Here is a 72,089-nt window from a genome sequence, read left to right as displayed (position 1 = left end):
TCAAATTGTCTTTGATAATGCTTATCGATAAACGAAAGGTGTAGCCGCACCTTAAAATGTGAAATTATTAAGTAGCAAAAACTGTTATTTAAATACATTAAAACCTTGTATATCAATAATAGAAATAAGAATTTGTTAATTTCGGGATCGTTTTTACGTAAAAACACCTATTTTCATGTAAATGATATAAAGTACATGAAAACTTTTTTCTGGTATCACTGTCAATATTGTACTGTCAGTGTCAAGGTTACATTTAAAATTCTTGTTCCGTTAACCGACAGGAAAGAAAAGTGTGTGGAAAAGTGTGATAAGCTCTGAAATAAATAGCTTTATCTTAACATATTATCATGGTAAGTTTCGTTTCTATGTACATTAGCAGCTGCACATATGTATTTGAAGAATTTAACTTGTGCTTGTTTCATTTTAGGAGTCTTCAGGAACAAGAGCACCACGCAAACGTGTGGCTAATTTCACGGCGGACGAAAAAGCTTTGTTAGCACAATTAGTTAAAAAGAGACCAATCGTGGAATCTTAAATAACAGATGGCAAGTCAGTCGCCAAGAAACAAGCAGCATGGGATAGTATAACACAGGAGTTCAATCAGGAATCAATCACCAACTTCCAGACTACGGGCTGCTTTGTGAAAGTTTAAGAAAACCCAAAAAGCGATTTCGGCCCGACCCGGGAATCGAACCCGAGACCTCAAGCACAGCAGCCGCGCTTGCGACCACTAGATCAACGAGGAAGTCAAATAAACTTTGTACTACATAATTGGCCTCTTGTTCAACAATTAAAAAAGTATTCCTCTTATTTTATGGATTTTTATTTATTAAAAATTATATTATGAGAAAAATCTATCAACTATAGATTGTCGCACCAAAAATCCATTGCTGTTGGTTGTGCTTTCATGCCTTTCACTCAGGACAACATCATCATTCTCAATATGAGGAGTTTCCTAGTTCTTTGGAACCAAATCATCAACCTGTAAAGAAATATTATGCAGTGTCGCACAAGCACATATAACAGCCACAACTGTATCCATCTTAATGCCCATGCCAAGTTGGAGACAAGGAAACCTTCTTTTCCAAATGCCAAAGCATCTTTCCACAATATTCCACATTATATTTTATTTGGCTTCTGTTGTAGTTTTCTTGTGCAGTTGAATTTGGTGATAAAAACGGTGTCAGTAGCACATTGCTAACTGCATACCCGCTGTCCCCTAAAATTATCCCTTTTAACACACCAGTATTCAGTCTTTGTTTACTTGCACTGCTGTTATAAATAAAACTATCATGGGTACTGCCAGGCCAACGGGCTACTAGATCATAAAATTCCAAGTTTGTCCCAGTGACTGCTTGAACATTGATAGAAAAATACCCTTTTATATTCCTATAGACTTCTAATGTTACTCCTCCTGGGCTTCTTATTTGGCCCCACTACTCCAAACCTTCTGCTATAGTCTACAAAATCAATAAAGTCAAGCAAATCACTCATCTTTACTTTATTGTTCAAACACTTCTATTCCTGAGACTTTTTAAAATATTTTATTTACTTTTATAACCTTAAACATAAATGTCAAAATCAATCATTAGAAAGTTAAGTAAAGGTTTTGCTGTACTTAACTTTAATTGTCATTAAGGGATGGTAACGGATCATTAAGTGTCTCTGAGAGTGAGCTTTTTTAAATCTATACTAAGGAGCCACTTAAGTAACCATTAAATGACTCTGAGTGTGGCAGTAACCTCTTGACTCGACGAGTCGACATATAGAATGCTAATGAAGGCGTGTGTTAAATATTAATAATTAATTCAATCGATAAAATTCTTGTTATTTGTGTTCGAATTGGCTGTTTGAAGTTCTTCTTTAATTTTATAATTCAGTCTACGAGTATACTAATATTATAAAGAGGAAAACTGTGTTTGTTTGTAATGGATAAACTCAAAAACTACTGTACCGATTTTAAATATTCTTACACCATTAAAAAGCTATATTATCTGCGAGTAACATAGGCTATATTTTATCCCGGTGCAGGCAGTAGCTCCCACGGGACGCGGGTGAAACCGCGGGAAAACGGCTAGTAAGAAATATAAAGGTACTAACTAAAATATCAAAGAACTATTAATTATGTATTATTATTTCAACTTACTGTAAAATATCCAAAAACAAATGTTATTCGTCCCAATTGGGTGTCGTGAAAAAAAAAAAAAAAATAGTTATCGACACGGATATTGAGCCCTGCATGTCGATTCTATAAAATATCACAACTCACTTCGACATCACTCTCACTTCGACTTCGATCTAAAGGTAGAATTCCGTGGACGCGACAATAGTCAACCTTTGAAAATGTATGGCACCGTTGTCGAGGCCCGTGACAGTCGCGCGCGGCCGACGAATTTCGTAAGCTGCTCGCGGCATTGTCAAAAATTTAATTCTGGTTTTACTAAAATTCTATAGATGTTATTAAGCGCTAGACCATGTTGAGAAGCGTACGGCCGCGAGCGGCTCACGAAATTCGTCGTCCGCGCGCGACTGTCGCAGCCCTCGGCAGCGGTGCCATACATTTTCATAGGTTGACTTTTGTCGCGCGCGGCTGCGACAATCGCGACCCACGGAATTCTACCTTAAAGTTTCGTGATTGACATTGTCAAACTACACTAGCGCTTCACTATCGAGCTTGTTGACAAGTTGAACTAAATCAAAGTCGAGATTTTGACAGATTTGTCAAAATCTGTCTATCTATAGGGGAGGTAGGGGAGAGATGGGCAGTTGGGAGACATGATCAAATCAGAATAAAAGGGGGGTCCTTTTATTCTGATTTCTGATCATAGTTTTGTTTTTTTTTAATTGGGTAGTTTACGTTACCGACTGGTAACGGTGTTCATCCATAGACTATCTGTCATTTCTGTGAGTTGTCAAGAACAAACACTCGTAAAAGTACTTAAATATTTTGTTGCGGTTTCGGATCGTTATAAAGAGAAAACTAATGAAAGGTATGTGTATTTTCTATTATTAATTATTGATTGTCAAAATCTCCAGTTACAATTATAGTAAGTCGATGCAATCCACACCTATTATACCTTTAGATGAGAGTACTACAGCAATAGTTAATGGGCCCCACGTTTTTATTTTAGTCTAATATGACCGGGACCACCTACGTAGGTTGACAGGTAAGTAACTATTTTTTATTTTCTAGTTTTCAGTGCACATAAGATAAAACCGTTTAACTTAAAAGTTTTTTTACCGATTTTTTTTTCATAAACTAAGTCAAAAGTGTCCAATGCTCTCTATGGTAGGGAGGCTTTTCTTCGTCAGTGAAAATTTGTGAGGTTATAAATCTGCGCGAAAAATCCTTTATAGAATCTTGTTTCAGGTACCGTTGCCAACTTGATCTAGAGACTATTATATTTAAAATAGTGTTTAAATAAAGTTCTAAGTGTTTTAAAGTGATTAAGTGCCTACATTTAACGATGGCTAGAATGTTTTTGCTTAAATCTTTATTAGAAGAAGCTCATGCTTTAGATAATTTAGAAAAGCGTCAACAATCTGCTAGAATTCGTAGTTTACCTTTATTAACTCGCGATGATGACTATGTGAGCATATATAGATTGTCAAAGGAGCTAATTGACCAACTGGAGTCTGATTTACTGCCCCTGATAAAGCCCACAAAACGTCGAGGCAAAGGACTTACAACTCGTGTAAAAGTAAGTATTGACACAGTTTATAGTTGAAAAATTGTAATCAAGCACACAATAATAAGAAAAACACTTAGTTCTTAATAAGGAGTATTCCCTTTATGTGGTTTCCCCGCCAGCTGATATGTTTTCAAAAGCCTCTGTACTTCAGTTATAATATTGGTATTCTCTTAAACAAACGGGGTGAGCTAAATAAAACCGTTTAAATATCTCGTAATGTTGAAACTGATTGTAATTTTTAGGAAAGCTCTTTCATTATATCTAGCCGAATATAAGAAATGGCAATAAAAGTTGATAATGATCTGTAAAATCTGATTTTTTATGCAATAAATTGTGAAAAAGTGCCCATCCCTCCCCTACCTCCCCTAAAGTATGAAATGACATTACGAATCGAAGTGAAATGCGAGTTGTTGATCGAGTTTTATAGAATCCCAGTACTGACCTTCACCTGCGCAGAGGCGATTTAGTGGTTTATTGCCTCATGTGTACAGTGCGCAAAGCGATACCCACTCCTCCACCGAGAGCTCCATATCCGTGCCGGTAACTATAACAACTATTTTATCACCAAAGTGCAACAAGCAGGCAAAAAGAAATCATATCGCATTCTCATCATCTCTCTTCATCATATTGCAACGAATGAATTCAATCACAATAAAAAAACTGAACAAACATGATAATTTATTAAACAGGAGTCCAGATCACAGTATGCAGACATTAAATCAACAAAGATCCGCCATGTTTGCATGGAATTTAACTTAATTAACACTGAAGCAAATCAGTTTATACTAGGCTAATCCTATGACGTCATATGCTAACAATTCCTCTCAATTAGTAGTGAGCAATCTGCTCAAACCCTGTATTAGCTTTATATGTTTTAGCTATATAAATAAGTAGCTTCTACCAGCAGTTTTATCCCATCCCGTAGGAACCTCTGCAGGAATCCAGATAAATCCCTTCTCGATGAATGGGCTATATAACACTGAAATAATTTTTCAAATGGAACCAGTAGTTCCTGAGAACAAACAAAGCCTCCAGCTTTATAATATTCATATAAAGATATGCCTTAAATAAATATTATTTTATTATAACTTTTTATATTAAGACGAGTTTATGTGTAAATTAATAACGTCTTAAGTAATTCTTCTAATTTACAAAGAATCTAGTCTAAAGATAAAAAATAAATAAAATATTCTTACAATGGATTGTAACATTCACATAACTGCAACGATAACCAAACCTTAACCAGCCGTTAAATTACTGATTTGTTTTTGATGTCGGTATATGTAGTTATTCGTATTGGAACCCATCCTTAATTACGTTCCGTAACACCATTTTACATCTCAACTGTCATCTTATACTTCAACACTAAAGATAATGATTGACAAAAAAAATTTGAACATTACCGAGCAAATCCATAATACTTCCCTGTAAAAAACAATATTTTTTTCCGCCACAAATCTTGTAGCGCACATCACTGAGTGAGCGAGAGTGTTGACGAGGCAAGGCGAGGTGAGGCGAGGCACGTGAGAGCCTCAATTACACTCTTGTGCTCCTGCCTCGCTTTCACTCCACAACACTGAAGTAGCATAACATAAAATTCTAGATAGGTACATAAACTGGGAGTTTGTTTTACAAGTTTTATGCCATAATACTCGTGTATTGAACAAGGTGCAAAATAGTAACTACCCTTGATTGCGGTATCAATTACGTATACATCTATTTCTTTTGATAACGGTATCAACCAGAAACATTATAGGGGACATTATTTCCTATGATGTTTTTACATATTCTGTGTATGCATTTCTTCAATAAATGAGCTAGATAATGTTGAATAATTTTAATTTTTAGAACTTGTCTAGTAAGCTACCTACTAAGATTAGACTTTTCAAGCAAAATTTCAGCAAAGTTGATTTAGACGGGGCGATATTTTTTACAATATAACATGGAAAGCATAACAAAATATTGCACTTTCGTCTTTCAGTAATATAAAAAACAAAGTTAAAAGGTTCAAGATTGACACTGTCGTATTGTCACGAGGAAAAATAATAAAAAATGTCACCAAAGTGTTCGTGTCAGTAACTAAGTGATACATTGACGAGCAAATTGGTGTCGACGCCTGTGAAAAGATTGAGGGAACAGCAATGTAAATAAATATTTAAATATGTTGTGATTGATGAATAAATTATCTTGGGCGTTGCTTTTACTTCTCTGCGTAAAAATAGAATCGACTGGCAAACCTTATAAGGGTAAACCTTGTAAGGTTCTTTTAAAAAATGTGAAAATTTCTGGTAAACAGTTATTTTAAGAAAACTGGCGCTTATTTTGTCCGTAAACTTGGAACTTAGAGTCTGTGAGATCTGCGGGGTTCTTCACCAAAAACTTTGCCTTCAATTCTAGACTTGCCACATGCCAGATGCCGTGGCTATGGAGTTGTTTGGAAGAGTTACTTGCTGCCCTGGTACACACTAGGCTCCAGAAAGAAAACATATGGGATTTAGCCCAAAAAACTTAACACATACGTGCAGCTATAAATACTAATCGCTACCTTTGTTTTAAAGAAAATATACTATCAAAATGCTTTCTTAATGACTAAAACACCTCTAGACAACAAAGTCACCTCGTTTCTTTATTTGGTACAATTCACTATTTTCACAGCACAACAGCATTTATATTCTAAACACAAGTAATTCAGAATGCGGTGATAAAAGTTTCCTGTGATTACAACACAATATCCGCGTTAAACTCCAGAGGATTACAACTACAAACTTTGTGTTAACACAACACCTTCATAAGCTTAAACTTGTTGACTTTGCAAGCTCTTGCTGGGTGTGTACAGGTGCTTCAAATTGTTAGAAAATCTACCGCGTAGTAGAAAAAAGTTTTGAAAGTCATTTTAAAGTTTTTACCTTTTCCTTGCCTTTTTAAAATCACTTGACTGATTAGAAAAACATAGAAAACGATATTGAAAGATTTAAATTTAAAAGTACTGTTAACATCTGTTAAAAGTAAACATCAGTGCAACAAATAAAATGAATGAAAAAATCTATACATGTAATAAATCTGTAGAAACGTAATTTTTGTACATTGAAGAAATTGACAAAAGAAATAGCCAGCATGTTAAAGGATAACTAACAGAACCCATTTCCATCATTTTTGTCTGTTTGTCTGTTTGTCTGTTTGTCTGTTTGTCTGTTTGTCTGTTTATCTGTTTGTTTGTTCGCGATTCACGTAAAATCTACGAATTAAACGCAGACAATGCTTATATACAAAAATTCTACGTAACTTGGGGTATTACTTAGTTTTTGTTTCATCGAAATCGATTCACTCTATCAAAAGATATTATTAATTTTGTGAATTCAAGATGTAAAATATTACGACACGCAATCTATTTGTCAAAACTGTACATTTGAATGTTGTACTTATATTAGTTGATCGGCCTATTATTAATCTTTACACAGAAAATCACACCTTTATAAGTAACTTCGGAAGAAAAAAAAATTAAAATTTTGTTTAGCCAAGGTTAAAGTAGCTCCATCTGTGGTAAATAAAATACGTCAAATTTGTCAAAGGAGTGAGGTGGTAAATGACAATTAATTACCATACATTCTTTATAGAGGATTATTATTTCAACAGATGGAGTTGTTTATTTTCCGTAATTCACCATATTTTAACACGTAGTGTAATTTTTCGATAGACATTTCAATAGTGTTTGTCAGTTTGCCGTGCCACATCACAATCCAACTATAATTATTACCTTGATGAAAAGAAAATTAATAGTTCTCAGCCAAATTTAAAACGGTGCCATCTAAATTATTTTTTGAACATTATGTCAAAAATGATGACTTTAGTGGAACAATCAATTATCATTTAAACTTACAGATGGAGTTCATATCAGGATTTTTTCATAAACATAGTTTAGCTTATCTTCCACTTACTTGGTGGCCTTAAAACAAATTACTTTGAGTTAGTAGTATTAAGTAGACCTTAATTATTTTTTCTGATGCAAAATATGTAAACTTAATCCTAGAAGAAATGAGGATCTATCTCTCGCAAGCGCTGCTAAGCGTGAGGTAGGTAATGTAGGATTCTGTAGCTTTAAAAACAAGCCCAGATACAAAGTGCAGATAAGAAATGGGAGCTTTCTCTATTTAATACCATACACACGTAAAATGCTTTATGCGTCTGAAAACGTACAAATTACGCGCCGCATACCAGAGTCATGCTTACTTTCAACTTCTGATCGTAAATACACTGTTCACGATTACGAACAGTCTCAGTAAGACCTGAGCCAAGTCTAAAAAAAACACCTTTTATATAAAACTACGTTTGATGTCATTTAATCACAAAGACAGAATTGTTCTCTGTTGCAAATCCTATCCACCTATATCCTATCCTAATCCAGAATGCATTGCAGGTGTGCATTACACAAAAACTAATGGTATCCTATTCGAGAAGTCAAAAGAGTTGACCTGCCAACGTCAGCTTCTGCGCTAAGCAAGTGTCCTTAATAGTACCATCAGAATTACATTCATCGTTGAATGAGGTGAATAAATTTTCAGAAACCACAATAACAGTAGGAGCCAAAGCGTATTATCGCTTCATAGAGCTCTGATTGGCCCCAGGTGACCAAGTCAGGTCTGATTTGTTCGTTCATCACTCATCAGATCTTTGAAAGTGTTTCGGTGGATACTTAGGTACTGTCGTCCTGTTTACGTGTGTCACAAAATATAGTATATAAACGTCCTCCGCAAGAGCGAAATTTTCCCGGTGTGCGGTAGTGACGCACAGTATACAACACTTATGTTTCTTTTGATTTGCTGGCTCCACCAAGAAATGACAAATTGCGAGCGTACATTTTGAAAATCTTGGCAAAACTGCAGGTTTCAAGTACGAACACATTTTATTTATTTATTTATTTAAGAAAGGAACACCAACAGCTTATGTGTACAAATTAACAAAATAAGAGGTTTTAGGTAGTAAAGGGCTTACACAGTCGCCAATTACAGGTGAACCAACATTCACGAACATATGTGGTAACTTAAACTAGATATAGTTCGGCCATTCAGAGAATGCGTTCCTGACACGTCGCGATTGAACTGACGACGTAACTACATTCATTGATTATTGATATAATAATGTTGTTTTAATGCTCCTCAATTGTTAAAACGGTAAACAACCAGCAAAAATATTTTTATCGTAACTGCAACGCCATTGCAAAGTTACGTCGTCAGTTCAATCGCGACGTGTCAGGAACGCATTCTCTGAATGGCCGAACTTTCTCTACTTAAATTGAGTGAAACAAACTATAAATAAAACAGAATCAAACTTAAAAAAATACAAAAATAAAACAGAATCAATCTTAAATATGAGAAAAAAAAACTAATAAACATGGCAAAAAAAAAAAAATAATATGAGATCAACATTTTTTACTTAATCTTAAAAACTAGCAAAATTACAGACAAAGTGGTTAAATGGTATATATGTGTAACACAGTACAGATACAATTAATCTTTTGGGGTTTTATGATTTATAATCTGGGCTTTAAAGATTGTCATAGAGTTCTGGTATATGTCAACATCCGGGTTTGATTTTGCATAGCTATTCATCACTTTACTGAGCCTATTGAGAGGTGAATTTTCACTTATAATACCACAAGAGCTTCAAAATTATCGGGTATTTTCCGATAGGTTCGTTGCAAACAAATGAAGGAGTCAAGTTTTGTCTTTGTCGTTTGAATCAAGTCTTGACGACTTTATTTGTTTGCAGGGAACCTTGAGGGAAATGCCAGATAATTATGAAGCTCGTGTGGTATTCGGGAGATTATTTTTCCGTCCCAAATGTCGGCCACAACCTGTCAGTTTGACGTAGCAACGACCAGAGAAAATATTCAAAAAATTTTCAGTATAATACCATGTAGGTTGTACCACGTGACGTCGAATGGTGCAATTCTATTGGTCGATATTTGGGTCGGAAAAATAATCTCCTAAATTTGTGTTGGAAGTTTTAGTGTGGAATAAATTGGTAATGGGATATCTGGGTATTCTATAGGGGACATTTAATCCTATTCGTTCAATTAACTTTATGCAATCTAATTTATTGTTGATTGATTTGTAGAAAAACATAAGATCCTGTACTAGTCGACGGTCGCGCAGTGTGATCATTTTGTAGTGACGTATTCGTTGTTCGTATGGACACCGTGGAGATACACCACCGAAGGTATACGCCAGGTGTTTTGTGAAGGCCCTTTGAATACTGTCTAGTCTTTGCGAGTGTACTGCGTAGTGTGGATTCCACACTACGCTGGCAAATTCAAGTTGGCTGCGGACTAAGGCGTTATACAACACAATTTTCGTTCTTACTAGCTTGAATCCTTTAGTGCTTCTTTTAAGAAATCCTAGTAGCCGTGCCGATTTCGTAACGATATTGTCGATATGGCTTATAAAGTTGACTTTTCTGTCCATAGTGATTCCGAGATCGCGAACCTCATTTACAGTTTCTAATAGGGCTCCATTTATATTATATGATACAATATTAGACTGCTTTTTCCTTGTGAACCGTATATGGCTACATTTATGTACGTTAAGTTTCATGTGATTGAGTTTGCACCAGTGTTCTATTCTATTTAAATCCTCCTGAATTAGGGTAGTGTCTTCATTTGAAGTAACAACTTTATATATTTTGAGGTCATCAGCAAACATTAGATATTTGCAGTGACGGATTTCGGCACCTATGTCGTTGATAAGCAATAAAAACAAAACCGGTGCAAGGTGGGAGCCCTGGGGAACCCCTGAGTCGGCGTAATATGCATAAGATTCGTAACCATTAACTACAAGAGTTTGCGACCTTTGTGACAAATAAGATTTGAACCAGTTGAGAAGTGAACCATGTATGCCATTATACTCTAACTTGGACAGTAACAGAGAATGGTCAACTTTGTCAAACGCACTGCTGAAGTCCGTGTACACGGCATCTACTTCTAGTCTTTTGTCAAGAGCTTGAGTGACATCCGACACAAACTAAACGAGGTTTGTTTCTACGCTGCGACCAGCTTTGAATCCATGCTGACTTGGTGAAATAATTCTGTCAATGTGGCGAGTAATTACTGGACAAACAAGAGACTCGAATATCTTAGAGAAACATGACAATATTGAAATAGGGCGATAGTTTTGAACATTGGCAGGGTCCCCCTTTTTAAAAACCGGGACAATTCTTGCATTTTTCCAGATATCAGGAAATATGCCCTCAGCAAGAGAAGAATTGGAAACACATGAAGTGGACTCTCACAAATACGTACATTTTGCCTATTCGTGAACTAATGCAAACATTTCGATGGAGTCGCGGCTTAGGCCACCACATTAGGCGTGCGCGATCCTCGGGCGTGTGAGTAGCGCGGTCGCCGCGCGTGCGTCGCGAGCGCGTTGCGTGAGCGTCGCGTTTTGCTGCCCTGCGGCATTTGCAGCGCGCTCGCGGCGCGCACGCGCCGCTCTCCTTGACGTTTAACTGCTAAGGCGTTTAGCGGGCGGCGCGGCGGCGGTGATAGCGGGCGAAGGGGTAAGAACGCAACTCGAGCGCCGCGTGCTCGCCGCGAGCGCGTCGCTTGCACTCTTCACACATGCCGCAGGGCAGCAAAACGCGACGTTCACGCAGCGCGCTCGCGACGCCCGCGCTACTCACACGCCCGAGGATCGCGCACGCCTAATGTGGGGTCAGCCTTACCATAGTGAGTAAGTGAAACTATCCTACCCTATGCGCCTGCTGATGATGATGACTCATTTTATCATCCATCCAGCTATTCCCCAACTATGTTGGTGTTGGCTTCCAGTCACCGAATCTGTTTGAGTACCAATATTTTGCTTGGAGCGACTACCTATCTACCTATCTTCAATCCAGTCAACTACACAAGACGATATCCATGGTAAGACTGACAGACTTTCTGGCTTCTGATTAGTCGCAGCAGCTGCAGAAAATGTACAAATGACAGCTTTGGCAGACTCAAAGCATATAGACATAGATTATAGCTGTTTCCTGTGAAAATTACTTACGCACCATACGTAATAATTTTCCAAATTGGTTGACTAGATCCAGAGATATTCACAACGTCACAAACTTTACTTCTTTTGTTTAGATAAATGGTCACATTCACAACACAACCTTGATCAATGAATCTATGCGACTGCTAAGTGCTAATCCTAATTATACTGTCACGTGAAAGAATGCACCTACGGGATAAGTAGTATTTTGACTATTCTATATTGCCCACGCAGACGAAGTTGCGGGCAACAGCTAGTCTCAAATAAAATCGTTTAAACAAAAGTTGCTAAATAAGGATTAGATTAGGTACTACTGAAATGTGACGTTACAATAGCAAAATGCTTGGTAATTCGACGATTCCTTCGCTGAGATCATATAAATAAAGCTGGTATCGTCTTTATTTTTTCATCGTTTTAAAACTGAATACCTACTCTAATGTAATAAATAGTTCAATCACAACGCATAATAATGTATTCTATAAATTGCAACCGCTAGAGATGCACCATAATTTACATCGACAGCATGAATCTTAATGGCTTGACGCAGCTTGCAGCTCAACTTTAGCTTGATTGAGAGTCTGCAAGTCTGTTTCAAGTAATTCTAAGTAAGGCTTGCAAATTGTTGCTCTATATTTGTGAATCGGATTTACTCAGAGCTCAGGCTTATATATTCCATGTGAATTTGTTTATTCGAGTGAAAAACCTGTTGTGGGAACAGATTGAAGATAAAATTATATAACTTCCTTATATTGAGATCAATTTCCAATTCACTAGTTTTATTTCATACACTCGATATCAAATACGACTTTAAATGCCCGAAATTAATATTTCACAAATACAAAGTAATCCAAACCGTATTAATTTCCTTTTCGTAACGCGAAAACCGAGTACCATTAAATTAAATTTCTATACTTCATCAAAATAGGTGCACCCAACTCATCCACACTTGGCTACTCTCGAACATAATAAATCATAACCTTTTACCCCTCTCCAGACCGCGTGACAAGCCAATATAGCGCTTATGATAAGGGGATAAGGTGTATTAATTTTACCTGGCATCAAGTCGTATGACAGATGTCATAGGAGAAAATTAGCGTGATTTGGGGCAAAGCTTTTTAAGGGGAACCGCACTTTCGGGCTTTAGCTAAAATGAGAGAGTATTTTTAGTTCACAAAAGAGGGGTCAGGGATTGAAGAGATCAGAGGGTTTCTTTGTAGAAAAGTGTCAAATTTTCTCTAATATTGATGGATATAAAGATGAAAGTAGTAGCATATACATCTACCTACAGATGGTGTGAATTGGTCATGTATTGTCAGGAGCAACTCCTTCAAGGATTAGATAGAATCTCATCAACTACTATAAATAACAAGAGAGGAATATAAATTCATCTTCCACTTGATTTCTGTTCTGTTATATCTCAAAATTATGAAGATCAGGTAAGAAATCTGAATCAGCTAGTTAGCCACTGATTAGACTGGAAGCTGACCCTAACATAGTTGAGAAAAGGCTAGGCACATGATGATGATGAGGTAAGAAATCTGAATAAAATAATATAAGGAACATTTGTTAAAAATATATCATAATCCATTGAGCATAAAACATTTATGTCAGACAAATCAACGTAGACAGTTAAGGTGTAATTCAAACATAATGCGCGCGAAAATCCGCCCGAGGCTACAGAAAACCGGCTAAAAACATAACCTTATTTTCGTAGAGTTAGGAAAAAATAACGATGGAAATTCAAGGCACATTTATAGAAAGATTTCAGAAATAATAATTATGTACGTTATCGTAGAAAGAATATATGTAATTGGTTATTATAAAAAGATTAGTTTAGGAACGAATTTTAATATTAAATGCCAGGCCCAACGGAAATAAAAGTTCCATATCATCATCATCCTCCGAGCCTTTTCCCAATCATGTTGGGGTCGGCTTCCAGTCTAACCGGATTCAGCTGAGTACCAGTGCTTTACAAGAAGCGACTGCCTATCTGACCTCCTCAACCTGTTACCCGGGCAACCCGATACCCCTTGGTTAGACTGGTGTTAGACTTACTGGCTTCTGACTACCCATAACGACTGCCAAGGATGTTCAGTGACAGCCGGGACCTACAGTTTAACGTGCTATCCGAAACACAGTCATTGGTGTCTAAGATATACTTAGAAAGTACATACAAACTTAGAAAAGTTGCATTGGTAGTTGCCTGACTTGGGATCGAAGTTCCATATCGGTATAGTAATATTTGAAAATATTTTGCTATTTAGACAATAAAAGTTAATTATACAATGTGTTAATTTTTCGGTCGATGTGTGATATTCTGCAAAGTTTATTTTTAAGTTTGAAAAGTACTAATATGAATTCAAGCTACGTACTATACCAATTTCCAAACAGAGAAGTATTGAATAATTAATATCACCATTAAGTATAGCATTTACACCGCATTTCAATTAACATAATCCCCGTTCATCCGTTTTGATGGATTCCATTTCAATTTGTTGGGATACACAGTATAATATAATTGCTTGGGTATCTTCACACCTCTAAGCGGTAGCGTCGTCAAACTGAAGATGGATAACATGTGTTCTGTGAAACGCTTTCAAGAATATAATACAGACCCGTGTGGATTTGAATGAGTGTTACCCTATTCAATAGTTCACTTAAAATAAGGGTAAACGTAATACCTGACGTATATCAAGCCAAATCGCACTTAAAATAGTCCCAAAAATAAGCAGAACTTAGGTCAATCGTTTATTCAGCACTAACAAAAAAGGACACAAGATATTATAATAGCTTTTATATTGAAATGATCATTAACATAATCATTTCCTTTCGATAATATGTTCATTAGGTTAGTTAACCGCTGAATTGCCATCGGTATCACATGGCTACAAACTATTTCCTCCACATAAACTTCTGAACTTATTTCCTTCGACACAACAGTAACTTTGTCATTCTCCAAAAGATGTCTTCCGACCGTAATTTATTCGAGCGCTATACAAAAATAACGACCCATTTCAGGTTGTCGATCTCTGACAGATGAAGGTATGACATCTTTGGCAGACACTTCGCTTGAGTCCCCTGATACTCGAGGAAGACGGAAAAAAGTATAATAACTCCTAAAGGTGTGATTTGTAGTTGATTTGTTTTGGCACGAGATTTACTGGCTGAACTGGGATTTGTAGTATTGTTTTGTTTTATGCTCTGGGTTTATTTGTCTTGTAGTAGTCATCAGACACGTCAGTGTATTTCAGTGGCCATTCATTTTTTTTCTTAACATTGTATTTTATTTCTCCAAATCCGGCTTCTATTGCAAACATTGTATTCAGATTGCCTATTTTAATCTCTAAACCTTTAATGGTACCTATTAAAGGTTACACTCATTATGAAATTCAGTAGTTTCATCATTGGTTTTCCTCTCAAATAAATCAGCTGCATCGACTCAACCCTTTCGTTCATCTTTCACTTTATTCTTATTTCCAAAGTTCGCTTATTACAGTTCAATATTGTTGCTTTTAATGAAATTCTCAAATATACTCTTCAAAATTAATGGCCAGATAAATTCTAAGCGAAAAGAATAAAATTCCCCGGCGTTTCGTAATTTTCTCCGATTGTTTACTTGTTCAATAAAAATGTGTAATGAAGATCGTTGCCCGGGGGAAAAGTAATATCTTTGTTAGATTAAAATCGAAGATTAATTCGGGTTCTTCCTTCGGGTGAAGAGATTCGGCGTATTTTTATTTCTTACAGTTTAGCTAAAGGTTGGATGAGAATTGCAATCGGTATTGGAAGAATTTCTTGCCTAGCTCATGCTAATTGTATTTTTATTAAACATATTTACATTATTTCGACAAGATTTCCACAATAAAATAAATTTTAAGATTTATTTTCAAAAATCTCTTAAATATTTATTGTCATTGTATTTTAATTAAAAAAAATACCGGTAAATATCCGCCCATAAAATACAATTGAAATCAATTTGTCCACAGTGAAATATGATGAAAAGGAATGCCTTTTCGCATAAAAACCAGTTTCCAATAGCTCGGTAATAAGCAGTTCACTTTGTTTTACAATGAAAACTACTATGGCGTTAAATAGGCCTATACGTAACAGCAAGCTTCGTGGAATCTTTGTCATTGCTTTTACAATTCATATTGCTGTAAGTAATTCATGTAAAAAAAAATATAACTTCATGATTGATATTTTACCCGGGTAACTGGGTTGAGGAGGTCAAATATGCAGTCGCTCCTTGTAAAACACTGGTACTCAGCTGCATCCGGTTTGACTCGAAGCCGACCTCGACATAGTTGGGCAAAGGGTCAGGATATGATAATGATGATTGATCTTTGGCGAATCCAGCCACGGCAACTTAGATCTACCTATAAATGGCTTTGCTGTCGTGCTTTCAAGTGAGTCCCATTTTTTACTGAAAATGCACTGTAAGTCAGTCAAAATGCAATTAAATATATTGAGTAGCCATAAAAAATGCCAAAGTTTGGATGTTGTAACTCTTATGTACTCTCTCTCTTTATTATATGTACCAGCAGGCACAGGTGCACTCTCTATTCCCTGACTCTCATAATCTGATAAGACGACAATCCAACACGATGGGAGAGATAATTTTATAATAACAGCATATTGGTACGGGCTGCCTTTTAAGTTGTGTCGTTTGAAATAAGTATAGATAATCCAATAGGTTATTACCGTTTATTATATTTTTTAGAATACTTAGCGATATTTAATGCACTTTTGCAGGCATTCAAACCAGTTTTTAAATATTTATTCCATTCCTAAGTGGGGGTAGTCAAAACGGCCGATTTGTATACGTCAACAGCTTCTTCAGGTGTGCTGAAAAGTAGTCCACGAAGAATTTTCTTAATTTTGGTTAATGTAATAAAATCATTAGTGCTTAAGTTAGAGCTGTAAGGTGGATGATCCAATATTTCAACATTTTGGGAACTCAAAAACATCGGTGTTTGGCGGGCGGTGTGCGAACTTGCATTGTCATGGTGCAGTACCATTCAACGTCTTGGATATTTTTTTCTAAATTCGGTGATGACTTTTGGCAAACAAACAGTGGTATACGAGTCAGCGGTAACCGTCTCGCAATATTTTAGTACAATAGTGGCGACACGATCACCCTTTGCCAAAAACGAGGCAACCATTTTTTTTTTAAGTGCTTTGCGAGCGTACGACTTTGGTCGGATTTGGCTCGTTTTGGAAGACCTAGACAGCTGACTGCTGCTTAGAATCCGGATCGTAAGCCTATATCCAAGACTCGTTACCACTAACTATATCATAGACCTCCTTTGACTATCCTCGGTCGAATCGCTGCAGAGTTTAACGTCACCAACTTGCTCGGGCTGTTTCTTGGTCGTCGCTAAGAAAATATGGTATCCAAGGAGAGATCATCTATCTTACGCCAAGTTCTTCGTGTAGGATATTTTTGACTGTAGTCCCTGAAATGCCCATGGATGCCTCTATTTCACCATATGCTACATGTCCGTCTGCGAGGATTAGTTGCCACACAGTCTCGATATAAACTTGCATCATGGCGGTTTTTGGACGACCTTCACGTGGCTTGTCACTGAAGCTAGAGTGCCCAGGTTGAAATCGTCGTCTTAGAATGAAAACCTCGGAAATGCATTTTTTCTCAATATTTTTTTATTGCATTTCTTGGAAGATAATCGTAAAAAATATGGAATACTAATCCTTATCCTGAAAAATGCATTTTTTCTCAATATTTTTTTATTGCATTTCTTGGAAGATAATCGTAAAAAATATCGAATACCAATCCTTATCCTGAAAAGTTATCTCTTGCACTTACGAGGTTTTCACTCTAAGGCGTCGAAATTCTAAATATCAGCGTTCTGCGGTCCTAAGGAATGGTGCTACATCACTAAATACAGAACTAATCTTTTTCTAGCACTGAAGTCGCGACAATCCCCTTTTAAAGTTGTAGAAAATTATCGCACTCAAATTTTCCTTACACATTTCCATTTTTGCAACGAACCTGTCAGCTTTGAATGGATGATACAATAAAACTATTCGACCTAATTAAAAACATTATTTTGTTTTCGAATTCTAAATTCAAAAAGATTCAAATAGCATATATTTTTTTTTTTTAATAATCGCGGGAGGTTACCAAACGACAGAACTTAAAAGGCAGCCTTACGTAAACCTAATATACCTACGAACATGCGTTCCTTATTTGAAATTCTTACTGGGTATAATCCCCTGGGCCGAACCTGCCATACTATATTTGACTTAGAAAAAATTGCTAAGTGCTAACTCGCCACTCGGGGTTCCGTAGGTTTGCCGAAAAAACACATAAATATTCATTTTCCCTCTGTTTTTTTTTTTGATAGGGCAACTAAAGTTATTTTTGGGGAAAATTGTTGTAAGTATCGCAAAAAAAAGATCAATGGAATTATAACATCACATAACAACAAAAAAAATGTATTTTTTATGTGGTTTTACTGTAAGGGTTACGGAACTCCTAAATAAAGAATAATTCAGCTTTTTCACGGGCAAATAGCATGAAAACGTGTTATTTATATCTTATCATAATACAAATGTACAGGTGGTAATTTTTTTCTTTTATTATTTTGTTTGTTTCGGCAACATTTGCGGGAAAATATTTCAGCGTCTTCCAGATGTTTTCAAATTGTTAAGAGATTTTATTTGTAAGCTTTATGATATGTTTACTTAGCTTTATTTTATGATATGTTTTTGAGATAACTTATTACTGCTTTTCTTATTCCATTTACTTTTGTACTTAGGTACAATTTTACTTTACCTGTATTCTTGGAATTCAAGGTTGTGCTTGATTTTTTCTCTTACTGAGGGACGAAGTAATCTGATTACAATTGCACTTTTAATCTATAATACCTATGTACAAGTAGTAAAGCGTTAATTTGTTTGGTTTAATACACTACTTTCAGAAACTATTGTTCGAATGCGAAAGGAAGGCGAAATGCTATTTAAGTAGGTGCGTAAAATTGTATCCTCGGAGGAAACTAGTACATATTATAAACGTAAACGAATTACTGCAATTCATGCCATTTTAAAGCTCCATCCAGTTTATGACGGTTATATCCAGTTTTATTCCCTGCTTCCCAAAGATATAAAGTTGTTACTACCCAATTTCTAAATCAGTATCAATATTCGTGGATTTTCTCGTCATCACGAGTTGATGACTCATAAAATTGATGTGCCAATAATAATGTTATCTTTATCGCTTGGATTCTCGTTACGGGGCTGTTATAGCGTCCCATGAGTACTTTTGAGATAACATAACGTATGATTGGCTTGCAAGGGGTAAGCAGACGTTTCAGTAGGATGTAGTGATGAAAATTAAATTATAATAAAAACACATGTAGGTATTACAAACATATTCAAGAGTTGTGTATTGGCATTTGTTTTCTAAAATACATGAGCTTCATTGGACGTAACTGACAGAGGCAATTAGACCATTTTCTGAATAACATAATACCGCTAATTTACGTAGAAAGCACACTACCTGGGAATGTCAATATCATGCCAAAACGTTAGCATGGTTGTGAGAATACCATCAGCCAATGCCAATATCAATTTGAGAGATATCTAACTACAGCAGTCAAATCTGTTTAGTACTTAAGAGAATTTAACGCAAGCTTAGATCCGGATAATAGTCGCTTGAACACACAAAGGCGGATAATTGATCACTTAAGGCGCATCTATACTAGAAGCAAGCATGAACGGGTTTCCTCGATCGCGGCTTTCTAGAACCTCATATTGAATGATCGATGAAGTTTTAAAACGACGCTTTGCTAGCAAGGTCGTGATAGACTAGTGGTTTTCATAGTTTCTTGGTGTGAGTCAAGTAAAAATTAAAATAGGTTTACGCAAAAAATGTGTCGTTACTAAATGTGTGAGTGACTAAACATGTTTTAGTCTGCTACACAACTGAGTTGTGAAATTCCTAAGTAAAACTGGCATCTTCAAAGGCCACGGTTGGAATAATATTCTTGTGTCGATCATTGAACTTTAGGACTTACATAACTGTCACACACATACATACGTCCATACATTGTACGTCATCACCTTGCTCTATCATTTCTCCCAAATTTTATTCGAGATCAGCGTAGTCAGTTTTGTATTCTTTTTCCATACATCGTCTGTCAATCTTTCCATTGTCTCTGTGACATCAATCTATTCGCTTCGATCGATCTAGCTCGCAGGCACTCCGCATGTATTCCAAAATTCTTAGCGTATCTAGCATCACCTTAACACTCGAACATATGTCGTTATACTAACCGCAACACATATATTGATTACTATCACATTATCAACACAGCTGGAAATGCCTGCTATTATGTGCATTGTTCCTGTCATACACATTGATTGTTTGATGACGTAGCACAAAGGCGACGCTGTTTGTCCGCGATTGACTGATGTTTCGATAATTATATACATTTGTGTGTAGCTAATTGCTGAGATTAGGTGTTTGTGGGTTGTGTTTGAAGTGATTGAGGTATTGTTATTGTAATTTTCAAGTATTGTTTACCACTTGAGAAAATCATACTCTTGAAATCCTGGAAACACACGGTTATATAATCCTCCGAGCCTTTTTCCGAACCATGTTGGGGTCGGCTTCCAGTCTAACCGGATTCAGCAGAGTACCAGTGCTTTACAAGAAGCGACTGCCTATCTGACCTCCTCAACCCAGTTACCCGGGCAACCCGATACCCCTTGGTTAGACTGGTGTCAGACTTACTGGCTTCTGACTACCCGTAACGACTGCCAAGGATGTTCAATGACAGCCGGTACCTACAGTTTAACATGCCATCCGAAACACAGTCAATGGTGTCTAAGATATACTTAGAAAGTACATACAAACTTATGAAACACATGGTTATACTTGTCTTCAATACCTAATATTCTTATAAGTTTTCAATTATACCAAAGCCAGCTATCAATATCAATAGAAATGTCAACGTTCAAAATTACTTAAACATTCTAATATGTATAATAGAGCCTGTTCCGACTTGCCACTGCGTCCGTGAACCTCCATATTAAATTAGTCCATTGTAACCCATACAAAACATTTCTGACGAACATGTGTAAGTAAATACAATAGGCCTAAATACACTTTAGTTAATATTTCCTTAATATCGATTGACAAGTTTAATACATTTAAAGCTTTTCCGCAGTCATTGTAAACTGTTTTGTAATTAAATTGGCGACCCGCGTCATTTGGCTATCGGACTTAAGCCCGTATCGCTGGTACTTGATGACCGAAATTAAGACAGGAGTAAATTGTTTTTGAAGTTGCTGAAAATAGGGGTTTTAATGACAGTAAATTATAAATTTAAAGGCACTAAACTTTCTTAGGTACCTAAAAAAATTTATTGCGTCATTGAGCCACCATGGTGAATAATTTTTTTTTTCATCTTTTCCTATCACGGATTAAAACAAAAGATGAGAAATCAATTTTAATGCCATTTAGTGATCAATGGTGGTTTCCACCATTTTTCCCGGTAAAACACACTATTGATGTTACTACAGTTAAGTTATAGGTACAGATGTTTAACGTGTATTTAAAATTGTATTCGAATTTGTTCTAAGCGCTTTTAAGAACTGTTTAACTGATTTGTTATACTTAACACCTCTATTGTTTTACCTCCAAAAATACTCGCAAAGATTTATATTAATAAGTTTCTTCTAATCAATGAATGTTAGGTCAAGTGCACGGCTCATTAGCGACTCAATGGCACGCGAATAATTTGCGCGCCGAACTTAGTTATCGGAGGGAGTATTATCCTGTTTTATATACAGACTGAAACGTAATATGAAATTAGTTTATTGAACGCAATAAGCCATTTATTATAAAGCTTTATTTTTTGTTGAAGTTGCGTTAAAAAATATGGCTCATATTACGTTCTGCAATCAGTTGAAAATTGAATCAAACGATTGTTATGGAAATTGTTGAGACTATATACTTATAACTCCTTGGTTTTTTTACGGATCGCTTAGAATATTTATTTACATCATATAATGGCGCCTTCTTTCTAGGTAATTGGCATCCTCAACAGAAATCAATTATTAAAATGGGTAGGTTTAAAAAACCACCTCTCTATAAAAATAATCTGTGGTAAGGGACAAAGTCCCTTACCACAGATTTTTTTCATGAGAGCTTAAATGGGTTCGATAATATTTTTTGCGAATATAAATTATCGTACTTTTTTCGAATATTTTAGTATCACGAGATAAAAATAACTATTACTCTATAAGAGAACCCCGTAACAGACAATACCAGTGTTCCATTCTCGTTCCACTCTATCAAGTCAAAACTAAACTGAAAGGAATTTCATTAGCCTCAGCTTGTTACTGCAATAATAAATCACTTCACATTATACGACAAACTTTCAGCTGGTTGTATAGCTAGCAACTAATCTTGGGTTCTGCTAGAAATTAGGTCAGTCTCTCATGATGCAGTAAAGACTGGCCCAAAGTTTGGCGTAAAAAAAGAGTATTCTGCCGTTGCATTAATAATAAATAGGTAGGTACTTCTTTAATCCTCTAATAGCAACAATTTTTTTTATTGTAAGTACACTTCTGTATAAGTACACTGTAGCATCTATTTCCTCACTCTCATAGACCATAAGGACAGCAATCTGACACGGCCAGAGAAAGAGCAAGCGCAGAACCGACAGGCGTGCTCTTCGAAGAAAGGGTGTGGCAGCAAACTTCCAATTTACGGATAAATAAAGCGAAAGTTATTTAAAGCCCACAAAATGGTTTCGATTCGACATTGAAGTCTTTTTCGACCACAGGACAGCTGTCAGATTATTTTCTGATCATTTAAATCCAGTAAAAAAAAAACACTGTCATGTTTGTTTATTTATTTAGTTTGGCTCTTCAACAATGATTAGGTACATGGTTACATCTATAACTATACATTTAATCTTATATCTAAGTACCTAATCACTTAAAGAAGAGATGTCATAAAACCAAGAAAAATCAAACTGCTTGTCATTGTCGAAAATCACAAACCAAAGCTCAGTCACTTGACAAAACGCGCAAATTCGTAATTGACGTTTACCGGCTTCTGATTGGTCAGGATAAATTTGACGACCTCAATCAGTGGCCGCTGTTGACATTACGATTATGACCGCAGGTTTGGTTTCCGAGTTGAACGCATTTTGGTCACAGTCAAAGCTGATTAAATGGTATTCAAACTGTTCAAGTTACGTTTAAATACAACACTTTTACGTGTGTGTGATATCAATTTTGAAATTCGGAATTGAGATCATAAATTAAAACTGCAACTACTTTCAATGCTATATCGAAATTAGTTCAAAACTTCAACACTTTGATGCTTTGTAATTACTAAACTTAGGGTTTAAAATCGCTTACATGCGAGTAGGATGCCAAAAACGTTTTTTCTTTAAAAATCTGTAAAGCAAAAAGAAAACTTGTTAGTGAAATGGAACACATTTCTGTAAACAAAATTACTCTTATGTTTACAAAATTAAATGGAAGCGCAAAATTTCTTCAAAATTAATTAATTAAGCACGTTTCCTAACATAATTATTGAAAGTAATTAGCTTACACGACGAACGAAATTCTATAACAAAGAAATTAAATTAAAACAGACTCGCGTAATGTCTGTGCCAAACTAAGTTACCTTTGTTCGAAATAACTCATTAAGTTACAGAATATTTCAGGATAGTAGGTAACTAAGAAATTGGATCAAATTATAAATTGACTTGGCTTTCTGTACTTATGCTTGATCTTTATTGACAAAACAAATGAAGATCATTCTATAAATAAATGACAGTGACAAAGCCGTTTTTGAGGTATTTGGCTTTAGATTTGTGAATGGTACCTAAAGAATAGCGTTAATTATTGTTCGTATATAATTCTAAATCCAAACTATTTGCTTAAGGTTTTCGGAGAAAAAAAAATACCTACCTGAAATGTTTTAATCTTGCCGTATTTTAACTAGTTTCTTTATAAATTTGCCAAGCAATAGGTATAAAAGGTACTGTTACGCATGCATTTGACATTATCTCTTTTATTCCCACCTATCTCTAAATAAATACTCACAACCAAAGTCACTTACAGGACACCAAACACAAACAAAATAGGACCTTCTTCCGTCCCCATAAAGCAGTAATTTCAAAAGCCTTATCACATACCACAGGGAGACCAAAATAAGTGGCCTACATCACTCGCTGGTGAAATATGTCGGAAATTGTCTTAGATACCTGGTGTCCTGAATATGTATCGTTGGGGTTTTGTTGATCGGGAGAGATATTTAATTTATTGTGGGGGAAAAACAAAAAGATTAATACTTAAAATTAGGTATATTTTTAGTACTGGTGTAGTCTCATGTAAGGCTCAATCCTTCTCTGTATGAAAGGGGGCCTGTGAGGGACAATAAAAAAGCTAATTATATAATCATTATAATCCAGAGGCATCGCAAATCATCATTACCCTTACAATTTTTGCTTTTTATTCGTGTTTAAAATTATCCACTACTTAGCTGTTCTAAACTGCCCAAAATGTGCGCCTTTTGTAAAATCTTTAATTACGAAAGGTAAAGTTATTTACCTAGTTTTGATATAAAAAAGTAAACCGGACTATACTCTACACTTATGTATTCCAATTCTTAGTAATTGTGTCAATTAAATCGCAAACATACCTACTTACATCTTTAATCAAATATTAAATGTCAGGACTCATTTCACACACGATAATGTCTGAAGTTAAATAACAAGTTTGAAGGGTATAGGAACAAAGTAGTATTAACAAATCAATAGAAGAACCATTAAGTAGACAAGTGATTATGGGTTTGCGTAGATAATAATTTTACCTACCAGTTTAATTGTAATAAAGTTTGTATGTACTTTCTAAGTATATCTTACACACCAATGCCTGATAAAAAGGTGATGGAAAACATTTCGAGGAAACCTGGACTGTATGGTCTGAAATCACCAACCCGCATTGAGCAAGCGTGGTGGTTAACGCTCAATCCTTTTCCGTGGGATCCCTGAGCCTGGGCCTGGCCTGTGGTAAGACAAAAAATATAAATTTGGTACACCGATAGTCTTAAAACCTAAGGAAGGACATAGGTCAAATTTTGTCCGGATGCATAAAGTAATTCCCACGTGAGGCGAATCAATCCTCGAGGAACAAGCAATAACCACAAATACCAATAACCATTAACAACTTCCGAAAACAAAAAAAAAACTAGGAAACAATATGAAAACAACGCGATCGCATGCCACGAACTTACACAAAGTAATCAAAAGAATAAAAAAAAACTCGTAGAAAAATATCGGCCCCCATAAGAAGCAAGGTTAGTAAAATTACCCACGGCCTAACACGCTATAGTTACCCTTGGCCAAAATGACCTTGGCGGCCAGGGTCAAAGGTGCAATTGATCTATTTCTGATGGCTATTTTAATGGGAAACATTGTCGGAATCTAAGTTAATGGGTTACTTTTGTATTTTTATTGGGGTTTTTAACGTCTTATTCTTTCGTTTTGGGGGTTGAAGCTGTTTAGCGATGGTTTATTGTATCTTTGAGTTTATTTGTTAAGTTTGGTTTTCAATACATAAGTGAAGACGGTATAGTACTGCTGAAAGTATTTATGTACTTTACCTAATATTGTTTTATTTTAACAAAAAGGGTTATGTGTTTTTATTTATTTTTTGTAAGAAGTTAGATAAGTGCCTCACTAACGTATTAGATTGTATCTGTAATGTCAGTGATTCTTCTTCTTCTTTCGTGTCGATAACATGTCTTATAGTGAGACTACACTTTGTCAGCCCAATATGCTGCCACAGCGAGAGCACGGCCGGATGCACTCATGAGGTCCTGCCGCGAGCAAGTTTCAGGGCACAATGGACATGCGATGAGGTGGGACATGGTCTGCATAGCAGCCCCGCACTCGCACCCAAGGTCCGCCCCGCCCGTGAAACCCCACCTGGACCGATTGTCTTTGCTTCGGCCGACCTGCGCTCGGAGTCTGTTTAAGGACTGCCAAACTCTTCTCGGGAGATAGGGTCCAGGAGGGAGATGTCAGTGATAAGGTTAAATAAATAACTTAAAGCATTTGTTTATGCGATACATTAACCATTCTCTTTTGAAGCCATTTCAATTCACTGTTTGATAAATGTTTAAATATCTACATACCAACAAAACAAATATTGCTTCTCGCAGTGAACATGACAAAATTATCACTACGCTCACAAATAACAGCCGTCCATTAGTACATTATTATATTATTTACAGTTACAAAGCCAATAACTGTTATCATTTCAATTAAGCAAATAACGAGTAACCGAACAATTCGGTTGGTTTATATTTTAATTTATTATTTACTGAAAAACGGTTTCGTTTTCGAATTTTAATACCGCGATCGATATTCGAAAGTTTTTGTTGAGGTTGAAGGAGTATTTAAATAGTTTTGTTTAAAAAAATACCATGTAAAATCTATAAGTGCTGACATGATACAGAGAAAACAATTTTTGTTTGTTTGTTTGTTTGAGCCTCAAGGCTCCGAAACTACTGAACCGATTAGAAAAATTATTTCACTGTTGAAAAGCTATACTCTTTCCGAGTAACATAGGCTATACGTTATCCCGGTATGGACAGTCATTGTGGCCCACGAGATGCGGATGAAGCCGCGGGAAAGCGGCTAGTGCAGTATAAAATGGTTTTGGTTTGTTCATAAATAATATACCATTTATAAAAACGTGTCAAGAAGTAGTTGATAGGGTAAATCATACATATTAAATTATACACGTGTTTGAAGAATACATATATTGGCTATTTATTTACACTGACAAGCCTGTTATTATTCTTCAAATGTTATATCTATCTATGGTAATTATTACCAGTCTTCACAGAAAAATAAATTATTGAATGAATTAATTATCAATGTTTCGCTTAGACTTGATGCTGACCTCTAATATAATTGTGAAAAGATTAGGCAAATAACTAAATACAATTAAATTAGTTAAATCTTTCAACACATCACGAACAGAAATTCAAACTTTCCCATGTATTTCCTAATTCAAATTGATGCTTTTCCGTGAAAATGAAACAGATAAACTTACTTATACATTTTTAACATGAAACAACTTTGTTCACCTTATAAGAAGGTAGGGTAATGCATAAAATATGAAGGAACTGGGAACAGGGCCGAGTTTGCGAGCCAAGTTTTAAATTACAATGACGTATTGTGTTTGTAGAAGAAAATGCGACTGGGAAGGAAAGATAGAATTTATAGAATAATTATCTACTGTATTTTAATATTATAAGGAGGTAAACCTGGACCGTAAAGAATGAAATCGCCAATATACATTGATCAAGATTTAAGTTTTATTTATTCTAATAAAACATGCTGATTAACTGCAAGTTTATAGAGATGTCTTCCTCGATAAATAAGATATCTAACACATTTAAATATTCCTTCAGATCGGTTCAGTTGTAACCTCAAGAGATTAATTAGCGTGAACATCGACCTATTTCGAGAACACGAAAGAATTCTTTAGTTTTATGAAATCAGTATAGATTTGGTCACGTCAAAAATACAAAAGTAGCTTGCTTATCACTCGTCATTATCTGCAGAAAAATAAAACGCAGTTTTAGATAGTTTACCACAGTATATTTTTAAATTAAAAAATACAAACAGTTATTTTGAAAACAGAAATAATAATAGATATTTGCTACATAACGGTTTTATAATCTTGAGGGAGCGGAGAAAAAGCCTATAATCTTCACACTCCATTTCCCTCGGCGGAAATTCAAGCGGCTACAGCGCTTTATGCAGCAAGCTTCAGCCACAATATTTTTATAATAACATCGGCAAATTAAAATTATATTTTGTTGTGCATTTTAAAATATTTACGAAATTTTTGGATGAAATTCTTGATATACATACATTTTACAATTTGATTTGCAGAAAAAAATTGAAAAGTTCGTTATGGGAATACAATTTTGTGTTTTTATGCAGGTCGATGATGTATATATTACGAATATTTATTGGTCCATAAGTATTATGCGCACAGGGTAACCTATTTATTTATGTGCAAAAACTTTTAACATTCCAAAATAAAGCAAAACTTTTTTGAATATGATCCGCGAATACCAAAGTTCTTTAAAGCACAGTATTGCGGTATAAATAAAGTAGTACCTGTTATAACGTTTTGTTTATGTAATAAAAACAACATTTCCTTTTTAGTTTACAGTTTATTCAAATTACTTCAAGCCTAACTTTGACGTGGACAATTACCACAGTTAGACCAGTCAAATAGCAATTTTATTTATTTACGTTGGGTAAACAGTTGACAAACAGTTCAAAATAGCAGCCAGTTAAAAATAGTCGTTGTAAACTTAAACAATCAATATGTTGACTTTGTAGTTTATTTTTGGTCGTGAACTGTAATTTGAATACTTACGTCAATTGGTTAATATTTAGTCCACGTCATAAAAGAAGGCCGTTGTTACTTAAGATACTATTTTTAACTATGTACTTTGAATTGTCTTTGATACATTTCCTACTTTGTTATAATTTACTACTTTAACTAAACTAAGGATAAATGCCTTCGAGGCTTGGTGCAAGTAGTAAACTGTCAAAGAGTCAGTAATCAAAAGAAACGTTGAGAAGTTTACAGTGCATTTTTTCTCGATTCATTTACTATTTAAGTACCGCATATGTGACAGTATGAGATCCACCTATTTTTATTATATACAAAAAAATATTTTCGTGATATTGACGTAGCGTGATTTTGCGTTGCGTGTTACAAAAGTTTGGCGAATTGGTTTATTTTAAAACACTTTTACTGACTTTTAGTTTTAGTTATTTGGAAGTAGAATTAATGTATAACTATTTTACTGCTAAACTTCTAAGTTCAACGTTGTTTCAGTTTATTGAAGAGTTCTTTCCTCAATCAATTATTCAATGAAATAATTTATGAAACCTTTGTTTTCGTGCCTAAAATAATTCAGGGAAACTTCCTAAAACGAGTTTAAAACAAGCATCAATTTAAAAATCGAACACAAGCACTTAAAACAAACGAAAACAATTCTAAAGACAAGACAAGACTACAAAAACAAATGACTATTTACGCCCATTTACACCTTCAATATAAACGTCCGTTCTTCTTAAAACTACTCTACTTTGACAATCGAACGTACAAATTAATAGTAAACGGTTGTTTTAAGAAAACTGACGTTGAAGGCGTCGGTGTATTCGGTCCAAATTCAAATTAAATTACTCGTTCCAATTTCAAAGTTGAATTCTAAGCAAACGAGAGAGAAACTCTATCTTTATCAAATAGATTGGTCCGAGAAATAATTGGCGGTTACGTAGCAATGGATAACAAGGGACCACTAACAGTTACCCTATATTTATTTGTTTGTTAGGTTAACCTTTAATTAACTGAACTGGGTTTAACTGATGAATACCGTTGGTGGTTAGTGAGAAGCGTTTCGGAGCTTTTGTTGACGTTTTGTTACTGAGATAGTTACTTTTGAAATGTACATATTTTGGCTCTTAATTAAAGTTTTTTTTTTTAATGTGTTTTTATCTTTTTCAGAAATAATTCAGGGGTATGTCGTTCGCAATTTCAGAGTTTCGTTATTATTATTAGGTATTCTCTTCTCTTTCAGTCTTGAGAGAGCTTCTGCCAGCACCCGGATAAAAATAAGCTTTTATATGATTTTCTAATGGTTAAGTTATGATATTCCAAGTTTCAGCAAAATCCGTTGAGTACCCAAGTAGCACAAAACTGTTGCTTAAGAGCTTTAGAGCCAATCCGATTATTACCAAAGGTGCCAAGATCAAGCGCCAGAGCGTGCTCTACAGACCTTATGCAGCAGCTTTGCAGCCAAAGGGGCACAACTTTTTGCAGTCTATAGTTCCATTAGAACTTCATAGTAGAGGCATAAAAGCGATACAGGAGCGGCAACTAATAATTAACACCATACTAAAGCTCTTATGGCGATGATTGAATGAATGACAAATTTAGCCGAATGAAGAAAACTTCACTGATCGTTCACCTTGTCTCTCATTTATAAAATATATTTGTTGTTCCTGAGTCAGACATTACTGAATACAAATAAATATTAAGTGAAGGTAAGTGTTTTTGAGCTATATTTTGTATTATATGGTAAGTAGCTACAAACGCAGATCAGTTTATCGTGAATATAGTTGATATTGTTGATGTATTTTTAACGGGCCTCAATAATTACCTCAGAATATCGTAAAATATATAAATTATTATTACATAAATATTTTTGTATCACATAACTACACGATATTGAAATTACATACTGGACTACATTCGTTTTTAGTAAGTTGCTTGTTCGATATTTAGATATATTTTACTACAAATGCGATAAAAACCTATAAATTTCTCGACTACTAATAAATAATTATCTTGTAAACATGGCGTCCATTGAAAGCAGCTTTAAGTTGCAACTTCCACCTTAAAAACTCCTCTCTGCGCGTCATAGCGCTAAGCTTCACTCTTCTGAAGGTCCAAGTAATATCTGTACCTCTATTGCAGTTCAAGTCTGCACTGTGATACTGCAGATATCAAACCACACTATTAATGGCTACTTGTTTAGAGATCCGTAGAAGTCGTTGGAAACTCTATAATACGATGATATATTATTGTTAATTGTTTAACACTTAAGTACCATATGTTACTTTGTTTTCAGAGTACCGTTCAAAATAATTCAAACTTTTAATGCACAACAAAATAAACAAGAACTTTGCATCTGTCCATCTAAATGGAAAAAACGGAGTGTTTCACTATACTTGAGAGTAAATAAATGGAGCTACTGATTTTTTTTATATTCTTGAATAAATACATATTTTTTGTTATAAGTTTTTTATTACTTCAAAACAAACATTATTTTTCCTTAAACAAAAAAAAGTCGTGGTGGCCTAGTGGGCAAAGAACCAACCTCTCGAGTATGAGGGCGCGGGTTCGATTCCAGGTCAGGCAAGTACCAATGCAACTTTTCTAAGTTTGTATGTACTTTCTAAGTATATCTTAGACACCAATGACTGTGTTTCGGATGGCACGTTAAACTGTAGGTCCCGGCTGTCATTGAACATCCTTGGCAGTCGTTACGGGTAGTCAGAAGCCAGTAAGTCTGACACCAGTCTAACCAAGGGGTATCGGGTTGCCCGGGTAACTGGGTTGAGGAGGTCAGATAGGCAGTCGCTTCTTGTAAAGCACTGGTACTCAGCTGAATCCGGTTAGACTGGAAGCCGACCCCAACATAGTTTGGGAAAAAGGCTCGGAGGATGAGAAACATTATTTTTCCTCTGTAACTGATTCGTTATCAGTAATTGAGAAAACAAAATCTACGGGACCCTTGCTTGTGTTTATGAATAAAATAACAGAATGTATCCAAATGAGCAGGCAATGTCTATTAACCTCCTGCTTCTATTGTGGAACCTTAATGTGGCTATAAGTAGAACAGAGGATCAAATTCCTACTTAAGTCTGCACAAAAGAACAAATCACTTCTGCAATGGAACCTTTAGTGGCAGAAAAGTGATAAATATATCTTTTATACAGTTCTGTTAAAAAGTCTACAATTAGAGTCTTTATGCAGTTCTAACGCGTACATCAGCGGCAATAGAAACTCTTTAGCAGCTTTAACCTTTAACATAATTGTTTGAACTCTCTTTTAAAGATGTAGGCTGCAAATGGGTTGTAGAATGATCTCTTGTAAAACCTAGAGTGCCATTTGGTTCAGTTTCTGCTGCTTTAAGTGATATTTACAGCTATGAGCAGCTACGGAAGCAATAGTAGAACTTAGAGTTACTTTCGGAACCCCTAAAGCACTACTGTACAGCTAACAGTTGCAAAATAGGCTGCTATTTCCACTAGTGTGCTAGTTGGGTAGTTAGCTACAATTTTATGTAGGTAAGTGTAATGCTTACCTATAGGTGCAACTTGAACTACAACATACGATAGCTCCCAATTGGATGTTTTACAAAAATCTCAGACAAAAAAATTAAATGCTCTTATCAAAAAGGCTCGTCAAAGACCATTGTTCGATTCAATTAAAGAAAAAGCCAAATGACAGTGATTTTAATCAAAAATGGCGGTAATAGGCCCAATTAACAGCCTTTGTGGGACACAATATTAATTTTCATTTCGTTCTCTGTAATTCACTAAAAAATACCCGCGACTTTGCTTGCGAAAAGTCGAATTACACGCACTATGAATGCACACCATTTAAAAGCCTCAACCTATTTCATACAATAATAATTGCTATGTTTAAAATATGATTTGTTCTTAACATCGGAATATGTGAAATTGTTCCTTCGGGGCCGCAAGTGAAACCACTGGTAAAAGCTAGGTCTATGATAATAATTAGCCACAAAATGTTCCAGTATGAAATTCAAAGAAAACCCAGAGATTTCTCATTAATTAGAGAAGCTAATTAGTGCGACCATTATCATTACCTGTGTCTGTAACTTAGTGCTTCTATGAACATAAATATACCCTTTGTACTTTTCTTTAAACCCCTTCAAAGGAAATGCGTGGATAATATAATATAATACTGCATAAAGTCTTTCTTTTATATTATAATGGACTAGCTTCTGCCAGCGGTTTCACCCGCATCCCGTGGGAACTACTTCCCGTACCGGGATAAAAAGTAGCCTATAGCCTTCCTCGATAAATGGGCTATCTAACACTGAAAGAAATTTTCAAATCGGACTGGTAGTTCCTGAGATTAGCGCGTTCAAACAAACAAACAAACTCTTCAGCTTTATAATATTAGTATAGAATTGTGTTTTTCTTTCTTTGCATTTGCTTACCTACAACTGCCGACATACGTTTAGCTCGAACCAAAAGTTCAGAAATTAGTAAAGAGAATGCAGTCACAAAAATCTCACTAAATTAAAATCTGTAACTTTGATAAACAGATGCATATACCTATGTACCTATTGGATACTTACGTGTAAACCTTATGAAGTTACACACTTACTAAACTCGTAATTAGACGGTTAATTATTTATTGCAGTTTTGTATTTTATTAATTTTTGTTGGCGAAAATAATTAAATTAACGTTAGTTCTTTTAAAAAATCTTTCGTTAATACAATTGCCACTATCCTGAGTGCTTTAATGCATCAAAGTAGACTAATCGCTGACCAAAAATTAGCTAACCGAACTCCCAAAAAGAATTCAATCCAAAAGTAATTCTGGAACCGAAAAAACCTTTTAGCCTTTCGAAAAGCGACAATTATTCTTAACTTTCGAAAGTCATTATTTCACCTAAATCGTTCGAAATTACTAACACCTGCCACCTCAGTCGAAATAAAGAAAAGAAATATTATCAAAAAGAATTCACAACGTATTTCAATCAAAAAATACCCGATTTCCATAATCCGAAGCATTTCTAGCAAAAACAAAGTTATTGTAACGTCACGGGTCGCCATTTTGGTAGAATTGCGAGAATTACCAAGTTTACTTAAAAAGTTACGGTAGAAAGTTCGCCGTGGCCAATGGCGTCGAGATTGGTCGAACAAATACGAATAATTAAGGGGAATGAACGTTGCTATATTGCTTTGTTCAGAGGATTCGAAACAATGGAGCAACGTATATAGGATTGAGCATTTATACTCGTCTGTGTTTGTGAACGTGGCCTTTTATATGACGATAGTGGTTTATTCATAAGAGGTTTATAGTTTGATTAACATTTATAGAGTTAATACTTAAAATGCCTTGGAATTACGATGATAAACGAAGTAAAACCACTTTGAACTAGTTAAAGCACTCCTTCCCCTTTATAAGACTTTGGTACTTATCAACAGATTTACCAAACGAACCATAAAAATACAATTAATTCAATTTAAACTTCAATCATTACTTTGTAACTCGAACCAAACTTCGTTAATTACAATGAGATAATTTCCAAAATCAAAGTTCTGAATTGCTTTAATCATGGTTCACTACCGAAGTTTATTTGATAAAATATTCAACCGAGTCTATGGCCTTAGGAATGCATGGTCGCCATGTCCTTGTGTGCATTTCTGTGAAAAATCGATATTGTTGTGGTATTTTAAAGCCATGAAATCAGTCTAGTTCAATAGCTATGACGTCATGAGGCTTTACGGCTTTCAGACACGGTACTCTCGTGCTTTTGTTTTGCTTTATAGAAGCACGATGTTGCTTCTCCAATGGGGTGGAACTTTCATTTTTGTAAATGTTTTGATCTTGATGTAAAACATAATCCCACCCAAAACAAAAATGTGAAAGACTGCCAAGTTCGATAATATGGGAATGCTTCGCCTATAAAAGAAGTGAGATCTGAATAAGTACCAAGTTCCATACACATACCTCAGTTAAAAATAGTTACTGTTTAATGATGTTACTTGGCAAGTTTTCACACACCTTGTTATAAACCTACTAAACGCAACAAACAAACTTAACAACAAACTAAAATGAATCAAGTATTTAATTTTCTATTAAAACTTGCCAAGTAACATCATTAAAAAGTAACTATTTTTAACTGAGGTATGTGTATGGAACTTGGTACTTATTCAGATCTCACTTCTTTTATAGGCGAAGCATTCCCATATTATCGAACTTGGCAGTCTTTCACATTTTTGTTTTGGGTGGGATTTCATTTATTTTTGTAAGGTTGTTTATTTTATTTTTTTCTTGTGATGAAGTTAGTTAAAGAAATGTCTCATTTATACTATCTTTCAGATTTTTTAATATGCACTATGTTTCTTACAAAGAAATGAACTAGATTAACTAAATGGACTAGATTTACCAACTGACTGACATGACATGTTATCATATATTATGCTCGTGGATCAAAGTTACACATTCGTTATTTTCGAAAGTGATTCACACTTGGCCGTTTTCAGATTTTTACTTTACTTTGACTAAATAAAAACCTTTGTAACGAATTTCAGATCGGTACGACCATTCGAAGATATATTATATAAATATGGATAAATTTAGTTCGTTTTAGTTCCTTTGGGGTATAAATTTACACCGGGTATAAAACACCTTCATTATTTTGAAACCGACTCACACTTGGCCATTTTCAGATTTTTCCCTTTACCTTGACATAAAGACCTACCTCCATGCCAAATTTCAAGTCAATACGACCATTGGAAGTGGTCTAGGTTTTTGATGAGTGAGTCAGTCAGTGAGTGTATAGTAAAAATAGCGATTTTCTGACGTCAATATCTCAAGACCTACAATAGCTATATTAATGAAATTTTGTATTTTAGATAAGTGAGGGGGTCTCAATAGATACTAGAAATTTGATATGCGTAAATAAAATAGATTTTGAGTTACAGGGGGGTCGAATTTGGCCCGAAATGGTTCGTGTAATATAACCCACGGCCGGTGTGTCGCTTTTTTTGCTCGAACTTGGCGGACACACTGCCGTGTGTCTAGATATTATTATAATTTAATTTAACAAGGATGGAAAAGACAAAATACGATATCAAAATTGAAAGCCACAAAAAAACACTGAAGATCCTTATTCTTATTGTCATTCATATCAAGTTCTACAGCCACATCAACTGACAATACACAGAGAATTTGTAGGTACAAAGCATTTAGGCATGAAACAAAAGACGTCAAACAACACAGGCCAACATTAAATCCCGCCTATTTGTCCCGGGAGACAGATTTCGTTAGGCATTTGTTTGTCCCTTAAACAAAGCTCCACTTTTTGTTGACGCTCCAAAATGGCTACTATTTGTATACAATTTTGATTTATAAGCAGTTGTATCTAAATATAGAAATTGAATTTCCAAACTTGTGACCATCTGGTCTCGGTTTAATACAAAACATAAACCAATTAATCTAAGTCTTAACTTAGCAAAGTTTTGTAAGCGGAGAGTCGTGGAATATTTCTAGTTAAAATATCATTATTGTACGTACAATTGGTTTATGCCATTCTTAAAACAAAGTTTGACAAAAAATTGTATTTAAGCACAATTGATAAAAGCGAAACTTCTCCAATTTGTCGATTGACCGAAAAAATCTCAGATACCTACTTTAAAGAATGAAATATTTTGTATGGGAATTCCCATTGCGACGCAAGCTTAGGCTGGAAACAGTGCTCGACTGACAAGTCTGTGTCAAGACTGTGCAAGTCTATGAACGCGCACACAGCTACTCTGACGATACGCTCGTGATTTGGTATGTGATTCGGTCTGGACGTACGGTCAGCACCAACTGTCGGCCGAGCACTGTTTCCAGCCTTAATATAGAGGTATATAGAATGTTGACACCAGCCCCATACAAGTAATGTGAACTGCCTATCTCCAGTAAGCAAAACACCGATAGGCAGAATATTGGGACGTCAGTACATGAGGACAAAGTGGCAAGCCAAAATACCCACATAATCTACAGTTACACAAGAAAAGTCTTTATTAAATCCGATACCTGGAACGGTCAAAGAGTGTGTAGATAGGAATATCAGAAACTATTGGGTTTTCGCATCCCTAATTGAAACCGCAAAAATGTACACATGTATTACATGAATATTTTGATACGGCCCTTTAGCAAAGAGACACGTGTGCATTTTTCTTGTTCATTTTTAACAAGGTGGATTACGTTTTTACTACCTGAATGTAATAGAGTCTAAGGTAACTAATTAAATCATCTTTCACGGATGGGAGCGTCATGAAAATTGGAAGCTGTAGTAGCTCTGGTGCCAAAACAATAATGTGGTACTTTTGAAAAGCTAGCTTTTAGCTAGGTTTGGACTTGATAGAAAAGCGTGTACTTTTTTAACTATTATATATTTTCACCTTTACATAATTTGTTAAATGTTTTATGCATGGCATTTTAGTGGTTATATTTAAGAAATTAATTACAATTGCGAGTTTTGGCTAATAAGGCAGAAGTTGATATCAACGAGGAACTGTTTATGAAACTAAATATTTGTACTATTCAAAATAAACATCACATCCTACACATTATCCCAAAGGACGGACATAATATTTCTTAGAATTTCCCACAATATTCATTAAATTGCCTTGTTTTCCCGGAAAAAATGAAGTGTAATTTACATTACATAAATCTTACAGAACACCACACCTGTTATTTCTGAAGAGAAAGAAAAATATTGGTAAATGCAAAGCTTAATATATGGGCAAATCTCATATGCTGGGACATCATAAGTCTCCTTTTATTCAAAGCTAGTTACTATACGTTACTCCAGATAATTATTCACCAGGGCTTTGTTTCTATTTAAAGTGCAACACAAAAAAATATTATTCACTTTTTGGTATAAAATATTACTCTATTCAATTACATTTGACTTTGTTTGGTTTGCTATAACATGTTTTTGTCATTTGATCACTTTTAAACATTCAGGTCCAATATATTTATAGGTGTGTTTCAGAAATTACATGTAAAAATAACAATTTGTTATTATTTATCTATGCACACTTTACATTGCTATAACCAAAGCATTTAATGAACCACTTGCGACTCAAGCGACAAAATCCAAAGTATACACATTGAACATCGGCATCTGAAACTGAGAATGAGGATTCTAGAGAGTCCGGAAATGAGGATTCTAGAGCCACATTAACGCGCCATTTCACCGAAGACCTGCCAGAAGTCAGCAGTGGCGAAATCGAGATCGCTCTGAGACAGCTCAAAAATGGAAAAGCCCCTGGCGAGGATGGCATTACAACAGAGCTATTAAAAGCAGGAGGAAAGCCCGTACTGGGGGAGCTCCAGAAGCTTTTTAATGCCGTCCTGTTTGAAGGGAGAACTCCAGAGGCGTGGAGTAGGAGTGTTGTCGTCCTGTTCTTCAAAAAGGGAGACAAAACCCAGTTGAAGAACTATCGACCCATTTCCCTCCTAAGCCACGTCTATAAGCTGTTCTCAAGAGTGATCACGAACCGACTTGCGCGAAGACTCGACGAATTCCAACCACCGGAGCAGGCTGGGTTTCGGAGCGGATACGGCACCATAGACCACATCCACACAGTGCGGCAGATTATACAGAAGACCGAAGAGTATAATCAGCCCCTGTGTCTAGCATTTGTGGACTATGAGAAGGCCTTTGACTCGGTTGAAATCTGGTCTGTTCTGGAGTCCCTGCAGCGTTGTCAAGTAGATTGGCGATACATCCAAGTGATGAGATGTCTCTACGAAGCCGCTACAATGTCCGTCCAAGTACAAAATCAGCAAACAAGGCCCATACCGTTGCATCGAGGAGTGAGACAAGGGGATGTTATTTCCCCGAAACTGTTCACTAATGCAATGGAGGATATGTTCAAGACGCTGAACTGGAAAGGACGTGGCATCAACATCAATGGCGAACACATCTCTCACTTGCGATTTGCTGACGATATCGTCATCATGGCAGAAACGCTGCAGGACCTACAACAAATGCTGAACGACCTGGCTGAATCTTCTCTACGCATCGGCCTACGGATGAACTTGGACAAAACCAAGGTCATGTTCAATGAACATGTTCTACCGGAACCGATTGCGATACACGGTGCCGTTCTCGAAGTTGTTCGGAAATATGTATACCTCGGGCAGACATTGCAGTTAGGTAGAAACAACTTTGAGGACGAGGTGAATAGGAGAATTCAGTTGGGTTGGGCTGCATTTGGGAAGCTACGTCGAGTCCTAACATCGTCGATCCCACAGTGCCTAAAGACGAAAGTCTTCAATCAGTGCGTCCTACCTGTCATGACTTACGGAGCCGAAACGTGGACACTGACGGTACGGCTGGTCCACAAGTTTAAAGTCGCTCAGCGGGCTATGGAAAGGGCTATGCTTGGCATTTCTCTGAGGGATCGCATCAGAAATGAGGTAATCCGTCAGAGAACCAAGGTCATCGACATAGCCCACCGAATCAGCAAGCTGAAGTGGCAGTGGGCTGGCCATATTAGCCGAAGAACCGATAACCGTTGGGGTAAACGAGTTCTAGAGTGGAGACCACGCCTCGGCAAGCGTAGTGTAGGACGTCCTCAGGCACGGTGGAGTGATGACTTGCGCAAGACGGCTGGCAGGAGCTGGATGCGAGTAGCCGAAAATCGATCTCAGTGGCGTGCACTTGGAGAGGCCTATGTCCAGCAGTGGACTGCGATAGGCTGATGATGATCTGAAACTAAAGGGTCAATGTGCAATCCAGACCTTGATCCCTGGACCTCTGTAATCCACAAAATAAATTTAAGTTTTCAGACCATTTAGTGTTGGGCAGTTGAGCCTCACAAAAGTCCTTTTATGTTTGTTAAAGTTCAGGTCACCTTGAAGCTAGTGAGTCGGTATTTGGCCAGAAACAATAGCTTATTTGGGAATTCCTAGATCTACTGTTTGTTAGCTTTCAACACTTTCTTTCTTCTGAATGTATCTATTTTGCAAATTCATATTTTACCTACTTATTTAATGGATCTTCTACTTCCTCATATTTAATACGATTCAAAGTAATAATATTGTTATGCTTTTTAGAGTTAGCTTTCTTATCAAAAACTAAACATACCTATCCTTTACTCAGAACGGTGTAACTAAAGCACTTACCAACACAAAGAAATCCAATTCTATATATCTTAATGTAATGCTAAAATGAGATTATTTTATTTCTCATTCATTCAATCTCATTAAATACGTTTCGGTTCACTTATTCCACCCTGTATTAAGTGTTGCTAGGAAAACGTAATGAATTTCTGTGTTAAGATTAATGTATGTTTGTGAGACTTTTCTATTAAATTATATATAACTAGCCATTTTCCCGCGGTTTCACCCGCGTCCCGTGGGAGCTACTGCCCGCACCGGGATAAAATATAGCCTATGTTACTCGCAGATAATATAGCTTGCTAATGGTGAAAGTTAAGTTAGTTAGTTAGTTAAGAAGTTTAAAATCGGTCCAGTAGTTTTTGAGTTTATCCATTACAACCAAACAAACAAACAAAGAAAGTTTTCCTCTTTATAATACTCGTATTAGTATAGATTACACGATGCAGATTGCTCTATCTTATCAAATGCTTCTTACAAATACTTCTGTTTCCTTTAGGGACACCCTATAACTGTCATTACTTCAATAACTTAAAGGAAAATATTACAGGCGCAAAGCGTATTGAAAATACTTTATTACTATAATACATTCCAATAAATCCTTAGCTAAGCCTAAATATAAAACCAAGTTGTAATATAATCCTACCCTACAAGTTCTCATCAAAAACTTGGCACACAAACAATAACAAAGAAAACAGGCTTTACGTAACAAAACATCAGTTTTCTAATTCAAGAAACATTTTATCAAACAGCTGCGTAGCCAGTGTAATTTCTCTCGTATTTATATTTAGGCTTCACCCCACAGTACGTGCCCAATACATTTGGTATTACTGTCATACAAATCTTTATTTATTTCATAAGGAAAAATGGCAGAAAACACAGTTTCTTGCCACGATTTTCTTAAGTTCCTTGGGATAAGAATAAAATGTTTTTTCCGTGATTAATCTCGTGATGGGCCTGATTCTGATGGTGTAAATTAAAGGTCCTTGGGGACGGCGGTAAGGGAATGTTGTGGCAACGGCTTAGTTGCTAATAGACGGAAGATACGGGCCAAAGTTGTTTAGTGTTGTTTGTAGGTAAACGATGGGTCGGAGTTTATTGCGTAGGCATGAAACCCTTTTTGAGGAAATAAGTAACAGACGTGACTGTTTTGGACAAGTAGGGTTAGCAGCAAGTTAAATCAAATTCAACGTCGTGTTTTCTTCGCGTCTTACGGTTCGTCATTCAAATCATATTTTCCTCCTATTTGATTAAAGTAGCTTTTAATTTCATCATCTTTCAATACTTCTTGATATACCAACGCATCTTGTTGTAACATTTATTGAAAACGTCTAAAACATCAGGAAAACGATTATTAACATCTTGTAAACTCAAACTCTGCAACTCGGAAAACTTGGACTTGATAATCTTTGCACTTCAAACAAAGTTACAAAACTATCTGAAAACTGCTCGCTACATGATGCAAATAGACAAACCGAACATAATTTGCACTGAAATTGCAAGTTTCCCAACATTTCTATATTTTTTCAAGCTCATTGAAGCTATAATGAAAGCGAAGTCTGGCGAAACGCCATTTAGCGTAACGATTCAAACCGTTTGCCTAAGGTTTGCGCCAGTCGTTCCAAAGACGTCTTTTTGCAGGCATTACGAGCAAACTTTTCGCTGTAAATGCATTTTATTGCAGTGGGAAATTCGTCTTTTGCATTCTGAAATAGTAAAACAGTTCTACCGTCATTTGCTACATAAAAGAGCTTATCTGTTTCTGGGTGAAATGTTCCATAATTTCCCGAGGGAGTCGTGTGATGAAATAATTTCGCGGAATATTGATTGTAGATTTTATTGCCTGCCTTATTAAAAAGAATATTTTGATAACGTTTTGTTAGCAAAATTATTTAGAAGAACATAATATGTTACTATCATCTTCTCCACAAATTAATTTAAACGTATTTTCACTACTATTCCGTTATATGTATAGGTGATTGTGACTTTTCAATTAAAGCGATTTTATTTCAAGAAAAACGCAAAATTATATTTTTATATCTATTACTTGAAGCAGCTCCTTAATAAATTTAAAACAAAAATATAAAAGGAAAAAGTATCTCATCAAGAATTCTACAAAATGGCCGAATCGCATTGCACCGAGCAGCTAAATAAATAAATTCGACGCATTGCGCTATACATCTCACTGAAACACGTGCGATTAACGATACAACATATATATACGTACTTCTACTGAATATATACGTGTATTTTTCTAGCCTTCAACTTGTAGTAAAGTTTCTTACTTCATTTTATGGCATACTTGAACTAACAGATTTGTTTAACTTGAGAAATGGTTGTTCTGAAGTTGCTAAGGAATTTTTCATAGTTGAAGATTGAATGCTTGCACTTATCTAGTCTGTTTTATTCAGTAATCAAATAGGCTCTTCTGCTACTTGAAATAGTACAAAATAAGGATAAAAGTGACCGGTGGTGTAACTTGTAGGGACAATTAGGTAAAAATACATTAAATTAACTTTGCCAGTTAAACCTATGACTGATAGAAATAAGTAAAACTATTACATAACTGAAGTAACAATCACAAGAACATCCGTATAATATAAATAAAAGTATGTTTCTTTATTATAATGCTTCTACACTCACACGGTTTAACCGTTGGAGATTAAAGACAGAGATATATTCGATACTTTTTATCCGACTGTAGATCAAAATGTGGACGCCTATCTAACGTATAACCGAGATTGATTTCCCATCCCCTAGCCAACCTCTGCTGTGTCTGACAGGGATTGCGTAGGTAGCTCACACAATGGACTGAGACATCAAGTGGGAACTAATGACTTCTAAAAACAAACGGGAGCTCTTGAACAATGAAAATATTTCTTTAATACACAAACATCGTCTCTGTATCTCAGTCGTAATAATGAGTTTTCTAATATACCAAATAGTTTGCAGTATTATCTTTAGATGTTGGCAAACAAAATGTCTCGAAAGATAACGAAGAGACTCTCAATTAAGACAATAAAAATATGGCTATAGAAAAGCCTTCTCAAAATAACAGCCCTCCACAAATTACCATAACTAAGAGCCCTCAACCAATTCTTTCCTATTTTCCCACATCAGCATACAATATCATATGTTAAACGTCAAAACTTCATGGACAGAAAATGAAACCTTTTTTTACTTTTTTCTTCTTTGTTCTTTTGTTCTGCACTTTTGTTTTAAAGCTGTCACTAGAAAAATGTCATGAAGGAAGAAATTGTATTTTAATTTATTGTTTATTGTAACTAATTATTTTAACTATGATTAAAAGCTTATAAGAAGACTATTCGCTTTGACTAAAACCCTGTCTGTGAGGCATTGTAAACATTGGTGACCCCGACGTGATCGCGGCCGAAATTCAAGACTTGGCGGCGTGGCGGCGGCGGCCGTGGCGTGATGACCATACCGGACTCAGCCGTTATCATGCTCATAACGGAATGTGGTAGTGAGTGACGCGGTTTGGCCATAGGGAAGTACGCCCAATCTTAGTTCTATTAACTTTGGAGTCAGATAACCTCTAATTGAAATGCCTCAACCTACTTAATCTATGTAACGAAAGTTTAACCTCCTACTTTGAACTTCTTCTACTTGCATCTCGCTTAAGGACGCACCCTGGCATTTTCCAGATTCGCTGTGTACACCTGCTTCTTGGGTTCCTGTGGAATGCACTGCTACTGCTAGATATCTCTATTTGCTTGCTACAGCAAATGCTTGCTGTATCTTGTGCTGTGTGACCTGCTTTGCTCGCGTGCGTCGCTGACTGAAGTTCGTAGTCGTTGCCTGTGCGCGACTAGCACGGTTTGGCTTTGCTTTCTTTAACTTAACATACCGTGTCTAATACTGGAATAACTTATTTCTTGACGGCCTGTTCAGTTCTTATAAGCTTCCACTATGTCTGCTGAATTAAAAGCTCTTATTCGGCAGCGGGGTTCAATAAAGGCTAGAATAACTTTATTTGATAAATACTTAAAATCTGTTAAACTGATAGAAACTGATAGCATTACTAAACAAATCATACTTGAAACCGAGATAAAACTAACAAAATTTAAAGAATTGTTCACACAGTTTGATGAATTAAAAACTAAAATTGAAGAATTAGATCCCACACAGTTGGAAGAACATGACTTGATAGAAAGTGACTTTTGTTCTAATATTGCTAAAGCTCAATTGTTAATCGAAGATCTTAGCCCTACTGGAAATACGAACTATAATTCTTTAGCCAACTCTCAAAGTAATAAACAGGATAGCCACTATAGTCACAATATTAAATTGCCTACCATTCAGTTGCCTACCTTTGATGGAGACTACTTGAAGTGGATGGAATTCAGAGACACTTTTGATTCATTAATTAACAATAATGACAGTATTTCTGAAATAAATAAGTTTCATTACCTTCGTTCTTCATTAGTGTCAGGAGCGTCTAATGTAATTAAGTCCATTGATTTCACGGCTACCAACTATAAATTAGCGTGGACTATATTGACTGAACGCTTCGATAATAAAAGGATAATAACTAATAACCATCTAAAAGCTATTTTGAATTTCGACAATATAACTAAAGAAAATTACAAATCTTTGCGTTACATGATAGATTATTACTCTAAAAATATTAGAGCCCTGTCTTCTTTAAATGATCCTGAATCCCGCTGGGATATTTTACTTGTATACATCATGGCATCAAAACTAGATGGCGCCACAAGTCGCAAGTGGGAGGAACATAGGAATACTATTACCACTGCTCCAACAATTGAGGAATTCTATACCTTTTTAAGAGACCGTGCTGACGTTTTAGAAACCGTGCAATACACTACTAATACTAATAAATCTGATAAACAATATTATTCTAAAGATATTAAACAAACCAAGTCACTTGTTTCTTCTAACATAAATGATAATAAAAAATGTGTTGTATGTTCACAAGATCATTTACTATATAAATGTGAAAAGTTTAAGAATATGTCTGTAGATGCTAGATTTAATGAAATTTCCAAGCATAAGCTTTGTCATAATTGTCTGCGTCCTGGTCATTTCTCCACTCACTGTAATCATCACTTTTGCAAATTCTGCAATAAAAAGCACAATTTATTGCTACATAGATCACGGTCTAACACTGACAAGGCAAACTCATCTGTTGACAAGACTTCTGCAATGTCACCTCCTCAAGAAGCTAGTTCTTCCCAGGTAACTTCTACTATTGCTTTGTTTAATCCTGTGTCACACTCTGTGGCAAAACCTGGGCAGATCCTGCTATGCACTGCTCAAGTCAATATAATTGACAGTCGATCTTCTGAGAATTATACGGTTAAAGCTCTCTTAGACAATGGAAGTCAGTCTTCATTCATTACTGAAAGATTGCAGAGAAAAATGAACTTGTCTTGTTCCAATACAAACATATCAATTGCTGGTATAAATAATAAAGTGACTAATACTAATAAAATGTGTAACATAAAACTTAAATCGCGGATTAACTTATTTCAGACTAATGTAAAATGTCTTGTTGTGCCTCAGATTACTGGCACATTGCCTAATTCCTTTATTGACTCCTCTGATTTGAACTTTCCTAAATCTATAAACCTAGCAGATCCTACCTACTATATACCCTCTGAAATAGACATACTGCTAGGTGCTGATGTTTACTGGGAAATTGTTGATTCTAAACAAATTAAATTAGGAAAAAATAAACCTACACTACAAAAATCTAAACTGGGTTGGCTCGTTTCAGGCCCGACCGGTGTGAGATCTACTCCTTCTATTACTACTCATTCTAACTTGAGCACAAGGTGTTTTGTGCAGCTCGCATCCGAGAGTTCTAATGAAACTGTTGCTAATACGATTAGGCATGACTGTCATGCAGATGATCTATACACTGGATCAGACTATGACGAATTAACTACTACTGGCTTATCTCAGGACTTCAGTAAAGAATCTTCTGTTTTAGGATTGAAATGGTCACCTAGCCCTGACATTTTGCACTATTCAGTTGAAACTAAATCTACTCCTAAAACAACGAAACGCTCTATATTATCAAATTCATGCCGAATACTTGATCACTTAGGTCCCTTATTTGCTTGCACCATTTTACATAAAATCTTATTACAGAAACTTTGGTTACTTAAAATCGACTGGGGTAATGAAATCCCAACTGATATTAAAAGGTCATGGAAAGAATTCTATAAAGAATCTGAATATTTCACTCAGATACCTAGATACATTTTCTGTAGTTCTCCTATTTATATATAGGTCTATTGCTTTTCTGATGCTTCACAAGAAGCATATGGTGCATGTATTTATCTAAAGTCAAATAACAATTTAGGTGCTTTACTTAGTGCTAAACTATATTCCAAAGTCCTTCATTCTTTAAACCTTAGTATTTCACGCTCAGTATTTCCACAGATTCAACTATAGTTCTAGGGTAGTTAAAAACTGCACCTAGAACTCTTAAAACTTATGTAAGTAACCGTATTGAACAAATTCGAGAATTATCTGATGTAACTACTTGGCGTCATGTATCATCTGAGTAAAATCCTGCTGATATGGCGTCCAGGGGCATTCGACCACGGCTTCTCTATAATAATACTCTTTGGTGGCATGGTCCTTCATTTCTGACCAAGCCTGAAGATGAATGAACCCAACTTAAAGCTACTTCTTCTACCTTGCCTGAAATAAAAATAAGTTTAAATATCCAAACTATTACAACTTACGTTGTACCATTTCAAAATTAACTCCGAACTATATAAACTACAAAGGATATTTGCTTATGTACTAAATGTATAAACAACAGTAATAGGCTGAGTACTAAACTTAATGGTGTACTTACTTGTTCTGAGTTGAACAATTCACTGGAACTATTAGCTAAGGTGTCACAGAGAGAAAACTTAAAAACTTTGTAGGTGCTAATAACGAACTGAAAAGGCTGTTCAGAGAAAATGAGCGGTTGATTAGCGACTACGCGGGCGGAGCAGGCATACAATTTAAACTCTCATCCGCATATGCACCGCATTTCGGGGGAATCTAGGAGGCCGGAGTCAAAACGGCCAAATTCCATTTAAAACGAATAGCGGGTAATTCTAGTTTAACCTTCGAGTTATCTACACTCTTTGCACCAATTGAGGCTCTTATGAATTCGCGTCCCATTACTGCAATGTCAGCTGATCCATCCGATCTTTCCGCACTTACTCCTGGGCACTTTCTTGTGGGTAGACCGTTAACCTCGCAGCCATCACCCGTGACTGAGAAGATTGGTATCAACCGGTACCAACTTATTGAGCGCCTACAGCAACACTTCTGGTCTCGTTGGGCAAAGGACTATCTAGCCACTCTACAGCAGCGTGTAAAATGGCAGCGAGAACAGCAGCCAGTTCGTGTCGGCGACTTAGTCTTCGTGTTGGACGACCAGCTACCACCCTTGAAATGGCTTATGGGCCGCATTCAGAAGCTCTATCCAGGAACTGACGGTGTTTGCAGGGTAGTCGACGTCAAGACAGAGAACGGCGTCATTCATAGGCCCGTCTCTCGACTAGCCCTACTAGATTCCCATGAGCTCTTTGGGGAACATGTCCCCAAGGGGGGGGAGGATGTTAAACGTCAAAACTTCATGGACAGAAAATGAAACCTTTTTTTACTTTTTTCTTCTTTGTTCTTTTGTTCTGCACTTTTGTTTTAAAGCTGTCACTAGAAAAATGTCATGAAGGAAGAAATTGTATTTTAATTTATTGTTTATTGTAACTAATTATTTTAACTATGATTAAAAGCTTATAAGAAGACTATTCGCTTTGACTAAAACCCTGTCTGTGAGGCATTGTAAACACATAAAAATAATAAGTTCCAACTTAATGCCGCCATTCTCTTTCCCTAACGACGGTCAGAGGCGAACAAAAATAATATTACCTGATACCGCACTTGACTTCCAAAGGTCAAATCGGTGCCCTTGACCTTGAACGAATCCCCCTCATAAAAATAACACTACATTTGGGATGATACGATTTTAACCCTCCCCTGTTGCGCGTTGCCAATGCGGTCCATAGCAGCCTCTGGCAAGATGCCAAGACAACCTGCCAAGTGACGTCCAGATAATGACCTTGAGTTGTTTGCGATCGATAACGGAATTTGTAACCACGCGTTCGCACGGAATTCGATATTATTAGATGAAAAATTGTAATAGGTTTGGGTTTAATATTTTTTCGATATATTTTTTTGATGGTCCTTCGCGAATTTGGGGATAATGAAAAAATAAGAAGCTTGAATATTTTTGTAGCTTTAATTTGAGACATTACGTAACAAGGTTTTAAGGTTTTTTTTTTGTACGAATCAGCCATTTTTAGAACAACTCAAGAGGTTAAGATCAAATCTTGTGAGGCGATTACTTCAAAATCAAGAACCCGGATAAACGAGATTCTGTCATCGGCAGCCTTGTCTTCAAATAGTGGAAAGAAATATACCACAATTGTTTTATGTTCTATAAATTGTAGTTTCCTTATTTCCGACCAAAAACGGTAGAACTCTGGCCTTTGCTCAGCAGTAGAAAAGGATAGGCAAAAAAGTTAACATATTAACAATCCTGACTAATGCGAAAGTAACGCATTTACGTCAAAATTAGTGAATCAAATTATGTAGGAAAACAAATAATCTAAAGCCTAAACAAGGAGATAAGCAACGGACCCTGGGTTCTCTAAGGACTCGAGTGAAACCGCAAGAACAGCTAATGTACAACTTCCGAAAAATCTATATTATTGTTAGAAAGTTAGCCTACCTTCCATTTTCTGCACCTGACCCACAAAAGCTTACACGTGGCTCACTAAAGTACTCTCGAACTAAGGGCAAACGTGTGCATATTTAAATTTTACTACTACTCCCTACCTTTTGTAGTCACTTCGCATTTGGTGCAGTAATAAACGTAAAAGGTAAGCCGTCATTTGCATAATTTTATTGAATCGGAATATAATTTGATAAGGAGTTCAGTAATATGAAGGCGAAAATTGAAAATTCTTTGGAATCTTTATGTGAGTTTTTATTTTTTGTAATCTGCTAGAAAGTTATATCCTCTAAGTTAGTCATATGCCTTTCAGTGGGTTCTCAAAATTAATATTAAATCCACGATTATTAAAAAACAGTTTTATATCCATAACTACCATATAAAAATCAAAGGCAAAAAATACTTATTTTTCAGAAGACAGCTAACGATTTGTGCCATAACCAAGAGCAAACTTGGTAGTCATTATGCTGGATCCAAAAATGAAGATCTTTAAATTTCAAACGGGAAAGCAAATATGGTCATTCAGCAAGCCAACATCATAAACGTTGTTACAAACGAATCTATAGTACAAGTAAGACTATAGGTCCCAGTACAGCTATTGTGATTGGTTTCTACACAAAACGAAATTGGATTTGCGTCGCATAAACGGCGCGACTAACCAATCGCACAGCGTTCCAGTATTGTTGTCAGCAAACCGTTTGATAGCAAATTAAACTGCTTTTTTTTTTAACCAAACTGCAAACAAAAGTGTTGAGTTGAAAGGAAAGCTGCGGTCACTTTTTTTAAGTTAGCCAGTTTGCTAAAATTCGATCAAAATTCAGGCATGGTTTGTTAATTGTGATACCTAGTTGTCACCAACTATATCTTCAAGACATGGTCCGGGATTTTGTCCATTTATATGCTAAATGATGATGATAGAGATGTCCAATGAGTTTGTTGATATAATGTCGTAGAACTCTTTGGACTAAAAGCGTAATGTTATGCTAAGTAAAATGTTAACCCTAAAGAAGTAGAAAAACATCTTGATACGGAAAAACCTTTCTACAGTATTAGGATTCCAGCTAAAGCTTTTTATACCTTTCGACTTTTTTAGATAGCTCTGAACTAGTAGCAAAAATAAACTCAAAAGACTCAATAGAGCTTGGATTTAAGGCTCTTCGAAAGTCAGCAAACAGCTAAGACTACTAGAAACTCTTTGTCATTGAAACTTTCCTTTCAAAACGAAGTCAGAATTAAGACCTCTGCGAACATTCGAATGATTGTAGAACAATCTTAATTTATTTTATAATAGGACATGCTTTTGTGAATTTAAATGAAAATAGAGCAAGGTTTGGAACGTTGAAGCTTTGATTCAATAATGAAACGAATGAGATTGTCGAACTGAGTATAACTGCCTGTCTAGATCTCAAGGGAGTTGTAAAATTGGCAGACGGCACAATTAGGCTGGGGCTTTATGTGATAGAACTCGTCTCTCGAAGTACTTTATGTGCCTTTATAAAAGCCTTTACGCAGTGTTGCGTTGTGGTTTTAATGGTATGAGTGCTACAGTACGTGAAATATTTCAACAGTGTACAATTGTACCAATGTTTTTTTTAATATTCTGTAAACTCTATCAAATAAAATATAATCCTGTCGACTCATATTCAAAAGTTACGATCTATTTGCTTCTTTTTTAAATTGTTAGAATGCTGACATAATTAATATCTTTATCACAGAGTTATTCCAATCTATAGAAGAACACAGAAACAATATTATTCAAGTGCGTATGGTAAGATTGAATCAGAAAACAGGCGACACGATGGAACAGACCTAGTAACTTATAAGCCTTTTGGAATAATAAGAGGGTGAAATCCAAACGATAAAAGGTTAAAGGCAATAAAGGTTAAAGCAAACGATACGTCTTAGTAAATGTAAATACTGTCTCCATCATTAGGTCTGTTTTTACCGTCAAACATACGCCTAGCTGTTTATTTTGGACCTCCTTATTTTTTTCCTTCCTCATTACATTGCCTTCTAATTACACAGTCAAGCACGTGTACACTACTGTTCCCATATCCTTGACTAAAAATTTAATTAAAACCGTTTGTAATATTTCAAACAGTCAAAATTAATTGAGTTACGTATCATTGGCAAATCTAATTTATTCACACATCCTCTTTAAAAGGCCTTGGTTAATGCGATTAAAATTTTCCCATCTTGGTTCACATACAGTAAATAATAATGGTTATCTACACTGTGGCCGTGTAGCGACGGCTTAAGAATACGTATGTCGCTACCCCTTCTTCCAGTGGGTGTCGTAGAAGTCGACTAATGGAGTAAAGAATGCACCGAACACCAGTGTGAGAGAAGGAAAACTCGGAAAAAAACCCTCTATCAACCCGTCTGGCCAGCGTGATAGCAGTAGGCTAAATACCTTCATGAGCAGCACAAAAAAGCCACGGCCCCTAGTTCCCGGCAGTCCCGCTATTCCCGGTCACGGTGGCGACCGTGGTTACGGTGGGACAGGGGGTGCGAAGAATCTCCGGGTTACGGGAGGCCACCAAACTAAACTGACTCTTGCGACGTACAACGGCCGCACGCTACGGCTTGACTCGCATCTGGCGCAACTCGAAGTGGAACTTGGGAAGATTAGGTGGCACATATTAGGGTTATGTGAAGTTCGAAGAGAGGGGGAGGACACCATAACCCTCGAATCAGGTCACCTAATGTACTTCCGAGAGGGAGACCAACAATCCCAAGGTGGCGTTGGGTTTCTGGTTAATAAGTCCCTAGCTGATAACGTTGTGGAGGTGTCTAGTGTGTCGAACAGGGTAGCGTACCTTATCATAAAGCTCACCGATAGGTATAGCCTCAAGGTAGTGCAAGTGTACGCACCGACCTCGACACATTCAGACGATGAAGTGGAGGATATGTTTGATGATATATCAAGGGCCCTCCACTTCATTACAAAGACCCATTACACCGTTGTCATGGGGGACTTTAACGCTAAAGTGGGAGTACAGATTTGCGGCGAATCGGCAGTAGGATCCCATGGATTTGGAAGCAGGAATCATAGGGGGCAAATGCTCGTCAACTTCCTCGAACGCGATGGGCTCTTTTTGATGAACTCCTTTTTCAAAAAGCGGCCCCAAAGGAAGTGGACGTGGCAAAGCCCCGACACTATGACTAAAAATGAGATTGACTTCATCATGACGAACAAGAAGCACATATTCAGAGACGTCTCCGTGATCAATAGGTTTAATACCGGGAGCGATCACCGACTTGTCCGAGGCTCTCTGAATATCAACTTCAAGGCCGAACGTTTCCGTCTGATGAAGGCCAGGCTCCGACCAACACTGCTCCAAACCATGACAGGATCTGAAACGTTCCAGTCACATTTGGAGAACCAATTTGCCGCCGTGGAAACCACAACAGACGTTAACCAGAACCACGAATTTGTGGTTCGGATCCTCAGGGAGGAAGGTTCGAGATTCTGTAACATGCAGCGTAAGAGCAAGAAATCAAAGCTTTCGGAAGAGACATTAGGACTTATGAAGAAACGACGTGAAAACGCGCCTGTCACTTCGTCAGCTAAGCGAGCTCTAAACCAAGAGATCAACAAGCACGTACGACGCGACCTCCGGTGCTGCAATACTCTTGCCATTGAAAGAGCAATTGAGCTGAATCGGGGGTCAAAGGTCTTCGTACAATCTCTTGGAAGAAGCCACTTGACGAAGCTGACCACAGCAAGCGGAGAAGTCGTTTCTTCGGTGCCGGCAGTCCTTTCGGAAGTGGAAAATTTCTATGGCCGGTTATACGCATCGCATGCATCCCGATCTGATCCCGGAAATGAGGATTCTAGAGCCACATTAACACGCCATTTCACCGAAGACCTGCCAGAAGTCAGCAGTGGCGAAATCGAGATCGCTCTGAGACAGCTCAAAAATGGAAAAGCCCCTGGCGAGGATGGCATTACAACAGAGCTATTAAAAGCAGGAGGACAGCCCGTACTGGGGGAGCTCCAGAAGCTTTTTAATGCCGTCCTGTTTGAAGGGAGAACTCCAGAGGCGTGGAGTAGGAGTGTTGTCGTCCTGTTCTTCAAAAAGGGAGACAAAACCCAGTTGAAGAACTATCGACCCATTTCCCTCCTAAGCCACGTCTATAAGCTGTTCACAAGAGTGATCACGAACCGACTTGCGCGAAGACTCGACGAATTCCAACCACCGGAGCAGGCTGGGTTTCGGAGCGGATACGGCACCATAGACCACATCCACACAGTGCGGCAGATTATACAGAAGACCGAAGAGTATAATCAGCCCCTGTGTCTAGCATTTGTGGACTATGAGAAGGCCTTTGACTCGGTTGAAATCTGGTCTGTTCTGGAGTCCCTGCAGCGTTGTCAAGTAGATTGGCGATACATCCAAGTGATGAGATGTCTCTACGAAGCCGCTACAATGTCCGTCCAAGTACAGAATCAGCAAACAAGGCCCATACCGTTGCATCGAGGAGTGAGACAAGGGGATGTTATTTCCCCGAAACTGTTCACTAATGCAATGGAGGATATGTTCAAGACGCTGAACTGGAAAGGACGCGGCATCAACATCAATGGCGAACACATCTCTTACTTGCGATTTGCCGACGATATCGTCATCATGGCGGAAACGCTGCAGGACCTACAACAGATGCTGAACGACCTGGCTGAATCTTCTCTACGCATCGGCCTACGGATGAACTTGGACAAAACCAAGGTCATGTTCAATGAACATGTTCTACCGGAACCGATAGCGATACACGGCGCCGTTCTCGAAGTTGTTCGGAAATATGTTTACCTCGGGCAGACATTGCAGTTAGGTAGAAACAACTTTGAGGACGAGGTGAATAGGAGAATTCAGTTGGGCTGCATTTGGGAAGCTACGTCGAGTCCTAACATCGTCGATCCCACAGTGCCTAAAGACAAAAGTCTTCAATCAGTGCGTCCTACCTGTCATGACTTACGGATGCTCAGCGGGCTATGGAAAGGGCTATGCTCGGCATTTCTCTGAGGGATCGCATCAGAAATGAGGTAATCCGTCAGAGAACCAAGGTCATCGACATAGCCCACCGAATCAGCAAGCTGAAGTGGCAGTGGGCTGGCCATATTAGCCGAAGAACCGATAACCGTTGGGGTAAACGAGTTCTGGAGTGGAGACCACGCCTCGGCAAACGTAGTGTAGGACGTCCTCAGGCACGGTGGAGTGATGACTTGCGCAAGGCGGCTGGCAGGAGCTGGATGCGAGAAGCCGAAAATCGATCTCAGTGGCGTGCACTTGGAGAGGCCTATGTCCAGCAGTGGACTGCGATAGGCTGATGATGATCTACACTGTGTTGGAGATTCGTAAAATGGACCAAAACCTTAGTAATTTAGAGTAGCTAAACTATTATACCTCTACAAACCTTAATCTTTTACCATTACGACGATTATTACAATGGACTAAAACGGTAATTAATAAAACCGAAACCACTTCATTTTCAAAACATTATCATAACTCATTGCGATGCTAAGCGGTCAGAGCCAAAATGGCGCATGTATAAAAAAGAACATTGACACAGTTTATTAATAACCTGACGCAATTACGTAGGAACACCTACCCTACGGCCGAAGCCCTCAATTTCATTGGAAGCCAAACATATACCTTTCTTTAGATAACAGGAAATATTGGTTTTCGGAATATCACTTTACTTTCGTTGTTTTATTACGAACTTTCTTATTTACCTGGATGATTTACTCGTGTCTGATAAAAACACAGGAAGGCAAGACGGAAAAAATAAGTACGGTACGATAGGAACTAACAAAGTTGAATGAACGAAAATTAAAGGGAAGAATATCATTTCATATTTTCCATTATACGAGTATAAGGATTATAAATACAGAGGATCTTTATCCGCTAATCTATGTTGTGAAAGTTTCAGTTGAGAAATAAATCTGGGTGACGATGACTTTATATAATTGCCGACCCCAAATAACATGGGAACAGGACAGGAAGAAGAAGAAGAAAAAAATTAAAATCATTCCATTCATTCCAATTCAATGAAGTTATAAATAAATAAGCGATAGCTAGTAATTAAAAAAAGCAATAGATAGATAGATAGAATATTCAAAATAGGTTCTTTGGTGATAGAGATCACCAAAGAACCTATTAGATAAAATTGTAACCAGCTAACATAAAGTTTTGTCTTGTCCACAGATGGCGCTTTCAGGAGCGAGGTAGAAGCGCGCGGGCGCGGTACGGAGTCAGCGTTCCTTGGCGAGCTACACTCGACGCTGGCGCCCCCTGCCGCGCCCGACCACGACTGGCAACACACCCTCTCACTCATACTCAAAGGCCTCATCTTCACAACCATCATCATCGGAGCTCTCTTCGGCAACGCCCTCGTCATCATATCTGTCCACAGACATAGGAAACTTCGCGTCCTGACAAACTATTACGTAGTCAGTTTAGCTGTGGCTGACATGCTCGTCGCACTATGCGCGATGACTTTCAATGCTAGCGCCGAACTGACTGACACGTGGCTTTTCGGCCCTTTAGTCTGTGATATCTTCAATTCCCTCGACGTGTACTTCTCAAGTGCGTCGATACTTCACCTGTGCTGCATATCCGTTGACCGATACTACGCTATAGTCAGGCCTTTAGAATACCCAGTCACAATGACTCATAGAACTGTTTGTTTCATGCTGGCAAACGTATGGTTGTGGCCTGCTTTTATAAGTTTTGTGCCAATATTCATGGGCTGGTACACAACCGAACAGCATCGACAAGAAAGATTACATCATCCAGATGTATGTATGTTCAAAGTAAACATGGTCTATGCAATAGTATCGTCGAGTGTTTCATTCTGGATACCCAGTTTGGTCATGATTTCTATGTACTGCCGGATATTTAGAGAAGCAATAAGACAAAGAGAAGCATTAACGAGAACATCATCGAACATTCTTCTGAATTCTGTCCATATGAAGCACACGTCGCATTCGGCGCATCATTCACATTATCTGCACCCTGAGAGAAGACCTTCTGACATCAGTCCAAATTATAGTACGTTTACAGAAGTAGGGCCTGAAGAGACTGAATTTGGTGGAGAAGTGATGATGGCTATAGGGGACATTTGTCCAAGTAAGGAGGCTAGTCCGAGGAAGTCGGTCAATGTGAGCTGTGATACAGCTAGTTCTGGATATTGTTCTGGAGGATCGAATAAGAGGTCGTCGAGTGGACAGCCACCTCCTGGTTGGAGACCGAGTTGCTCATCTGCCGTCGCAACCAGAGACCTGGCGAAAGCAGCTACAGAATTAAACGCTCAAGGTTAGTTCAATTTATTTTTATTGTGTTGATATTGAGTCCATTACTCTAATTTGACGTAATAGATATCTAATATACCTTTTTATACCAAACGGATTGTATTGTCCAATTATATAGCCTGAATGATATCTATTGAACGAGAAAGGGTCGGGACACATGCGCCTAAGCCAGGATCGGACCCTTTAAATCTTCAAGTATCATTGAAATACGAGTATTACCATGTCCTTGTTACAGTTTTCTCGCAAATCCAGGATTTATTAGGTTTTTACTCCGAAACAATAACAATAACATCTCATAGAAGAAATCAGTCGAAGATTTCAGTAAATCTTTGAAAATTGCCTACACAAAAGAAAATATTGCTTAGTCCACGTCGGGAATAAATTGCGGCTCGCTTCTTATAAATCGAGTAAGATAAGCTAAGGCTTTATTTTTCTTTTAGGTCGCCCGGCTGTCTAAGATTGGAGATAGTGTTTAAGCTATTAATACCCTAACATCTGATTTAAAACCACGATTTTCGAAGTTAAGTGGCTCGTCTGAACTAATAAAGATAGCGAATCGGAACTAAGTGGATGTTCAGACATCTAAAGGTGGCAAAGTTAAATTTTACCGTTTGTCATGAAGATATGATCAGTTTTGGCAGTTCGCCGATATCGAGATACCCTTGTAATAGCTGAAAGTTCGAACTATGTGGACTGTGAATTTATAATAGAAATATATTTTAGGTACTAAGTCTGTCGTAAATGTATTGTCTATTTATTTATTTAATACAATTTAGAGCTATATAACAGCTATATAACAACAAAGGAAAGAAGTCATAGACGATAAAAAGCTAATTAGAAGTCCTCGCTTATAATAACAGCCGAGAAATAATTATGAACACACATCATACGTTGAAAATAATTGGATTTATTAATAAGGAATCAATTAAGTAACAGGTACGTCAATTAACAGCACAATTAAAATGTGACGTAGTTGGCTACGACATATTGTATCCCATTACTTTAATTCAAAACATACATTTTCTGCTACAATTTCAAACCTAAACTGGAAAATAATAGAAGATTGTTAAAGAACGAGTCTTCTGAACTTTTTTAAAATTCTTATATTATTATTCTTCTTATTTTGTATGTCTCTACCAGACCTCGGGACTATAGAGTCCCGGATTTTTGGAAGGCGAACGTGGGGCCGAAGCCAACACGCTGAAGCCCTTTTGAGACAACTTTAATGAAATGGCGACACAAAACCGACGATTATCCCCGTATACACTATAGAAACGTACCCAAGGACAATCCCCAGTTCTGTGTTAAACTATTGCTAAATATGGAATAAAACTACTAGGGCTATTGGGATGGGATGCTAATGGACTGGGAATAGGGATAACTATGGGAACTATGGCACCTGCCGATAACAATGTTTGCACTCGTAAAAATGGCAGGTGGAGACTCGCCAACTCACTTACTGGGCCCCCGGGAATCAGTCGCTAAATCGCAACAAGGGGGCAACAGGTATTCTTCTTCTTCTTATTATTATTCTAATACTAATTGCTGTACCTATCCCTAATTACTCAAATGGTCCCAATGAGAAAAATAGTAGAAAAAGTAACTAGTTCAATAGTCCAGATCTTTGAACAACACTATTCTCATTGAAATTCCATTTTTTTGTAGCGGGATTATTTCCTAAATATATATATATATTCCTAAATATATATATTTTTACCAAGTTTCAGTAAAAAAAATGTTCTGTTCATACCCGATAAGAAAACCGAAACCTTTTTACAGAAAAAACCCCTATATACTTTTTATTTATTTTTGGTTGGGAAAGCGATCCTAAAACAGCACACCTGTGGCACTTGACAGTGTCTTGTATTTCTTAAGACCCGTAAACAAACCGATATTTTTCTTTCCACAAAAAAATATTCCTTATAAAAGTTTTCTCAAAGTCCCAAATCCAATGATCCTACTTGACTTCGCTCAATGATACTTACTTAGACGATTTTATTATACTTTCGTCCTTACTTTGGCCAAAGTTTTAAGTATATATACTGACACAGTTAAGTTATGATCTCAAGTTTGTTATATGTTTGAGTTCCGCTAATCCTTACCCATTTTGTGGGTCGCAAAACATTTATGTGTATCTCTGTAAGTATCTTCATTTATTTTTATTTTTTACCGTCTTCCCACAGGACTGTTTTGACAAAATGACTGTCGCTATATTTTCGGTGTTTCCTTGGACTTGCTATTTTTGTTATTACCAGGCACTGACCTTTTACTAGTTAACATCATTTAACGCCTTCAAATTATATTTCTCTGAACAAGTTTCTTACATAGTTTTATAGCATAGCGGACTGAAATATCACAATGGTTAACAGAAGTAATGGTTCAATGATCATCCACCATAGCATGGTATTGTGTAGCCTATGTATCGAACCATCTGCTTAGGTATATTTTACTAAAATTTTCATCCAAATTGGACCTTCCCTTAGTTGTCCCATGAGATTTTCTTCAATATATTCAATTTCTAGACTTCAATATTCTACACATTTACTATAAGAAAATATTTATGGAAATAAATAGCCACCGTGCCTAAGGATTCAAACGGAAACTATAAATAGTAATAACTTGTTTATATTTGACTTGGGTAGGCTAGTCTTGAAACCGATAAGATCGATCTATCTGCAGGGTAATAGAGTCACTTCGTAGATTGGTAAACTAGGGATGTCACTCTACTTTAAAGTCTAATAATCTTTAAAGTAATATTCTTGGAGATTATTGAAATATTGTGTTATATTTGTTAGTGCTTTCACTGCAGAGAAGGGTTAAATGATCAAAAATAGCATTGGTAATAAAAAACAGCCTGTGGTTAGATGGTTAAATAAGCTACAACTTTTTCTGGGTGGTTAAATAAGTAATGTCGTAGGTACATCAATACTAAAGCAGAAAGACCTACTAAGAGGAAACTTCTAACTACTTATACATATAATAGTTACGAATTCTGACAGCACAACAAATACCCCCTCAGGAATACCCAGAAACAAAAAAGTTTCTGCCAAGTTAAATGCAGTATTATACTTAAGAGCACCATAATTACACGGAACTCAACAAACATGAAAGTTGTAGCCATAAGCACAAAACCCAAAGAGTTAACCCCAATGGGGTCTCTAAGACCCCTAAATTAATCCTTCTAAGACTGTTTGTTCAACCCTAAGCAGTTTCATCTGGCTTCGAAGATTGAGTTAATGCAATCAGATTTTGTATTTAATTGCTCAAGACAGAGGTTCGTTAGGCCTCGCTTCGTTCAGCAGAAAGTTCGAGAAACTCAGAAATACGATTAATCGTGTTTCGGTTATTGCGAATTGCGTGCTGTGTAATCGATTTTCGTGTTTCGCTATGATTGTCTTACTTGTTCTGTTATATCTTATTTGATTGAACACGCGTTCTCACATTGTGAGGAGTTCTGAAGATTTTATTGAGTACAAATTTTTTTTGGAAGGATTTCAAACGACATAATTAACTCCAAAAATATGTAATTAGTTTTACTCATTTGTTTTTTCCTGGTGTGTTATTTATAAATACAGCAGAAGGTGAAACTTCCTTTTTCCTCCCACAGTCATGATGTTTATAACTCAAATAGCATTGTTTGTATCTTCACAAAACGGTATGGCTACTAATATTCCAGTCATACTTTTCCTCAACTGGGAATGAAGAATGTTTGCCACCTTTTTCGGTGAAACAAAAGCGATGAATTACAATATAGGACTTCTAACACACATAGTAATAATTCCTCAAACCTTAACATAGTATTTTTGTCACTTTAAAATGGTTGCTCCCTATCCCATAAAGCTTATTCTTAATACTCAAGGAATGTAGGCATTAAACGGCAGAATCGATATCCATTTCCCTAAGCAACATACTCGACAATCCTGCACGGATTGCAAATTGCTTGGGTCGATCTCTAATTGGGTACCATTCAACGACAAATGCATGCTGTTTAATATCTTCGTTGACAGTTCGTACTGAATAAAATTCACTTCTTACTGGAAAGGGGTATTAAAGATTAGGTTATGCAAAGTATGGTTATTGAAACATAGCGTCATTTTTACTAATAGGCCTTATAAAGTTGAAGAGTTTGTCTTTGGTTGGAATGCACTTATTTTACTACTACTGAACCTATTTAAAAATAAAAGATTATGATATTACATAACCTAGCAACTCTGGTATCATCATCATCATCATCAGCCTATCGCAGTCCACTGCTGGACATAGGCCTCTCCAAGTGCACGCCACTGAGATCGATTTTCGGCTTCTCGCATCCAGCTCCTGCCAGCCGTCTTGCGCAAGTCGTCTACTCTGGTATATCCTTATATAATATCTTAGTTTTACCATACCATAATTTTCACTACGCGAAGACGTTTAAAAATTAAACGTTTAAAGCTATAGGGCTTGAGTATCATTAAAATTTTGCCAACTAGGAAGTGATCACGATTACCCAAAAAACTTCAAACTTTTCAAAACTTTGATCATCAGTGTCAGCCCAAATCCCATTTCTTTAATTTACAACTTGCTTAAATCATCTTGAATTTCTGCAAAAGCTAAATTTTATAGAAGACAAATTAATAACTAATTTCTTGAAGGCAATTTGCTTGATAACAAATTGCATTATGAACATTAACGAGCATATTCAGAAGACATTAATTTGTGAAGGATGGATGTTAAAAGCATTATGTTGAGAGGCATTTAATAAAGTTAGGGGATCATTGAAATAACTTAATATTTACTAATATGCTTTTGGATTTAAGAGACTGAAGAGTAAACAGTAATCGTAACAATTTTTTTCTCTTATTCGTAACTTTTTACTGTTTGTTTTGGAGTCAGCTTCCAGTGTAACCAACCTGTCTATCTGATCTCCGCAACTCAGTTTTCTGATTCAGAGGCCGTAAGGGTGTATCCATAGGATTTTTCATGCATACGCTTTGTTTGTAGTGGCAGGCAACATAATCATCCATGTTCAAAATTATAGCATCTTAACAAAGCCTTCAGATGAAACAGAAGTGATGAATGACAAAAATTACCAAGCAAGTATTCCCATTTAAATTTGAATACCGAACAGAACAATCATTAGTTTAAATACCTATGTAAATTATACAATGTCATTTAGCGCTTCAATCTATCCTTCACCACATACACACTCTCACACACACACATACATACACACACACACATACATACACACACACACATATATACTCGTACACAATTATATTACTCGAAAGCTCCGTTCATTTACCACGTCGTAATGTTCTACAACTTGAAACATACTTTATCTCGAAAGACATTAGTACTCGTACCAGGGTCTGCGAAGTAAAACGAGGCCATCCATCATATTTTTATCTTTCTCATTACTGCTAAGTGGAAACTTGTGGTATACTCGTACCTATTTAATTAAATGTACGACAGCCACTATAATTATTATCTGTGGCCGTATTACCTACTATCTTCATCAGTAAATTTTGCGCTTCGCACACTAATTTTGGCAATCACTTTATGTAGTTAGAAGATTTGCTACCTAATATTACAAAATACGTCAATATAATACACGCTACAATTATTACCAGATCCTGACAGTTGACTGTCACAAGTACTAACGTTGCTTGTGGAACTCGTGGTACGCCGACCAAATGAGAATATATTGAGATAAAGGCAGGATTGAATGACGAGTGAAGTTGCCAAGACAGAAAATACATTCATTTACTGCACTTTCCTAGAGTATACCTCTAGGAAAGGAAAGTGTAGTACAAAAAACACTATTTTGCATACTATCTGCGAGCCTTTCTTTGCTTTTCCTATAGTTCGATACAAACAACACAGCATATATTTTGCATCCTACATTTTTGTTATTATTTCTTCAAGCTGCACACAACCCATAATATTATCGTACACTCTAGGAAGTTTCATTAAACTTTAATATAAAAAGAAAGATGGGTGGCGCAGAGAACTCATTTGGTATGCAACTCGCGTTACGAGTTGGAAACTTACGCGACCACCTGTTACGGAACATTGTTCTGAAGTTTTCCTGTTTTTGAAAGATATTGCGGTGTCGCCTATGTTGTTAAGAGATAAGTTTTGCTCTTTTTGCTATCGGTGTGAGTATTATTACACGGTCTATATAGGTTTAAATAGGTAATGATGGTTATAATACTAAAGCTAAACTAAAGCACTGGTACTCAGCTGAATCCGATTAGACTGGAAGTCGACCCCAACATAGTTGGAAAAAGGCTCGGAGGATGATAATGATGATGGTTATAATACTAGGAATCAAATTCACCTACAACATAAACCTCAGTTTCTCATTAAAACTAACGTGAAAATTCGAGCTAAACAAATGTCTTTGGAAAAAAACCGGCCAAGTGCGAGTCAGACTCGCGCACCGAGGGTTCCGTACAAATGCTGTATAGATAAAAAGTGAGTTTCGCGCCAACCGTTCAGTTTAGAACAATCATAGTTATGGTAATTTCGTGAGAGTCAAAATAGTTAATATTTTTTATTTTATAATATAACTAAAATAGTAGGCCAGTACCTTGTAAAAGTTATTTTATTCAAGTTACTTATATACAACATTTTATAGTCATCATTCAGAAATCTGATTAAAAATAACTAATTATGTCTTAAAGGTCATGGGGCATATCTGACCCGCTTTGTAAAAAGTGGCGGACATGAATCAAAGTAGTTTTAAATCGTGGAGAATGGTATGACGTTTCTTTGAATATAAATATTTTATTAAAATTCCATGGAGACGAATGTCCAGGATCGTTTGAAAAATATAAAAGACAAGCAGTTTCAGAGGATTGTACAGGTTGCAATGCTAGTTTTTATTGTTAAAGACATTTCATAAAGAAGGAAGGTGCCAATCCGGATGACCAGGATCTGATGAGGATCTGGAAACCCTGAGAAATCGAGGGCAACTCTTGAATATTGTAGGCACGCATCGAGTCATAACCAGACATGTGAGTGTATTTTTGAGGGTACTTTTAAACAGTGAAGGTTTGGAGCTGATTTGATTATGGAGACTACAGAGAGTCAAGGGAACTCCCGAACGGTATGTTGCAACTACCACGTGTTTGGGCTTATTTTATTCGTATTGGCGAAGAATTTCCACAAAGATAGGTTTGACTGCCATTGTGGGATCGACAGCTAAGATCAGATATAGTTATGGGAACTCCTTTACAATTTATAACGTAACCTTGTGTTGGAGCTTATTTTATTTTAGGTGATGAGAATTCACTACTAACTTGGGTTAAAGCAGCCATTGCAGGAATGGGATCTTTTATTTTTGAGGGATTAATCACCTAAAGAGCCCCAGTTTCAGGTTTTTTTCGAAACCGCCTTGAAGTGTCGGTCTAAAATGGTACATTAATAAAGTACATTACTAAGCTTAAACATACATGCACAGGAATATAATGAAGTACTTACTTACTAGGGTTTACACACACTACAGCCTGACGACTTGTAGCTGTCGAATTGTAACAACGACTTCTAGAGAGTAGGATTCGGGGCTGCTGGCTTTACGTTTCTAGAGCCTTGACAAAAGTGTAATTCTGTCCCTTTCTTTGTTTTATAAAGTCGGCATTATTTTATTTTGTAGCATTTTAGAAACAAATCCAACTTCAAACATATAAAAAAGCAACAAGAAAACAAAAGCAAGAAAGAAATTAAAAAGATGTTAGGTGCATCGGTCTAGAAGTCGGTGTCTAGAGGATGCATCTATATTTATTTAACCACCGAGATCTAGACCGATGCATATAAACAGTTTTCTTGTTGTTTTAGAAGTTGTTTTTTTTTTTGTAAAAAGTTTTTATTTTTAACTTTTGTGAAAAGTTCTCGTCAATACGAATAATATAAGCCCAAACACGACGTAACTAAAACATACCGAGTTCTCTCGACTTTCTCACGTCTCCATCATCAGATAAGCTCTAAACCTTCACTGTTTGATAGTATCACCAGACATACATCTGAGAATCAAGTTTTAATCCTATGCATGCCTACAATTTCTGATAGTTGCCCTCGATTTCTCAGGATTTCCATCATCAGATCCTGACCTGATGACAATGGAAATAAACGGCGAGTATACTCTTTCACTACAAAGAAATGATTTCTCAAATCCGTCAAACTTGGTCGTTTAAATTCCCCATTGAAATGAGGAAAATATTTGATGTTTACACCTGATTTTCTCTAGATTCCCATGGTTCACATTGATGCGACTAATGCCATAATAAATCAGAGCCTTTATCATTATACTGTGCTATATTTCGTTCGTATCCGCCGTGGGTATGGTTTTCATACTAAGGTGCCCTTGAATGACCTTTGAATGATTTAAAATTTTTCACAGTTTAGAGGCCAAGAAGTGTTTGATATGAATTTCACTTTTTATTCAAAACTTTAATATCTCTACGCGTTCATGTGAAAAAAGGGTAGGCAGTAAGTTTATAATTATTAAAAAAATATTTTATGTCATGTAAGCAAAAATAATATTTTAATATTTTATGTAACTTCAAATTTATCATTTTCGCAATTTTTCCTTAATCTGTACTATATAACGTTGCTTCGTGCCGAATTTTAAGATTCTGAGTTCACGGGAAGTACCTTGTAGGTTTTGATTCCCTAGCGTGTGACGGAAATTCGTCTAAGGTGTCGGTAAATCTGCTGTATCTTTTGATCGCGTTAACTTAGAAGTTTGATTTTTTCATTGCTTAAAGGGACAATAGACCTAGGTATTTGGTATAAATTTCAATTTGGTACCTTTATTCGTTCGTGAGAAATAAGGTAGTAAGTTTCATTTTATTAAAATATTTTTATTATATAATATAACCAAAAAAATGAGATTGTCGCAATTTTTCCTATATCTGCATTATATAACAATGCTTCATGCCAAATTTCAAGATTCTGAGTTTACGGGAAGTACCCTGTAGGTTTTGATTCCTTTGCGAGTGTCGAGAATTTGTTGAAAATATCGACATAATCGGTTGTATCTTTTGATTGGCTTGGCTTAGAAGCTTGATATTTTCACAGCCTAAAGGGACAATAGACCCGAGTATTTCATGTGAATTTCAGCTTGATACGTCCACGCGTTCTTAAGATAAAGGGTCTTGACAGACAGACAGACAGACAGACAGACAGACAGACGGACAACAAAGTGATCCTATAAGGGTTCCGTTTTTTCTTTTCGAGGTACGGAACCCTAAAATGGAAACCTGACGTCTATACTGTCGGTAAAATGAGACGTAAGTAAAGGTATCTTCAAAAGGTTTCTCAGTCGAAAGTAAAATATTAGTGACTTCAAGAAAGTCAGAATGTACGAACAAAGTACTTATGCAGCTGTCGTCATATGACTTTACCGCTCGCATCAATTTGTTTGTATTTTGTCGACACACGCTACATAATTTTCCTTTTAAACACTACCTACTGCCCTCTTGAAGAGCTTGAGGATTTATTATGGAACAGTATAGTTAGTTCAGTCTAGGTTATATTTTATACAACGTAGCTCAAATTACTCTACCACGCTCGTGATTGATTAAACTTTAAATTCTAGCCAAAACATAAATCTCCCAGTACCGTTATATTACACTTATCTTGTTCCAAACTTGTAGTGTGTAAATAATAGCTAAACTTCTAGAAACTTTAAACTAAGAAAAGCTATGTGTTCACGCTAACTCGTTCTTAATTACCTGCCAATATTGTAGAAAGTTAGAAGGATGTTTGTTGTACGTAAGAAAACACTAGATTGTCTAGTGTTACTATCAAATTGCTCGCGTTGATTAGAAAAGTTTGCCGAAGCTAGTAAGCAGTGGTGGAGTAACTTCACGTTGTTAGGTATGAAGGTGATTAGAAAGCTATCGGCGATGTCAAATATGGTTGACTTAGATAATCTTGGAGCATAATACTTGTTCTTGTTCTACCTAGCTTTTTAACAACTATGTTTGGGTCGGCTTCCGCAGTAAGTCTGACACCAGTCTAACCAAGGGGTATCGGGTTGCCCGGGTAACTGGGTTGAGGAGGTCAGATAGGCAGTGTCTTCTTATAAAGCGCTGGTACTCAGCTGAATCCGGTTAGACTGGAAGCCGACCCCAACATGGTTGGGAAAAAGGCTCGGAGAGGATGGAGGATGATGTGGTGAGTACCAGTGTTTAACAAGGAACGACTGCCTATCTGAAATCCTCAACCTAGTTACCCAGATAACCAATACCTACTGGTGGTTCAAAAGACAGCCGAGACCTTCCGAAACATGGAGAAATTTCATTATACATAGATGGTTATTTATCCACATATCCGAGCAAGGTGTTGCTTAACCTGATTATCTTAAAATTATAACAATAATTTGTTACCAACAGGTGCGTCTTTAAGAGCGGCGGGCAAGTCTTGGCGAGCGGAGCATAAAGCCGCGCGAACGCTTGGCATCATAGTCGGCGCGTTTTTGTTGTGTTGGCTGCCGTTTTTTCTTTGGTAAGTTTTTCATTTCAATACTTTTTTTACCATTGTTTTCACATTTATAAGCAACCATTAAGAAAGCCACATATCGTAATAAAAAGTGACATTCAAGAGACATTACCTAAATAATTATTCAATAATTTACTTATTACAATAGTAGATATTAAATGCTGAATTATTGTCCAAGTTGAAAACAATGAATTAAGTGAGAAGAAGGCGCAGCTTATATACAAATCGTACAAAAGCAATGAGTCTCATGAAAAGCTAACACGAACGATCCCACCATTTGTACGTTCTACCGTACATACATTAAAATAAAAACTTTTGTACCAACAGGTACGTCACAACAAACTTATGTGGAGAGCCTTGCGAAACTCCATCAATCGTCGTCGGCGTCCTATTCTGGATAGGCTACTTCAACTCGGCACTCAATCCTCTCATCTACGCGTATTTCAACCGCGACTTTCGAGACGCGTTCAAAAACACGCTCATGTGTGCACTGCCTTGCTGCTTCAGTTGCTGGAAGGACACAGGAACGGCACAGTTCGTGTAGTAATTACAGACGTGCGACTAAAAAGTCGCAGAATCGCATGAACGATTAGTGTCTAGTGTGTAGAGCATCGAATATCGCTAACATTTTGTATTTATATGTATAAGCTTCAAATTGAGTTGTTTTGTAATCATTTCGAATGGTTGTATGTATGTAAAGTTCTATCAAAAAGGAAAATATTGTATTAAATTCTGCTTTTGTATGATTACGGCGATATTACGTAAGTGTTGTCGTTATTTGTATGTGTGGGTGTACGCTATCTTTAATTAGGGCTTTGTATAAGAAATTGGTATATCAAGATGGTGACTGTAATACTAATTAAGTAGTTATTGTATGGTTTAACCACGGTCTGATTACTTTATATTGTTGACTAGCTGTTGGCCGCGACTTCGTCTCCGTGGGCAATATAGAATTTCCAATTTTCCAATTTCGTTTATTTAATCGTTCATTGCTCAACCCCCGTGGGTGATAGCGTAATAATATATAGCCTATGTGTTGAACCAGCCCCCAGGCAATAGTCATACAAAATTTGATTTAAATCCATGCAGTACTTTTTGAGTTTATCCGGGACAAACATACAGACAAACAGACATACAAACAAAAATTCTAAAAACTACATATTTGGGTTCAGAATCGATTATGGATCACCCTCCAAGTATTCTTTAAAAAAAATATTCAATGCACAGTTTTGACTTTCCTATCATTTTATTATATGTATGATATGATGTTCCAGGAAAAACTTCTATTAATGTCATGGAAATAAAAATACCAAATAATCTTTATAAAATTCACCCTCTTTAAACTGAGCAGCTGAATTAATTTAGAAAGTATAGTTTTTTTTTATAATAAGTTTGACAGCTCTATAAAGTAATAGATCTATGGTGAAACATATAAAAAGTCCTTCTCTAGGTAAAGTGGTAGTTCTAAATTTGGTAAAAAAATATGCGATTTTAAATCGTCAAGTGTCTAGTAGGTCTTATTTTGACTTAAGAAATTAATTAAGGTACTTAGAAATGCGCTTTGCAGTATGTGAAAAGTTCGTAATACGGGTGCAATAAATAGATAAATTGCTATATAGATAGCCTGTAATTAATATAGTTCTACTATATAAAGTATATAGCAATAATCTTCTGTTTTCTGGGTAGTATATTTGACCCCAACTATAAATACCGGAATTGAGGGGTACAAGAATACCCCACGAAATGATTACGTTTGTAGATAATTTGAGATAGTAACGTAATGATAAATAGTTGCTCAAATTGTCCATTTGATGGCAATAAGCATTTATTAAATGAAGCATTTAGATATAATTAGGAATTTAATATAAATGTAATAGTTGATATAATTGTTATTAATCTGATTGTACATACATAGTGACAGAGTCTCCTCTTTGCATTTCAAAATTCTATATTTTCTACTAAAGCATTTACGTCAAGGTGCCACTTTAACCTTAAAATGTTCACTTTGCAACAAACTTAACCTAAATTCTAATTGTATTAAAGTCTGCATTCAGTCCCTCTTGGAGAGGCTAATTATCCAACTTTCAGTCTTCTAACGACTGCCAAAAATGTAGAATCCTTCATGACACATTTTGCTAGTATTCAGCTTGACACATAGATACAACTTCAGTTCGAAACCTCTCATTGATCTCCAGCAGTCTCTAAATATGAACCTATCTATCTCTCATTTAACACAAGATACTCCACGATTAGACCCCGTGACTACTCCACGACTTTGCGACTATAAATAAACATTCAAGCTGCTTATCTCACTAATACTGTTTCCCTTCTATCGCCTAAAACCCCTATAAACTTTATTATCTGCAATACCGGGGCTACAATCATTAAGATACGTGTATTTGTCATTAAAAGCCCAAATTATGCCGTAAATAACAACTATAAGCATTCTGTTTGAACGTCTATGGTTTATCCACATGCGACATTACGTGATGTCTATGGAAACCACACTAAATAAAATATAACCCTTCTTTGTGGTTGGGTAAAAATATAAAATAGTTGGCAATTTTTTGACTCTATAAAATTATATTATCCTAATAATGTTACACTACATAAAAGTTTTCAAAGAAGTTCTGACAAAGATTGCGTGTGTGGAACATAGGACTTTTGGCATTTTCGCAAATAAATCTCATGTAATGTTAAGCTTCAAAAGACACAATTCCGAATACCAACATACAAATCCATTGTTACAAAATGTTGACGCCACCCACATAAAATTACGTCATCAAAATACGCGCTCCCAAAACGTTACCATTTTTAATCATAAAAAACGATATACGGAAATGCAAAAAGAAACTCGAAACACGTTTTCACGGAAGTTTTTCAGCGCGTAAATAAATATAAAAGTCATTTTTATACACCCATGGAAAAAATCTAAGCGCCGCTTAAAATAATTGGAGCTTGTTCAACCGTTCCGATTCACGCACCGAGAGCGGGTGTGCCGTCTAAAAAAATCAGTTTCACGCGTGGCAGAGTTTCGACACGGTACCTAATAGCTCGTGAATATTTAGCCGATATGTCAAATGATGTAGGAAGATTGTGTGTAAAACATAATGTCGGAATCGTTCGATCACTGGGTGCACAATTTGGGGCACATATTACGTAAACATTCACAATCGCACTATAAAAAAATAAAAAAACGTTTATTGACAAGAAAGTGACATAACATTCTGGTTACTTAACAATACTTTTTGTTTTCTTACTTACTTAATCTGTTATGAATCCTGGACAGTGAGCTCTAATAAGACTCTGGACTCTGGACCGATCAGGTGAAATCCGCAGTGGGTAGCTGCGTGTCAGACTGCACCAGAGAGTCTGCTAACAGAGAGAGATGGCGAGAGATCGTGAAAAAAGCTGTGTCCGCCTCTAATGTGGACGGCTCAACGTGACCACGACCGCTCTGCCAAGAGCGAATCGACAGAGAAGAAGAAGAGAGCTCTAATAAAAACGCACTATTTACCTTAAAAAAAAATGTCTGATGATGCATTCTATAAGGGAATATACGGCCTTCAAATCTATTACAGAACTTTTTCAAATGAATCCATTACATGCATAATAATAACAATTTTCACAGCCCATAAGTCAATCTCTCCCTCACGTAACGTTCCGTTTTAGTTGAGCGATCCAACAATGAAACTCGGAACGCATCGCCGCGCCCCACCAATCGATGCGTAAATCGGAACGCAGCGGACTTCAATTGGCTAATGTACTGTACAGAAAACCTAACGGGTTGGAGTTTTTTAAAAGTACTATTTTTGGTAAAAGATAAACGCATATTTTTATAATGGGTGAATAACACTTCTATTCGTAACAAGTCGTTTGTTTTAAACGGTTTCTTATTTTGACCTTTAGAAAAAAACAAGGAGGTCAACTTGCTTCTAATCTCAAGACATTCTAAAATCGAATTATGGAAGAATGGCATTCTATAAAGAGCTAAGAGCTCATTAGATTAATTCGGGACTGTCGTTGTTGAGCTCCACATTATGGGGATAAAAATACAAAGATTGACAGTCAAACTCTAAATTTCATATGCAAAAAAAAAAATATTGATTCTATATTTATAGACAACACATTGTATCCCATAATCATCAAGACCAGCATCATGCCACGTTTACATTTATACCACGTCAATAAAAAATCTGTGTAAAATACGTGAAAAGCAAATAATAATTCTAAAAGTCTCTTGCTACCATAGACTTCAATATGTCAAAGATTCCATTTTCGATGTCCGTATTGAAGCCAAAATGCAATATAGATTTTTCTTCACGAGCAAACTTCAATTATAGCCTAAGATTGGCACCGCGACCGAAGAAAAGCATTATACTTATACACTATCGTATCTTATTAGGATCTTAAACCGTTATTGCAGAATGGGGTGCGATGACACACCTGTGTCCACTGTCCATAGAGTAGAGTAGTTGTGTATAACAATAGGTGTCACACTCGACTTTGTTCGAAAGAAACTGTAGAATTTTTGGTTTGGAAAAGATTTTATGGTAATGCTATCGATTCTTGGAGGATAGGTAGACTTCAAAGCTGGAGTGATTTGAATACTTTGAAAAAATTAGTCCTAAAACATAACATAATTATAGGTAGCTCCGGTAAAAGGTTAAGAATAACAACGGTATATCTGAAATGATAATTTTGTACATTTTGACATCTTTACAAGTTTTAAAAAATCTGCTCGCTATCCATTTTGAAAACTATTGAAATGAAAGTCTAACTGAATTAAGTTCTCCATAGAATAATTTTGGAGTCACTGGTATTTGTAAAACAAAACACCCTGTGGAATTTTGCAAATAACATTATAAAATACCAAATGCCAAAGTTTGAATTCCTTTATTAATTTAAACTCTTGTTGATAAATATTGTTGGAATACTCGCGTTTTGCATTGAAAGACACTGTAAAGATTCGTGACCTAGATATATTGTAGCTATCTAGATCAAGCGGTTGAAATGTCAAAGCAGTTTACTTTGAAATACTAATTATTTAATTAGAGGAACTAAGAACATTGAAGTCTCCCTAGTGTAAAATCAACTTTAATAACTTCATTGTCCTGAGAGTCATAATTATGTGTAACACACCAATTTTTTTTATAACTATTGTGTCTGTTTTGTGGACAGTAAAGGGGTTATTACCAAAAATATAAACTTGGACTTCGTTATTATTTTTTAGAGTAAACTCTAAAAAATAAAGAGTAAACTCTAAAAAATAAAGAAGGCAGAAGATCAAAATAAAGTTCTCTAATTTCGACAAAAATCGGCTTCCTAGCTGCAATAGCTTATTGTATGTATCGCTCTTTTTGCAAAAAACCTTCAAAAGGATATTAATTTTATTTTTAAGCTTACGTGTTAAAAGTGGCCCTATTTTTTTACTTTTACTGTAAATAAAATAATGCTTCAGATTAACACCGAACAAAATAAAAATTGGTCGGCTGCCAAAAAACGTGTATAAAATTAAACTAAGCATCGCTAAAATTATTTTTATTCCTACTTGTTATTAGGATAAAATGTTTAAGCACTCGTTTTGTATAATCTAGTCACTAATTAGATTGATTGTGATATTATTAGTAGTAGATATTATTAGGCGTATTAACAATATGACAGATTTAACTAGTATAAAAAAAGTAAAGAAAACACTAAGTTGCGAAAAAATCGAACGCTTACTTTAAAATGTCATATAGGTACATAAATATTGTATTTTTTTCATGATGATTATTTATTAACTAAATAATATTTACTACCATTCAAGATAAATTTATCGAAATAAGCAAAACCACCGAACATTGCTTGATAAATTAAATTAATTCAGTTCCCTAAGCTACTGAAAACCACACGAGGAAACTCGGTTGGCCCTTTGGTAAAAGGTATCTAAATAATCCCTTTGGATTTTACTGTTCTAGTCATTTTGTATATTAATTAGCCAACGAAATGTTTATGTATCTTTGTATTATTTTTATTGCGATATTTATTTGTTGTTGTTTTGTATTTTTTAAATATGAAATATGAACCTACCCCATTAACGACTATTCACTCAAATTAAACTTACTTAAGTATGTAAATCTGTCATAATTATGAAATTACGCTAAGGTCTTAGACTTATTTATGAGTTTTGAACCACAATTCGTGTATTTAGTTCGGCTAGTATTAGAGCCGAGGCTTATTTCATTATATTGTGG

General features: G+C 36.3%; 1 protein-coding gene and 1 long non-coding RNA gene across 2 annotated transcripts; one reads left to right on the top strand and one right to left on the bottom strand.

The window, feature by feature from the left end:
* Nucleotides 1-44,213: 44,213 nt before the first annotated feature.
* On the bottom strand, nt 44,214-47,080 carry LOC124642067. The gene is made up of 2 exons (XR_006985732.1): nt 46,122-47,080; nt 44,214-44,648 (listed from the first exon to the last, which is right to left on the bottom strand). It is a non-coding gene; the product is annotated as an uncharacterized LOC124642067 (long non-coding RNA).
* Nucleotides 47,081-54,293: 7,213 nt separating this feature from the next.
* Nucleotides 54,294-67,459, top strand: LOC124641894 (octopamine receptor beta-3R-like). The gene is made up of 3 exons (XM_047180151.1): nt 54,294-55,369; nt 65,748-65,859; nt 66,181-67,459. The coding sequence occupies exons 1-3, from the start codon at nt 54,526-54,528 to the stop codon at nt 66,395-66,397; spliced, it is 1,173 nt and encodes a 390-aa protein (XP_047036107.1). The 5' UTR covers nt 54,294-54,525; the 3' UTR covers nt 66,398-67,459.
* Nucleotides 67,460-72,089: the final 4,630 nt, after the last annotated feature.

Source organism: Helicoverpa zea, chromosome 23 (genome assembly GCF_022581195.2).
Source record: "Helicoverpa zea isolate HzStark_Cry1AcR chromosome 23, ilHelZeax1.1, whole genome shotgun sequence".
Lineage (NCBI taxonomy): Eukaryota > Metazoa > Arthropoda > Insecta > Lepidoptera > Noctuidae > Helicoverpa > Helicoverpa zea.
The sequence above is the reverse complement of the archived record's forward strand: the minus strand, read 5'-3'. Positions and strand labels throughout refer to the sequence as shown.

Coding starts and splice junctions, on each gene's coding strand:
- LOC124641894 (XM_047180151.1), top strand. CDS start 54,526: ATGCTCGTCGCACTATGCGCGATGACTTTCAATGCTAGCGCCGAACTG. Junction 55,370..65,747: donor TACAGAATTAAACGCTCAAG/GTTAGTTCAATT, acceptor TGTTACCAACAG/GTGCGTCTTTAAGAGCGGCG. Junction 65,860..66,180: donor TGGCTGCCGTTTTTTCTTTG/GTAAGTTTTTCA, acceptor TTGTACCAACAG/GTACGTCACAACAAACTTAT.